The sequence below is a fragment of the Vicia villosa genome, linkage group LG4, assembly GCF_029867415.1.
Source record: "Vicia villosa cultivar HV-30 ecotype Madison, WI linkage group LG4, Vvil1.0, whole genome shotgun sequence".
In the NCBI taxonomy this organism is placed as follows: domain Eukaryota; kingdom Viridiplantae; phylum Streptophyta; class Magnoliopsida; order Fabales; family Fabaceae; genus Vicia; species Vicia villosa.
Genome location: NC_081183.1, coordinates 179,053,230 through 179,125,088, shown reverse-complemented (window position 1 = coordinate 179,125,088; position 71,859 = coordinate 179,053,230). Strand labels below are relative to the sequence as shown.

The 71,859-nt window shown below is 32.7% G+C and overlaps 4 protein-coding genes and 2 long non-coding RNA genes across 8 annotated transcripts; 3 read left to right on the top strand and 3 right to left on the bottom strand.

Moving 5' to 3' along the window:
• Positions 1-601: 601 nt before the first annotated feature.
• On the bottom strand, positions 602-1,086 carry LOC131600427 (uncharacterized). The gene is made up of 3 exons (XR_009283139.1): positions 976-1,086; positions 791-872; positions 602-697 (listed from the first exon to the last, which is right to left on the bottom strand). It is a non-coding gene; the product is annotated as an uncharacterized LOC131600427 (long non-coding RNA).
• A 10,486-nt stretch (positions 1,087-11,572) lies between these two features.
• Positions 11,573-14,145, bottom strand: LOC131598407 (uncharacterized). Its single transcript, XM_058871012.1, has 8 exons — positions 14,055-14,145; positions 13,814-13,977; positions 13,684-13,734; positions 13,057-13,209; positions 12,601-12,675; positions 12,138-12,539; positions 11,991-12,041; positions 11,573-11,905 (listed from the first exon to the last, which is right to left on the bottom strand). The coding sequence occupies exons 1-8, from the start codon at positions 14,143-14,145 to the stop codon at positions 11,573-11,575; spliced, it is 1,320 nt and encodes a 439-aa protein (XP_058726995.1).
• Positions 14,146-18,814: 4,669 nt separating this feature from the next.
• On the bottom strand, positions 18,815-61,479 carry LOC131596181 (BURP domain-containing protein 5-like). Of its 3 annotated transcripts, none has more exons than XM_058868767.1 (3): positions 61,333-61,386; positions 20,506-20,575; positions 18,815-20,371 (listed from the first exon to the last, which is right to left on the bottom strand). In XM_058868767.1, exons 1-3 carry the CDS (start codon positions 61,369-61,371, stop codon positions 18,993-18,995), a joined length of 1,488 nt encoding a protein of 495 aa, XP_058724750.1. In that variant the 5' UTR covers positions 61,372-61,386; the 3' UTR covers positions 18,815-18,992. The 3 variants fall into 3 exon arrangements, with proteins under 3 accessions (XP_058724750.1, XP_058724749.1, XP_058724751.1); XM_058868766.1 differs by lacking the exon at positions 61,333-61,386 and adding an exon at positions 20,702-20,788; XM_058868768.1 differs by lacking the exons at positions 18,815-20,371; positions 20,506-20,575 and adding exons at positions 59,556-61,006; positions 61,144-61,210 and having other exon boundaries at positions 61,333-61,479.
• On the top strand, positions 28,408-29,453 carry LOC131596184 (uncharacterized). Its single transcript, XR_009282176.1, has 2 exons — positions 28,408-28,748; positions 29,233-29,453. It is a non-coding gene; the product is annotated as an uncharacterized LOC131596184 (long non-coding RNA).
• On the top strand, positions 44,301-46,195 carry LOC131596183 (spermidine hydroxycinnamoyl transferase-like). The gene has a single exon (XM_058868770.1). The coding sequence runs from the start codon at positions 44,633-44,635 to the stop codon at positions 46,010-46,012; it is 1,380 nt and encodes a 459-aa protein (XP_058724753.1). The 5' UTR covers positions 44,301-44,632; the 3' UTR covers positions 46,013-46,195.
• LOC131596182 (spermidine hydroxycinnamoyl transferase-like) lies at positions 53,650-55,279 on the top strand. The gene has a single exon (XM_058868769.1). The coding sequence runs from the start codon at positions 53,722-53,724 to the stop codon at positions 55,108-55,110; it is 1,389 nt and encodes a 462-aa protein (XP_058724752.1). The 5' UTR covers positions 53,650-53,721; the 3' UTR covers positions 55,111-55,279.
• Positions 61,480-71,859: the final 10,380 nt, after the last annotated feature.

Below are 71,859 nucleotides of genomic sequence, written 5' to 3'. Positions count from 1 at the left end.
AAATGAAAATGAGGTTAGTGACAAAAAAAAGCAACATACGAAAGCGCTTAGGAAAAAGCGCTCTTAAAGCCCACCCTATAAGAGCGCTTTTACAGAAGCGCTTTCGTATGTTGCGTTTTTTTTTTTAATTCTTTTTTATTAATCTTTGGCAGCGCTTTTACTTAGAAGCGCTTTAGTAGGTTTGTGAGGTTTTTTAATGTGCAGCCTGTAATTTAATCCTCCCAGTCGACCTGTAATATTTTCGACCTGTAATATTTTCGACCTGTAATTTATTTTCGACCTGTAATTTATTTTCGACGATATTATTTCAGCCATCAGTAAGACAATATATATACCAAAATAATATCCAAAATTATATATATACATCATATATTACAACATCAATAATGTTATATAAAATTGTAAGTAAATCGACACAAATCCTACATGAAAAAGTGCTTAATGTAAAAATGACTCAAATCCTCTTTTATTTCTTCCAACTTAAGTTTCGGGTATGAAGCGGCACGGAATTCGTCAAGGTACTACAAAAAAAAAATATGAATGATACATTTAGTTAAATGTAATAAGTTATATGAAATTATCTTAAGTTATAAATTCATACCGTGAGCGGAATCTCTAATTGATTTGCCTGAAGGATTTCTTTTATATACCGCAATACAAAGTATCCGCAATCGTAACTGTTTCGCTGTTGCGGACACTACATAGAAAAACAAATAAGATTCTATAGTTGTGCATTGTTTTATCAAGTAGCATAAATATATTATAAGCAACATTGTGAAAAATAATGTACCTGCACTTGGATCCAAGTAATGTTGCTAGATTTAGTTCGGGATACCTGTGCGTCCCGTTGACTTCGGAACACTTGTATTGATCTAATTAACAAATATATAAAAGCATATGTTTAGATCAATCCCACAAATAAGTAAATATATATATAAATATACACGAATATATATTTAGAACGATCCCACTTACAAATCAACGATGTCCTTCATGGCCTGATAATTGGTCCATTCACCGTTTACCGAATTCAGATAATACACGACTTCCCTTATAGGGTTGATAGCAAGCAGCAACCAGTGTGCTCTATAAATAAAAACAATAGGTTATATGAAAATTTTGCTATACACAAAAGAAACAGAGATTAGATGAACAAAGAATGAGAAACTAACCCTACTGGTCGGGTATTATACGCCCAAAGATGCAGACTTTCTGTGTTGCCGGTGGACATGAATCTATCGACTAAGTGCTGTCTAACTGATTCCGGTTCCGAAGCAATTGCCATTCCGCTGCAGTGGGCGGAAGACACGAAACGGAATCTGTTAGACAACGGAGTCCCGCGCAACACTCTGTCATACAACAACCTTAAATAAAAACATAACAAACATTAGATTATTTTCATTGAAATGTGTAAATAAATTATATTGTGAGACTAATTAAATAATATATCGGATGAGGGAATATTACTGGATGTATGAGTGCATGTTATTGACGCCTAGTTGATCATGTACTTATGCTTCATACATAGCCACGGAGGTAGGTTATAGATCATAAGAATCACAGGCCATGTGCTATGCGAGATACTTTGAATACCATGCGGGTTCATTCCATCAGTAGACAATGACAACCGAAGGTTTCTTGCTTCTTTTCCAAATTCAGGATATTCAGTATCAACTTTCATCCATTGTGGTGAGTCTGCCGGATGTCGCAACTTTCCATCAATAATTCTTTCATCTGCATGCCAAGTCAAGTGTCTTGAATCTGTCTCACTACGATACATGCGTCTAAATCTCGGAATTATAGGAAAATACCATAAGACTTTAGCAGGAGACAACTTTTTCTTATATCGAGGGGCACCACATTTAGGACACTCATTCAACGCTGCATACTCGTTTCGAAACAAAACGCAATCGTTTGGACATGCATGTATCTTATCATAGCTCATGCCAATAGAGGACAACATCTTTTTGGCTTCATACGTTCGATTGGGAAGAACATTATCCTCTGGTAGCATATCTTTCATAAGGGCTAATAACTCTGTGAAACTTTTATCCGACCATCCATTGTCCGCCTTTAAGTTGTACAACTTTAACACCGCAGACAATCTTGTGAATTTTGAACAACCATCATACAACGGTTTCTCTGCATCGCTTACCAACCTCTCAAACATTTTGGGACAATCCGCAAGATCTTCTTCAAGCGCTTCTGCAATCTCTTCGACTCGATCGCAATCGTATGTGTCTGTGCAATCGTCGTTTGAAGCATACTTCCTATTACAACTCGACCCAGCATTCCCGTTACTTTTCTCACCATGCATTGTCCAACATGTATAACTTCTATCAATTCCAAACCGTAGTAAATGGGATCCCAACTTTTTCCCGTCAACCTTTTCCCCATAACAGCAACCCAAGCAAGGACACGGCATTCGAAGCGGGCCTTCGGAGTGCGCAACCGCAAACTCAACGAATTCCCATACCCCTTTCTCGTACTCTTTCGACAATCGGTTTGATCTCATCCATGTCTTATCCATGACTTAATTAAGCTAAACAAATGCTTCTTGGTTTCTCTATCAGGTACTAAGGAATTCTGTCAAGATAATAAATAGCTATCATCATAATAGAATACCTAATCAGAATACCTAATCAGAATACCCGATTTCTTAAAGAAGACATTACCTTATTTCAAGGTAATATAAGTCCACAAACCAAAAAATTGGTTGAGAGACACTAAATTGATATTAAATAGAACCATAAACAATAAACTATAAGCAGAAAATAACAAACTATAAGCAAGAAGAAAGGGATAGTAACCTGAGTTAGACTTGATGTGGGAGATGGGTAGGTTTGAATCGGCGTTGTACAAGTAGAAACCAGAGACTTCAAAGTAACTGTAAAATTAAACACACACGCACGATGCAGTTAAATACAAATATCATAAAAGTGAAGGAACTATATGCAATCTGTAGCACAAACTACTATGATTTTAGAAGTAGAAACCATAGACTTCAAAGTAACTATAAAGTACACTTCAAAGTAACTGTAAAATTAAACACACACGATGCAGTTAATTAAATACACCACCACTAACACAATATATTTTCATACTAACAAACTCTATTTATCAGAACCACTTTTAACTAACTCTAATAGCTCATTTATTTTTACTTATTCACATGACATAAGTGAACTAGCATTTGGGAATGGCATAATGAAATCACATGCATACATTTCCATACATAAAACAAGTTAATAAAATGCAGAATTTGATTCACACCAAACACATGTAACTTTATTCATTTATGATTCACCATTACATGATCACTACTACATATCCATCCATGGCATTAGCATCCACACAATTTGCATAGTTTTATATCACAATTGAAAGCAAGATAAAACAAATTTGAATTGAAAAAACAAATGAATTCATTAACATTCATATTCAATATGTATGTACATGGCCATAAAGAATTACTAAGCATCTCACATGGTGCACACAATTTCCACCCTTGGAATCCCATTAAATCCGCTCAATCCTCACTCACATATGCCACAGACCCTAATATACAAACAAAGCAAAACAGGGCCGGGTTTGAAACCTCACACTCTCATCCTTGTTACCTCACTTTCATCTTCAACCTCACATTTCCAGAATTAGGGTTTCAAGAAACAACAAAATAGTGAAAGATGATAGAAGATTTACCTGCAAACGAATTCAGAGTTGTTGTTGCTGAGAGGAGATGTTGAGAACGAACGGCTGTGAACGAATCAGAAGAACGATGCCGGCTGTGAACGAAGCAGAAGAACGAACGGCGACGGCGGCGGCGGTTGGCAAGAAGAACGATGACGGCTGTGTGGAGGTTGGCGGCGACGGTACTGGGTTTGTGAAGAGAAACAGTGAAGAAACAATGAAGAAACAATGAAGAATGAAATACAGAACGCGCGTTTGTTTTAATTTGTTTTAAAAAATTTAATTTTAAAATGAGCTACTAGAGCGCTTTTCAAAAGCGCTTTCATAGGTATACCTATACCGGCGCTTTTTCTCTAAAAGCGCTTTCGTACCATATACCTAATTTTCCCTATACCAGCGCTTTTGGAAAGCGCTCTCGTATCCATCATTTACCAGCGCTTTTTAGAAAGCGCTCTGGTACCCCCCCCCTTTACCAGCGCTTTCTATAAAGCGCTCTCGTAGCCCCCCCCCCCCTTTACCAGCGCTTTTTAGAAAGCGCTCTCGTACCCCCCCTTGCCAGCGCTTTTTTCCCTTGTTTTTTATTTTTGTTTTTTGCGCAACCTATAGCAGCGCTTTTCCCAAAAGCGCTTTCGTAGATGCGCTGCTAAAGGACAAATTTGTTGTAGTGGATATAAGCTACAGTAGCGTAAAGATTGTGAGAGGGAGGAATTCATCTTTTATGGAACTGTGCAATTGGTGTGAAAGTTAGAAGATGATTAGTATGAGAATTGGGAGATTGTTACTGTACGTGTGTATTGGTTAGAAAATCAGGGTTTTTTTTCTTTCATTGTTTTTTTCTAGTGTATATTTATAATAGAAAAACTAGGGTAAACAAAATAGGAAATTAATTAAGGCAAAAGAAAATCAAATCAAATATTTTAATGTTGATTGACTTGGCCCCAAAGTTAAATGAGAAATTGCCTTTTATATTTTTTTTTTATGATTTTTTTGACTATTTTATGAAGAAAATCATGAATTAAATGAAAAATAATATATTGAAAAATACCTTAAATAAAGAAAACGAAATTTAAGAATAAAAATGTTTTTTTTTGGTTATTTTTGAATTAAAATTGAAAAAGTAAAAATTAATTAAGAAAACTATTTTTTGTGATTTTTTAACATAAATGAAAATGAGGTTAGTGACAAATAAATAAATAAAAAGTGGAAAATGTCAGAAGTGAGGTTCGATCCTGAGACCTCTCGCTCTTGTACCTTTTATCCACAAATCCTTACCAACTGTGCTACGTCATTTATTTGAAATAAAGTGACATTGGTAAATATATAAGGGCAAATTTTGGGGTATGACAATCTCAAATTTCATTTTTAGTCCCTATTAAAAATATGATATATTTTAGTCCCCATAAAATTATTATGCACGTAGTTTTAGTCCATACTGTTAAACCAATGTGTATTTTTGAATGATTATTTTACAGACATGTTACGAACGTTATAAAAAGTTTCTCGAAAAAAAAAGAAACTCAAACTTTGATTTCTAAGTCGAGATTTGCATTACTTTTATCATTATTTTTTGAAATTTAAAAAATTCATATTTAATTCTTCTCATTTTAAAAAATTTTATTATTTGATAAAAAAATATTTTATAATATTCTAAACACGTATGGAAAAAATTATTCTAAAATTTAAAATTGTAAAGATAATTAAATAGTTTTTAAAATTTTAAAAAATAGCAGGGACTAAAATTGCATGCATAAAAATTTTATAGGGACTAAAATATGTCATTTTATTAATAGGGACTAAAAATAAAATTTGAGATATTTATGGGGACCAAAAACATACTTAAACATTCATAAAAATGATCGCATTACGTCTAATCCAAATGCACCAAACTATAGCTAACCAAATAACCGTTACAATAATCCTCTTAGCTTTAATCTTCACCTTCTCAAAAAAAACCAAAAAACCCCTCAAACTCCTCCAAGGATAAGTTGTTTAACGGACTAATCTACTCGAAAACCTTCCTCCAGATACTAGAAATAACACAAAAAGAGATTAACAAAATTGAAATGAATAACTAAATTTGCATTGATTTCCATCTGAGTTTCATTTGAATTACAAAAGTTTGTTACAATCACAATTTTTTTAAGCAAGGAATATATTAATAAAGAGCATTAGGAATACCCAACTCCGATTACAAAAGTCGAAAGAAAATCTAGAAAGAGAAAAGATTACAAACCAAATGAAACTTAGGTTAAATTAAACAAAGGGGCTTTGTAAATTTCATAAAAAATTTATTTGGATCTAGTAATATCTCATATAAAGGGCCACTTCCAAGCTAAGACTTTGATATTCTAAACGACTTCTGAAACAATACATTTATCGTTGTTGAACACCCCCTTTCCTCGAAAGCCAAAGACCCCAACAAACTGCCATCCAAATAATACCTTCATTACATTTTTTAACCTTCCTCTTCTTGAAGAATCGAAACCAACGTAAAAAACTCAAGATCCTAGATTCGTCAAGACGATGTGAAATACTAATCCAATATGAAATATATGTCTCTCCAAACTTGTTTAGAAAAAGCACAAGAACCCAACATATGCTCTATCGATTCTAGACCAGTTTCACAAAATACACAAAATAAACCAGAATTGGAATCCAAACCTCTGCAAAAAAGCTGATCCTTCGTAGCAATTGGATTCTAAAAACAACGTCATCTGAACACTTTAATTCTGAAAGGCTTTACTACTAACCGTCCCTTTCCCATTGCCTGCAACAGAACTGGAAAGGAAAACGTAACCCGACTTTGCAATATAACCAAAAACCAGATCTGGACGCCAAGAAACAGAGTCCACAGACTCCCTCACAATAGAAAAACTCGACAAAACTAACCGCAGATTCTCCTCTTCACTCTGCTCGACACTTCCTCCTCACTAACAACTTTAAGATCAAAACATCCCCATTCCTAGTCGGAAACTGCGCTACTACCCATCTCTGCCACTGAATTCTTCTTAGATGCAAAAGTGATAGAGACTTAATATTATTAGTAGAATTTAATTGGACTTTCTCTATTGCTATTTAGTTGGGCTTTGAATGTTTAGATTTATTTGATTATCCATTTGGGATATTATATAATTTAGTGTCTTTGACACATTTTAGATATCAAGAAATCAAATGAAGTTTATTTTTATTCCTTTTGTTTTATTTACTCATTTTAGTGTTTTTCCTACCAAGATTATAGAGCTAGGGTTTCTAAAATGAAAGAGGAAAAACACTAAAATGAGTAAATAAAACAAAAGGAATAAAAATAAACTTCATTTGATTTCTTGATATCTAAAATGTGTCAAAGACACTACATTATATAATATCCCAAATGGATAATCAAATAAATCTAAACAATCAAAGCCCAACTAAATAGCAATAGAGAAAGCCCAATTAAATTCTACTAATAATATTAAGTCTCTATCATTAAGCCTCAAATAGAGTCGGAAAACGATCTTTTAAAGGACAAATACCTGCCTAATCAGCATACCAGAAAAGAATATTCAAGCCATTCCCTAAATCGAACTTGAAACCTTTAGAGAGAGCGTTCACCTTCTGCCTTTTACTCAAAGAAAAAATATCCTTCCACCAAGAAGAATAAGTCGGAGAACTTCTGATACTACGATCGGATAACACATGGAATTTTAAAGTTCCATATCTAGCCTTCAAAACCTTGATCCACAAAGCATCCTCCCCTCTCAAAATCCTCCATTTCCATTTCGACAATAGTGCGACATTAAAAACATCGATCCACTTTAATCCCAAGCCACCACAATCTAAAAGCTGACAAACAGAATTCCACCCAATCCAGTGAATCCTCATCTCCTCTATTTCACTCCATAAAAACCTGTTTTGAATGCTAATTATTTCATTACAAACAACAATCGGAGCTCGATAAAGCGATAGTTGAAAAATTGACAAACTACATAAAATCGACCTTAGCAATGTAATTCTTCCCCCTAAATTAAGCATTCTACCTGTCTAAGATGAGAGACAAGCTTTTAATTTAGAGATCACTTGGTTCTAGACTGAACGGCGCCTTTGATTCAACCCAATCATAATTCCAAGAAAGGGAAACCGATTCTCTTCAATTTTACAAGACAGGAAATTTGCTGCAGCATTAAGAAAATGGATACTCAAATTAAAGCCTATAAGCTTATTCCTCTGATAATAAACTCCTAAACTCAATACTATTTGGAGCCCTCTAAAAATAAATCTGAGAGACCAGACATACTTCTATGTTCCTTCCCTAACTAGTAGCGTATCGTTGGCAAATTGAAGAATTTCCACCGAACATCTCCCTTTCACGTTAAAACCTGAAAACTCACCAATCTCAACTGCCTTACCAACCATCCCTGTCTAACAGTTTTTCCACCATAACAAAAAGAAATGGTGAAAGCGGGTCGCCTTGCCTCAAACCTCTTTCAATTACAAATTCATTGGTAGGGCTTCCATCTACTAGTACCGATATTTTACTAGTAAAAATAGTAGCCTCCATCCAACTCATCAATACTACTCCAAATCCCATTCTTCTCATTATATATTTCAAGAACTCCCAACTAAACTTATTGTATGCATTTTCCAAATCGACCTTTAACATCAAACATTTCTTTTTGTCCTTCCTAATTATCATAATAAGTTACCTCGTTTTCCACAGTAACTCCATCCAACATTTGTCTCCCTGGGAAAAAAGCACTCTGACAAGGTGAAATTAGAGACCCTAAAACCTTCTTTAACCTAGCTGCCAACAACTTCGCTATCGTCTTATACAAACAACTGACTAAACAGATCGCCCTATAGTCGTCCAGTCCAATATGTATACTTTTCTTCGGAACAAGCGTCAAGAAAGAAGAAGTGATGGCCTTAGATAACAAAGCTTTTCCATGAAAATCGTCGAAAAACCTCTGAAAATCCTCCCACATAACACTCCAACATTTCTTGATTAGAAAGAAATTGAAACCGTCAGGACCCGCGCTTTTAGAGCCCTCGCAACCCCAAACCACTTCTTTAATTTCTAACTCCGAAAATGGTCCTTTAAGCGAAACTCTTTCCTCATCTATCAGCCTATTAAACTGAATTCCTTAAGGTATCGGTCTACCAAGAAGAGGTTCCTTAAATTTCTCAGCAAAATGCCTACGAACTTCCTCTTTAATCTCTCCCGCCGATTCCTTCTTTGCGTTATCTGAATCTATCGAACCAATGAAGTTCTCACGTCTTCTCTCCTTCATGAAGCAATGAAAGACTTGCTGTTAGAATCGTCTTTATTACCCCATTTCAACTTAGACTTTTGCAAAAGCATGTTCTCCTTAATTTTTAACTTCAGCCAAATGTTGCTATTAGCACTGCTCCTTCTGATAACCACTTCTGCCACCTTCTTATCGCTACAGTCACATAAAAACGCGTCCTCACCGTTGATACCAGCAACACAATTGTCTATCTCTAAGTCACAATTGAATCACATAGAGCACACAAACTTTCACTCAAGTCTCCCCACTACTCCACAAAATCAGGATAGAATTTTCACATATTCCCTCCCAGAGGACATAATCTTCACCTATTTAGGGTTTAGGGTTTACGATTTAGAAAGTGAGAAATGTATGAGGTTGATAAGCTTGAAATTTGGAAAAAATTAAAAGGGAAGAATATTTGCATAAAACATGAAAACTCCATAAAACCTAATATTCACCCCCTCTTAAGTAGTAGCTCATAGTTACAAATGACGTAGAAACCGAGTTTACATGAATAGTAGTGAGCAATCAGTACAGAAAATGATGGTTAAGGGCCTGCTTAATTTGAACTAAAATAATGCCTTGTAATCATCCGATGGAATTGGTAAATCATCTGTTGTTGTTGTTGTTGTCGTCGTCATCATCATGCCTTACATTCGTTCGTAACATTTGCAATAGCCGTATCAAATACTACGATGTTCCCAAAACATCTTCCATTTCTTCACCTCAACTAGGATATAGAGATATGAGATTAGTTGCAGTGGAGGCTTTAACAGAAGCATGCAGTGTGGTCAATATGGTAAGCAGGGCTGGCTCTAGGCCGGGGCAAGCAGACCCAAAGCTCAGGGCCTTAAAAAAATAGGGGCCTCAAATGGTGGTGGAATTAGGAAATTATAATACCAAAGTTAGATAATATATATTTGTCAGCGGAACTGTTAAGCAATTTGTTGCTCTTAGCCCAGCGGTTAAGTGATTGATTTTGTAGCTTAGTGTTAGCAGTTCGAGACTCAGTGGCTTCCAAATTTTTATAGGAACACTCCATTCTTTCACACTATGTCACTATCTACAGTTCAGGTTTGCGATGAATTTCTTATATAATTTTTGTGACAATTAGCATTTCTTAAATTTTAGTTATAAAATAATTTATATATAATTAATTAAATTTATAATGAGATTTTAAATCAAAATTTATTTTAGATGGTTATTTATTGTTACTCCTATTATTTTTATTTTTATTTATTTTAGTATAAATTTTAAAGACTATTTATGTTATAATTAAATATTTAAAAGTTTATCATACAATTAACTTATTTATTATCAAATTTTTATAATGAAATCAAATTCATTATTACTTGTCATATAAACTTTTTACCAATCAGGTAAACATGCGTATTAGGGTCAAGACATGATTTATGACTACTCCTATTTTTTTTAGCCATACAATTTGGTTTTTCACAATTAAAGTAAGAGAAAACATCACTTTCATTTCTTTGAGATGGTAGATGTTGCCTATAAATTGGAACAACATTAAGAAAGATTTTCATTTTTAATTCACTTAATTATATTTCAATTTTGAATTCTTTAATAATTTGCAGATGACTACTTATCTGTATTGAAACTTTTTTTATTGTTAGAAACAATCAAGACTTTATATTTTGATATTTTCTCCGAGATTCTTCTTCATTTTGGAGGTGAGTAAAACATCAATTTTTGTTAGGGATCCATTTATTTGTTTTGTCTCGAGCCTCTAAAAAGTCGGGACCAGCGCTAATTGTAAGACACGACACTAGTGCAAAAATGTTAATTTACACCCGTTTTTTATTAAATTTACACCCATTATTTTTAATAAAAATCGGGTGTATATCCACCGGGTGAGAAATGTCTAACGCATTTACACCCGTTTTATACCCGTTTAAAACGGGTGTAAATACGTTCGTAATTACTCCCTATTTTAAAAATATTGGGTGTAAATACGTTCTACGTTACACCCTATTTTAACAAAAATCGGGTGTAATTGGGCGTAATTACGTTTTTAATTACACCCTGTTTTAATAAAAATCGGATGTAATTGGGCGTAATTACGTTTTTAATTACACCCTGTTTTAATAAAAATTGGGTGTAATTGAGCGTAATTACGTTTTAATTACACCCTATTTTAATAAAAATCAGGTGTAATTGAGCATAATTATGTTTTAATTACACCCTGTTTTAATAAAAATCGGGTGTAATTGAGCGTAATTACGTTTTAATTACACCCTATTTTAATAAAAATCGGGTGTAAATACGTTCTTAATTACACTCTATTTTAATAAAAATCGGGTGTAAATACGCCATTTATGAATGAACAATTATATTATATTTAAATCTATTTACACCCTATTTCATATACACCATTTAGTTATATTTCATTTTTAGTCATAATATTGCAAATACTATAAAATCATACACATAAAAATCATATTTTAACTAAGTCAAAATATTTTTAATATTAACCAAAAAGTATACAAAATCATGTGCAGTCATAATATTTCAAGTACTATAAAATCATACACACATAAAAATCATATTTTAACTAAGTCATAACACTTTCTTCATATATAAGTTTTCTTATTCTTTTATTTTTGTTTTGGCAACATTTCTATGTCTTTATCCTCTTCAACCATTTGCATTTGATCTTGAAATCTTAACATCTCCATGTCACCAACATAACAAGCTGAATCAACAGTCGATATGCAACTCATCATCATATGATTATTATTGTTCATCTGATCCGTTGGAACTGTAATCGAAACACTGCATCCACCACCACCGGTAGTACCTTTTCCTCCTCCTTGTTGTTGTATGCAAGGAGCCCATGTTAGCGCTAGTGGCAAATTGTGAGTCTTGCATACAGACGCCAACACCTCTACGATCTCATTCACCGCTGCTTCGTACAACTCCTCAAAAACCTAATTATTCATTATCATATGTAAAACAATTAGGTCAAGAATTGAATCTAGTATTGATTTGATGAATGAGGGAATGCATCCTTACCTTTACTGCTGGTGGAATATTCATGTTGTGGCTACTTCTAAAATCAACAGCCTGCACCAAAGATAGATAGATCCATCAATCACATGTTTTAAATTACGGTAATATTATTAAACTAGTACTAATGCAATTAATTGAGAAACTACAAACCTCAAGAGCATTGGAGAGATGATCGAGTTGTGGACGATAATTGATGAGGTTTTGATTGGCGATAACAAACTCAATGACACCTAGACATGTTCCACTTCCTCTTTCGAACACAGGAAATGCTAAAAGAGAACCATACTGTTGCTGTTGTTGCTGATGTCGCGGATACTCGTTATGAACATTCATGTTTGGATTCACATAAATCGGAACAGATGAACTGGAATCCTGCTGCAGATATTGAATTGCTGATCTCCTCCTTAGAACAGGCACCCATATGTGAATAAGAACGTTGTTGGAAGAGTTCTTTGTGTACTCTTTTAAGTAACCAACATCAACTACTAATCTCTCTTTCACCAAAGTTGATGGACCTTGACTCGCCCTCGGCCCGATCCACCATCTCACTAGCTTCAATCCAGCAACCTTCTCCTAAGAGCTCCTCAATTATATCTCCTTGATCTCCTCCAACCATAGTCCCAAATACACCGCCGTCGCCCACTATCCCACCACCGTATTCCATCCTAGCTAGCTTCTTTCTCAGATCCTGTAATAGTTAGATTTAAAACTTGGAAGACGGTAAGAGAAAACACCTGAGTAAATTGATCCAGATTGAGACAGTAAAGATAACGGGCCACGGCCGAAGCCCAAAAGCCCTTGGGCCGGAACCGAAGCACCAGAGATAGAATTAATGCTTCCAAAAGAGTAGTTACTAATAACATCCTTAGCTAATCTAAGCGAATCTTGAACGAGTGTGGCAGAGAAAGAAGAACCTGCTTAATATATTTGGTTATGCTTACAATATCAGCTTAGTTGTCATCAAGGGCCATATTGGTATAAGATTATAACTAAAAATAATTCTGATAATCGAAAACGTATTAGTTGAATTAAGGGTGAGTCGTTGTTCGGTTATTGAATGACAAATTACCAGTCTCTCTTGCTCAGATGATCGACCAGTGAAGCAACTCTTCTTTATTCTCTTGATAGCAACATCTGTTCCTCTCCATTTTCCATGATAAACAGTCCCAAATGTATCAGAACCCAGTTCCTTTAACTCTTCAAGATCTTCATTCTTAATGACCTACCAATTGCATCAAAACAATAAAATAATTATCAAGGACAGTAGTCTATTGAAGTCATGATCGAAACCAAGAAATAAGCCAAGCTCTTTTTGAATGAGTGAGCTCAAATTATCAAGGACAACTTCAATAACAGCCTCAGCCATATTCTTTCATAAGCCAAAGATCACGACCAGAAATTAGCCACATGCAATCCTTCCATACACCCAACCGACAAGCAGTTGTGTTATGTGGCGGCAAAATTTGTTGATAAGACCATAGTCACAGAATTCGCACTACCCCCTGTGAACCGCGAATTGGTTCGCGTGTACCGGTTTGCAGTACTTTTGCGGAATGGTTCGCACAAATTCAAACAGAAATCGTAAAAAAACGGAGAACCAAAGTACCAAAAATAGAGAACTAAGAGAACCAAAAATGGAAAACCAGAAAACCAAAAATTAGAATTAATAAAATTCTTACTTTTTATGTTGCGGAACTTGAGCATCTGAATCCATTTCAGAGAACCTGGATGCACCAGCAGCATGCTTCTGCAATCAAAACTGCAAATTCTTACTTTTACATCTAAGATAATATATTTAGATTAAAAAAGATTTTCTAATTTAGAACCGTAGAGCTTGTCAAAACAGGAACAAGCTGACTGGATGAAGTGGCAGCGAAGTCAAACGGAACCCTTGGTATTATCTTAATCTTTTTATTCCCTTGAACATATTTCTGAGCAATCTCTAAACTAGCTTTTATCGGAGCGTCATTAGGATTACCCTCATAGGTCACTAGATAAATAAAACAAGTTAGAATACAGAATTTACCCTAACACTAATTAAAAGAATGATTTGTAAAATACTCTTACCATAAAGTTGAATACGGTCATGTTCACTTTTTATAAACCTAAGAAACTCACAGTCATTCTCTTGAGCCAGCGCGATATCTATGACAACCATGTCAACAAGATCCCGTCAATTGTTCAGATAATCTCTAGCTTTTGTAATCCCACCAAGGCTTGGATTAACTGCATACATAAAGCAGAAATAAAATACAGGAATATTGCCTACATAAAAGTTATATGGGCGTATATATGGGCGTTGTATGATTATTATCCTCAGGTTATACCTCCAAAACATTAAAATTGAAAGTTATCCTCATAATTAATCAGATTAACGAGATTAACATAATTTTTGTATAGAAACACAACTAAACAAAAATGGCAAGTTCATCGCATCCATTGCAACGCAACTAAACAAAAATAACATAATTTGCATAGAAACACATTGAATTTTCTAAAAATAGTTTTCTTTCAATTTTGAATCAAATTCTTCATCAGACTCCAATGAGTGACCTAGATCGGTAATAAACTCTGCTAGAACCTTGTCACCGGTTCCGGTGTGAGAATCCAACTCGGTACATACCTTGGAATTTTGGCACCCTTTGTAGAAAGCAACAACTACAGGTCTTTGTTAACTGGTGTAGCTGCCAAGCACCAAGCACCAAGAACCTTGCTCACATAACTATCATCTCTTGTGAACAACTCATAAGTCTTTGCATAAACTTTTCTCTCCACATAAACAAAGGTAGAAGAAGCAGTAATTGAAGGAACCTGCATCTCAAACCACCTCTAGAACCAAAACCAGAACTCAAATTCTTCGAGTAATTCGTCGAAATCGTCGAATCGTAACCATTAGGAACTTTCCATGAATTAAAGAGGCAGTAGAAGTCCCACTCGGAGACAAAACACAATCATAATCTCTCTGAATCAATTCATCAAACAGTGAATGAACATTCTAAAGATCAAAGCTTCAAAGCCCCTGCTCTATATCGAAAACTCTAAGTCAATTCAACAATTAGAAAAATGAATTATCCAAAAAATGAAATAAGTTCAACGATTCACCTAGCAGCAACATGAGTTGTGTCAAATCCAAAGTACATCTCCATCTTACTGGAATATTCCTTCGGAGAAGCTTCAAAGCCCAACCGATCTATCTAGTTTCGGTCAATGAAGACGTCGCAACGGCAGAAGAACCGGGGCCGTAGTTGATGATCTGGTGAATAATCGATAGGGTTTTAGGTGAAGAACCGTATAGAAATGAAGGAATCGTGTTTTGTACGAACGGAAGTTTCTGATGACGGAGTCATTAGGTGAATCGAAAAATCCGAAATACGCAATGGAAATGCGAGGAAGGAGTTTAGAAAATGGTTAGATTTCTCGCTTCTCAGTCTCTCCCAATTCTCCGACGTGTTTGCACTCGATGTGACGGGTTTCGAAGAGAAAGGTTCATACAACTGAAAAATGGGTTTCGAAGACATTGTGTTTTGAATTTCTTGATGTTTTTATTATTGAATGTTATTAAGTTGTAAACTTAATAAAATAGATTACATAAGTCCTTAATAAAATAGATTACATAAGTCCTTAATAAAATAGATTGTGGTTTTTAAATGTGTTTATATTAATGATTATTATTTTAAGTTATAAAATTGATAAATTTTTTTTAGTCTAGTTAAATTTACACCCGTTTTAAATTTAATGGGAGTAATTGAAATTTGATTATAAAAATATTTTTAATTTACACCCGTTTTTAAAAAATAGGGTGTAAACTGACACATATTAATACTTAAAATAATCTATTATTTACAAAATTGCCACCGTATTTTTTAATTACACCCGTTTTTAGTATATCGGGTGTAAATTTTAAAATTATATTGTTCTTTTTGCACTAGTGCGACAATTATTCAATATATGCTTCATTTTAAAGAACAATGATCCCATTATAAACCTGGTTATAAATTGAATGAAATTCTATTATGCTTGTAAAAGGAATTGGTTAAATGAAATTAAAGAATCAAGCTTAGATAAATTTACACATCTATATTGTAAGGCTAAATATGATACTATGGAGTTCGTTGCCGTCGTAATTGATACTATAATAAATTAAAGATAGTTGTGGCCATCTTTGGAGTAAATTTTCTTGACATTTTTCTAAACATCATAACGAGTGGCGAATGCTTGCGAAAGGGCACATGGACATAGAGCTTACGTGTTAAATAAGAAAATTATAATTAATTAGCTAGATTATATATTAATAGTATTTTATTTTAATTGTTATTCATAGCTTTTGGGCCATTTAGGTTATACATTATTATTAGTATTATAGAGCAATTCTTACATGGACACGACCCTAAATCCACATTCTTAGGCACAACCAATAAGAAAAAGTTTTTGTTAAATTTATTTTAATTTTAATTTTGGTTTTAATTGGATTCATGGGGTGGTTGAGATTATGAAGGAGAGAGAAAAATTAGTATTTATTTTTTTAAATAATTAAAATTCAGTGATTGGTTGTGTGTAAAACAATTTCTTAAGTATGTGTCCACCTAAGAATTTTCCTAGTATTATATATGTAGTCTCTTTGAGACTTTGAAAAGATGTTGACTTTCTTAGAAAGTGTACTAATACGTTCGAAGTAATAAAAATATATTTGTCTTCACATGAATTGAAAATTTAAACAAGGTTGTAATCGTGCGATTTAAATAAAATATGAGGAGTTTTTAGAATGGTTTTGCAGAAAATATTTACCCGAATAAAATTTGAAAAAGGTTTAGATGATGTCAAGTCAATTAAATCTTATTTGAATCCCTTAAATTTCAAACAACTAGTCAACACTAGACATGGCAACAAAATCCATATCCGCGGGTACCCACCCCGAAGTTGACGGGAAAAACCCGCTTTGATTGGGTTTGGGTTCGAGTTTTGGTTTTCCCCGATAACAAAATATGGGGACGGGTCGGGTAATGGGGACACTATTACCCACCCCGAACCCGCCCCGTTTATTTTATTATACACATTATTATTTATTTTTGATAAATTACAATATTAAATATATGGCCAATGTTTTAATAATTTGAATTGTATTTATTATTTAAAATATTTGAAATGTATCTATAGAATATTTTGAGATTATTTTATTTTATCATTTATAATGTAATTTGATTTTAGAAAAAATAAATATTTCAATTAAAAAAATTGATTTTACTAAATGGATGGTGGCAGGGTGGGGATACCCGAACCCGTTTGGGACGGGTTTAGATTTTAATTCTTCATCTCCGTTTGAGTTTAGGGCAAGGAACAGGGATCATTTGGGGATTCGGATTTGGGTTTGGGGGAGGTTAAAACCGTCCCCGACCCGCTCTGTTGACATGCCTAGTCAACACACAACTAGAAAGAATAAAAGCAATTGAATAATAATTGTAATTTCAAAAACACACAACTAGAAAGAATAAAAGCAATTGAATAATAATTGTAATTTCAAAACAGTCAAATAACAACAAGCAATCATATGATCCAATAAGGTAAAATCAAGTTCATCTTATAAAATCTAATCAAGAGAAATCTAACTACTCATTGTTAAAAAAATGAAATACCATGAGTTTAAATGAAGAGTACATGAAAATCAAGAAAGAATAATCTCTTCAATGACTCCAAAATGCTCTAAATCCTTGCTTGAGAACTCCATGCACAACTTTCTATTGTCCAAAATGGAACACCTAAAAAAGTAGCATTATTTTCTATTTAAAGCTGGCAAAACACGTCACACTTCTGTACCATCGCGACCACGGTGAGTATCATTGCGACCGCGATACTTTCCCATCCCGCTCACGATGAAGCCATCGTGATTGTGAGAATTCTAGTAGCTTTTCTTCGAAATATTTATAAGTCCCCAATATTTCTTCACTTGGCTATTTTACTCACTTCTTCATCAATTTAGGTCATTTGAAATCAAAACTTCAGTGACTTTATCAAAAATACTGGAAAATATTATAGAATGACAAAGTGTCAAAGACTTAAATAAATCAAATGAAGTTTTTTTATTTGCTAGTTTTTTTATGCTTCCAGGTGTTTGAAATTCTTAGTTTTCATAATTTTGATAGTGTTTAGGTTTTGAATCCTTTCATTAGGTGCACTACAACATGGAAGGGCTTTAAAAGCGCTTTTTATGGGCTTTAAAAGCGCTTAAAAGCGCTGTGAAAGGCAGCGCTGGCGTAGGTAACAAAAGCGCTTCAGAAAGCGCTCTGGTAGCCCCCCCCTATAAGAGCGCTTTTCTGGAAAAAGCGCTCTGGTAGGCCCCCCAATAAGAGCGTTTTCCTGGAAAAAGCGCTCTTGTAGACCCCCCTTTAAGAGCGCTTTTTCCAGCAAAGCGCTCTGATAGCCCCCCCTATGAGAGCGCTTTTTCTGGAAAAAACGCTCTGATAGCCCCCCCTATAAGAGCGCTTTTCCAAAAGCGCTTTCGTATGTTGCGTTTTTTTTTTAATTTTTTATGCTTTTTTATTAATCTTTGACAGCGCTTTTACTAAGAATCGCTTTAGTAGGGGAAAGTGAGATGGAAGTTGGTTGTGTGAGGGGAAAGTGAGATGGAAGTTAGGAAGTTTTTGCTTGTGGGGTACTGCGCGATGGCATATGAATTGCATGTATATCTAATATAATTTCTTTCAAGGTTGCACAACAATCACTATTTCCACTTCCAACAAGAAATTGCATGTCATCGGTAGTTTTTAAGGTTAAAGAAGAGGGGGTTATAGACAGAGACAAAACATTTATTTATGTTGCAGTGAGCCATAGCATTGAGTCATAACATAAAAGCAACTTTATTTAGCACACATGTAGTACATCATAGTAAAGACATCAAAGTAAAACAAAGAGCACACTTGTAATAATACATCATAGCAAACACAACACACCTAAATGCGTAAATGAAAAGAAAATGTGGTTCTACTTTGCAATCCAAGCAACATGATGGTTCTACTTTGCAATCCAAGCAACATGATCCTGAGGTAGTAGGTGGCAAATTGGAGCAGTCCCAACTTTAACTTTGAGTTCTAGAAATGCAAAGTGCTTTGGGTTCCATTGTGATGTATCACCGTGACACACAGCAATAGCTTTAACTCTGCTTCCATCTACACCCTCCAAAGGCACTGAGTAAATTTTAGTTGTATCTGTTGTGTGACAAAAAAACACTGCATAAGGGTAATTCTGTTTGTGGCACACAACAGCTTTGTTATTCTCCCCCAATCTCTTCACTCCTTGTGTTATTACTGTATATTGTTGAAAGTCACTCTCTTTGTACATTTCTGTTGAAACAGCTTCAAGGTTTTTCCCAATTTTAGAAATAGAGAAATCAATCATGGACTCCAATGATGTTACACAAAGCTTTTCTTCTCCTTTGATGCTTTCAACTTCACAGTCAGTGATTGTGTTGTTCACAATACGAGCAGCCTTTGACCCTTTCCTGATGTTCAGTTTGTTAAGTATGTATTCCAACTTTTTGGATGAAAAAGGTATTGAATTAGCAAATTCTCTAGGAAGGAATTTTGCTTCATTATTTGGATTAGTCTTGGCAAATCGAAAGTATGATTTTGTCCCATGGTGCAAGTCCTTTTCAAAGAAGAAGATTGTTGCTTTTGGTTTATCATGCAATTGAGTCTCACTTGCAGTATTATGTAAATCTCTAGAATTTACATTAGGCTTACTTGAAGCATGGTGGTAACGGAACTCATTAGGTAAATCTCTAGAATTTACATTAGGCTTACTTGCAGCATGGTGGTAACGGAACCCATTAGGTAAATCTCCAGAATTTATATCAGGCTTACTTGCAGCATGATGGTAAGGGAACCCATTAGACAAATCTCCAGAATTTACATCAGGCTTACTTGCAGCATGATGGTAAGGGAACCCATTAGACAAATCTCCAGAATTTACATCAGGCTTACTTCCAGCATGATGGTAACGAAACCCATTAGATAAATCTCCAAAATTTACATCAGGCTCACTTGCAGCATGATGGTAACGGAACCCATTAGGTAAATCTCCAGAATTTACATCAGGCTGACTTGCAGCATGATGGTAACGGAACCCATTAAGTAAATCTCCAGAATTTACACCAGACTCACTTGCAGTATGATGGTAACGGAACCCATTAGGTAAATCTCTGGAATTGACATCAGGTTTGCTTGCAGCATGATGGTAACGGAACCCATTAAGTAAATCTCTGGAATTGACATCAAGTTCGCTTGCAGCATGATGATAACGGAACCCATTAGGTAATTTTTTAGAAATTTCATCAGTCTTATCTCGAGCTTCACCTCCATCATAGTAGTCCTTTTTGACTCCACCATCTGAACCTATTTAAGCAAGGTATTAAATTGTAAAAGTAAATAATTATAATCATGTGGAAGTAAATTTCCGTTTATATATTAAAGTGTAGAGAGATTTTAAAGATATTATATAAGCATAAGTTTTATAGTATGACACTGACTAGGGAGTAGCAGATTAGTGATGACTTTTGTCATCGGTAACGTTTCTGCATTAGTTGCCACTAGCAGAAGCTGCATTTGAGAATATATTAACATTAGTAATCATTTGTTTACAAGCAAAAATAGAGACAGAGAATATCACAACAAGTATTTGAAGAAATGAAAGTGGTTTATGCATGGAGTTTGTGAGCAACTGACCATGAGAAAAGTAATAATGTGAAAGAAATGAAACTTCATATTGGATCAATGAAGGTGAAATGAAAACAAAGACGCATGTAGCATTTATATAATGTAGAGAGGGGATGGTCCTATGCAGTTTTGCAAACATGTGACTCTGTTTGGAAACGGTGCAGAATGAATAGCCATTATCTAATATTTTTCAAACAAAGGTGTGTTTGTTTAGAGTGGAAAAAAAATTAAATAACAAGGTTTAAGAAAAAATTACCAAAAATAAATAAATTTTTTAGAAAATTTATCAAAGTGTCTAAGTTTTGCAGGATCCCGTGAAGTATGCGCCAAATAAATTGGCGCATTGGTACAATAATTAGGTGTACGCGGCGCCTATGTGGATATTTATTTTTTATTATATTTTTTTTGTCTATTTAAAAATAATATATGCCTCAAATGAATTGACATGCCTATTCCTACTACACTAATGCGTTAAGTGAATGGGCTAATTCAAGAAAATTTTATATCAATGTGCCAAATGGTTTCACACATACCCTAGGAGGTCCAGCAAAAAAACCCAGACACTTTGATAAATTTTTTGAAAAATTTATTTTTTTTTTGTTTTTTTTTAAACATTGTTATTTAATTTTTTTTCTTTAGAGTGAGTCTGGGATGATGGACTTGCATGTGGCATTAATTTACATTTCCTCATTTTTTTTTAATAGGCAAGGATTCTATTAAAGGAAGCTAAAGGGAGCTCCACCCAACAATACAAACACCGACAGAACTATTTCATCTCAAAACAAAGGAGAGGAAAAGAGTTCCAGGTGTAAAGATTACTACAATTTACATTCTTACAAAAGGAGGAGAGCCAATTCCAAGATCTAAATACTATGGCCGACATACAATCGACGAAACTCGGACTAACATTATTAAAAATAATATCACTCCTCATAAGCCAAATGCTCCAAACAGTGACAAACAAAATAACCGACACCACTCTGCGCTTCCTCTTACTCAAGATTTTCTCACAATTGAAGAGAAAGGACTTGAATTCTTCCAAACTCAATTCCGCAATCGACCCAATCCAAGTGTAGACTGTCCTCCAAATGTTATCTGCAAATGGACACGACGCAAACAGATGCACAGCAGATTCATCAAACGAGCAAAACACGCACCTGAGTTGGGTGATTTTCGTAATGATACCACGTTTGAAAAGTTGATCCTTGGATGGAAGTCTGTCGTGAAGCATTCTCCAGCCAAAATACTGCAACTTTTTGGGAGCTGCAGAATTCCAACAACACGATAACGCACCCAACACAGCAGGAGAAACCGAGTCCAAAGCATTGTCCGCCGTCAGCCAAGAGTAGCAGGAACGAACGGTAAACTGTCCTTCATCATTCTTCAGCCAAACATAAATGTATTCATCTTCTTTGATCAGAATCACATCATTAAGCAAAACAGAATTATCGCCTCCAAAATTCTGGACGACCGGATGATGGGACTCCACAATGCCATCTAAGTTCTAATGCCACTCATCATCCTGCTAGTAGCCAGCATCTTCAACACTACAGCAATTGTTAAGAGCTAAGGCGAAAACCTCCGGAAAAGCATCCTTCAGAGATTGCTGGCACAACCAATTAGAATACCAAAACGATGTTCCTCGCCCATTAGCGACCTTGCTTAAAACAGCACCTGCAAAACAAGAATTAGAGTTAACAGAATCATCCGACAAGATCAAGTCTCGCCACCAAATGGAGTCCTTCTTGCTCAACACACTTTTATCTCCAACGAAAATTTTTCAGCACCAGATTAGCATAACGGTGACTAATAATGTCTCTCCAAACAGCTTCTTTCTCATTAATTATCCTCCATTTCCATTTGTTGAGCAACGCTATATTCATAGTCTTCACATCTTTTATTCCTATGCCTCCCTTCTCCTTGGAAAGACAAACGGTACTCCAACGAATCCAATGAGTTGAATGATTTCCATCCCGACCTTGCCATAGAAAATTACTTTGAATACGACGAATCTCTTGAATCACTTTTGATGGGGCTTTGTAGAAGGATAACGTATAGATGGGGATAGCATTTAAAACGAAATTAATAAGAACCATCCGACCAGCCATGTTGAGATACCTACCTTTCCAAACAGACAATTTGTTCTTCAAATTAGAAATGAGACATTTCCACAATGACATCTTTCTAGGACTTTTCCCAACAGTAACGCCAAGATACTTAAACGGAAGATAATCAATGTCACACGATAAGAAATTTGACGCCGCTTCCATTAACCATTGACTAACATGAACACCGTAAATTTTGCTCTTATTAAAATTAATCCTCAGCCCAGACATGATCTCAAACCCCCTTAAAATGGATTTCATCATCCAAATATTATCGCTAATTCCCTCCGCCACCAAGATAGTATCGTCTGCAAACTGAACAAGATTAACTTCAAACTCTTCATTAACTCTGAATCCTCTGTATTCGCCCCTGACTACTGCATTTTTCATCAGCCCCGTGAGAGCTTCTGCGACCAGCACAAATAAAAAAGGAGATAAAGGGTCTCCTTGGCGAAGACCTCTTTCCGCCTTGAAATCCTTGGTGGTGCTCCTGTTAATAAGAATGGACAAGTGACTATTGAAAACACAGCATTCCATCCACCGAAGCCAACGACTCCTGAAACCAAACAAATGAAGCATCTTCCTTAAAAAGTCCTAACTAACACAAGCGTAGGCCTTTTCGAAATCTACCTTCAACGCCAAATAACTTATTTTCTCCCTACAAGCCAAATCTAGAACTTCATTTAACAGCAAAACCCCATCAGAGATGTTCCAACCTGGAACAAAAGCTGTTTGGCAGCTAGACACTAATTTTCCAATCACATTTTTGTGTAAGGGTTGCACCCCTAGTGCGAGCTTTATTAATCAATTGCCTATTCAAAAAAATCAATTTACTTAGAATCTTGTATAAGCTTCCAACAAGGCAAATAGGTCTATACTCGCTCAGTTGCTGCGGGTTTTTATCTTCGGAATTAAGGTTAGAAAGGATGAAGAACAAGCTTTAGAAAGCTTAGCATTTCTGTAGAAATCCTCCACAAACCTCAACACATCTTTCTTAATGAACCTCCAGCACTTCTTATAAAAATCAAAGGAGTAACCGTCTGGACCAACACTTTTGTTACCGTCGCACGCCCACACCGCATCCTTAACTTCGCTTTCCTCAAACGGTCTCTCTAACCATGTTATATCCTCATCATTTAAAGATTTTAAGTCCAAACCTTCCGGGATAGGTCTGCCCCGCATAGGTTCTTTAAACATAGCTTCGAAATGAGATTTCACCGCGCCTTTGACAGCCTCAACACCCTCCACCCTGCCTCCTTCAGACACAACAGCAGTAATAGCGTTCAATCTCCTCCTTTTTTTCAAAGATTTATGATAAAATTCAGAATTTTTGTCGCCTTCTTTTTAAATTCTTTTTAATGGCGTGCCGTAATGGATATGGGCTCAATATTTTACAATATCTTGTTTTAAAACAAAATCATGATTGGATTATTTGATTTTAAAACAAAGGGGTGTTTGGAGGCGAATGGCTTCAGTAATCTTGTCCGAGTTTGGAGTGAGTGTGGGAAGTTGGACAATAATTTTCAGTTCTTTCTCTTTCCAAACGCGAGTTTGTAATGGAAAACGTAATAAATATATTAATTTTTAATTTTTAATTTTTAATGAAAATAATTTAAAATTTTTAAGTAAGAATTTCTAAATTTAATTTTTAGCATTAACCTATAATAAATTGTAAAATAGATCTAAAATTAATAACATGATAATATTTAAAATTATGAAAGTATTTTAATATATCTATTGGATATTATTAACATAAAACTATTGTCAACACCATTATTTGGCATACCTGGTTGGAGAATAGCTTTTAATATTGTTGCACTGGTGAGTGTCACGCACATCATATAATTTTAGCTTAGGGAGTATTTGGATCATTTTGAGAGTACATCATTAACATTGTAGGTATATTTTTGCCACTAGTGATTGGATTCTGCATGATCCACAAAAATATATCGGTTGATTAGAATTTAGTTTCACATATATTAGGAACTATGATGATTTCAAGACATAGCTATATTTCATCATTTTTAATTTTTTATTTGACTTTGTAGAGTACCCAAAAATGAAGCTTAGATATGCATATCCTTTTTCATGCATAATTTTCATTAATTGAAATGATGGTAGTAAAGTGTTTTAATTTTTTAATTTTAATATAATTTTCTAACTTAGTTATTCTCACCATCACTATATTCGAACATAGCTTTTAAATTTTTTCTTTTCAAAATTTCTGATAGTTATTTATGCTGAAGAGTTTCAAAAAAGAAGTCTACCTCATACACATATTTCAGTATTCTTACACCCAGATGATAAAGTGAAATTGGCATCTGATATTTATGATATTATTTTTACTGAAACTCTGAACAAAGAAACAAATCCTGAATGAATGGTATTGTGTAATTATTAAAGTTGCTTTGTTTCAAGCGGTGGTTCTATGCAAACGTGTAACTTGGTTAGGAAACGGTGCTGATCGGTTGTCGTCTCCATATTTAATTGTCTGCCATGGATAGGATGAATGCCATTATTTAATACTATTATTTAGGTTAAATTCAATACCGCTGCTGTAATATAGTCCAAATTTGCTTTATCTCTAAAAAAATAATTAGATTATCTTTGAAATGTTAAAATCCATATCTTTTATATCTTAAAAGCACAAGTTATCTTTGTAATTTTTTTTTATTTATCCCAGATTTAATTTTTAATTTATACTCTTGAAGAGAAACCAGAAAAAAATATTAAAGGGGGTAATTTCAAAACAGTATTGTAGAAGATAAAGTAAAAATCACAAAGTACTTGAGTTAATGCAACTGTGGGATCCTTGCATGTAGCTTATGTAACTTATATACGATCATTTGATAGCTATCTTGATATTGAGATAACATGAACTCAATGCAGGGAAGAAATTTTGTTTTCTATAGCAACGGACCCAAAAATTTTAGAATGTGAGGGCAAATTTTATATTATAAATTTAACATTACAAATATTATAGTTATAAAAGATAAATATACGTCATATAACAAATATTTTTGAACTTCTAAATATTTGTATGCCAAATTGTTAAAAACTTCAAGTGCAGCTAAATAAAATACATATTTACATAGTCCTCTACTCTATAAACAATGATTATAATAATTTGCATATAATTTAACAAATAAATAATGTGCATTGGGGGCCACAACACCCGCACACTTAGCTTTGGATCCGTCCATGTAAGTAGGTGTGGCAAAACGAGCCGCCAGCTCCGTCCGCCCGGCCTTATGCCCGCCAAAAAACGAGCGGGGCGGGCATGTCCGTCAAGTAAAATGGGCATAAAAGTCATGCCCACCCCGCCAAGATGGCGAGTTGGCGGGCGGCGGGTTGACCCGCCTATTTTTATTTATATTTTTTTAATAGATTAATAGGCTTTTTTTTACCTTTTAATTAAAATTTTCACTTATTTTTTAAAACAATTTTTTATAAAGGTAATTTTTTAACAAATTTACTCAAAAAAAATTACATATATTTATAAATAAATGTATAAAATAAACCATCAAGAATTGCAATTATTAGAATTAACTAAAAAAAGAGTGAGTTTTCGAGGAGGAGCGGGCTTTGGCGAGCGGCGGACTTTGGCGGGGCGGGTATGGCGGACGGCGGATTTTGGCGGGGCGGACTTTGGCGAGCGGCGAGCCTAAAATCCCAATTCAACCTGTCATTATTTGGCGGGTGCGCGGGCGGCCCGACGGGCTCCTGCCCGTTTTGCCACCCCTACATGTAAGCAATGATATATTGAAAAAGAGAATACAATTTTTTTTTTTAGAATTAAAAAATACAATATGTTCCTAATTTTTTTTTATAAAAAAAAATTCAATCGAACTTGTTGGTACAATGCATGTCCTTGTACAACTATGATGTAATGTCACAATACATAAGTAAAAAACAACACTAACCCCTTAAGAGGGATGTGTTGATGTGCCTAAGGTATATCCTTATGCACGGTGCATAAATACTTAAATATTGTTTATATTACTCAAAGTATTATATTTATTATTCAAAATAATATACAGATTACTCAAAATAGTATAAATATTACTCAGAACAATGAATATGTTACTCAAAATAGTTAAAATTCGATATTACTCATAATGGTGTAAATATTACTCAGAATAGTGTACTCATTACTCACAATTAATAATCACTCATAATTAATAGATGTGTACAAATAATGCATATATTATTCATGGATTATGATATTATTACCCGTTTCTAATTAAAATGTTACTCGGAACAATTTAAATATTACTCGTACGAGACTTATGTACCGTGCATAAGGATATACCTTATGCACATCAACCTGACCCCCCTTAAGAGATGTTGAATGAGGAGACGGAGTTGAGAAAAGAAAATGAGGATACAACATGTACATTGTATGTATTGGATGCAATTTTCTAGGATTTAGTAATTAGAATAGTGAAATAATACAATAGACAATAAAACAAAACAAAAAATATTCATCCGCTAATAACCTCTTCATTTTCTAATACATTAATATATTTTTTATAAAAAAACATGTTAAATTATATATGTGATTATATATTAAATAAAATATAAGATATAAAATATGAATAAATGTTCGGGGTATGGGGAATCAGTGGGGCGGAGGATATCTTTCCAATCTCCGGTCCAAAGTATCATTGGAAGAACATTTTCCCTCCATTCTCGTCCCCATGGAAAAAAAAATCTCCAACTTTAAAGTTTTGAATCGATAATTCTCACGAAGATTCCTGTTAAGAGACGCAAATTAACATCTCTAAAAATAAGAAAAATTGTTGTAATAAGCTAAATCCTTGGCATGTTATTAATATATAAGAAAATAATATATTTAATATATCATATTTATTTCTTTTAATATAATTTTAAAATTAAATGTTAAAACAAACAATCGGCTCGGCTTTTATAAGAGTATCTATGTAAATAATATGATGAAAAAGTACCATAACATCCAATTATGTAAAATTGAAAGATTATAAATTATGAGTTTAATTGCTAAATTTGTTCTTTTTGTTACAAAATATTACATTGCTATGATTTCTTTTAATCTATATTTCCATTATCATTATTTGTCAAAACCATTATGGTATATATTTTAAATTTTGTTCTAGATAAAAAAAATAATAATTTAATGACAAATTATAGCCTTTCTTTTTTGCCTCACAACTTAAATATTATATAGTACTGATAAGAAAATGCTATTATGAATGGGGACAAGTACTCACCAGTATGATGAATTTGTCTTTGTCACCACTCACCATAAGCATGGTCGAGAATCCTTTCAATATATGGAAAAGAAATTTATTGGACCTACCTGCGATTAAACTCCATTCTAGATAAGACTTAAGTGTCATATATCTTGAATTTCATTCTAGATATACATAATAATTTTATGAAAATTATAGTCTTTTTGACTCACTAACTCAAAGCTTAAATAATGTTTGTAAGTTATAATTTTTTATTAACTTATGGAATCTGTTCAATGATATATTTTTTAATAGGCAATGGAACTAACAAGAGAGATACAGAAAGTTCCTACTACTTAAAAGAAATGAGTGGTAGAATATTTGAAGTATGAAAATTACAATAATCCGCTAAGTTGTAGAAAGACAAAAGCCAATTCTAAGAAAATAGAACTATCTCTGACATACACTCGGTAAAGCTAAAAATCTCATTTTAGAAGATGATTGCATTACGCTTAAGCCATAAGCATCAAATCGTGGTTAACCAAATCACCTCCACAATAGTCATCTTAGACAAACACTTCACATTTTCGCAAAAATTGAAGAAACCTACAAACTGCTCCAAAGACATCTTCAGAATGGGGCCAATCCACTCAAACATCCTCCTTCTAATCCGCGAAGTTACCTCACAACCCCGAAATAAGTGTGATAAAGATTCATCCTCCGACAAACACGTGACACAAAGTAAGTCACTATTTTTCACCAAAATTGTCCTCTTGAACAATTGCTAATCAATGATATTAAACACAATCATATATTTGGAAGAGTCATTGTAGTAATTATATTTCAAACACACTTTACATATTAATAGAAATGAAGCTGAGATATGCATATCCTTTTTCTTGCATAATTTTCATTAATTGAAATGAAGGTAAAGTAGTGTTTTAATTTTATAGTTTTAATATAATTCTTAACTTAGTTATTCTCAGAATCACTATTCGAACATAACTTTTAACTTTTTTTTCAAAAATTTCTAATAGTTATCTATGCTACAGAGTTTCAAAAAAGAAGTTTACCTCATGACACATATCTCAGTATACTTACACCCAGATGATAAAGTAAATTTGGCATATAATATTTATGATATTATTTTTACTGAAACTCTGAATAAAGAAACAAATCTTGAATGGATGGTATTGTGTAATTATTAAAATTGCTTTGTTTCAAGCGGTGGTTTCATGCAGATTTGCAAACGTGTAACTTGGTTAGGAGACGGTGCTGTTCTCATATTATATTATGCTAGTTGTCGTCTCCATCTCTAATTATCTGCCATGTATAGGATGAATGGCAATATTTAATACAATAATTCATTTGATTTTAAGACAAAGCTGTGTTTGGACTGAGTGTGGAAAGTTATCTAATAATGGATGGGATGAATGGCATTATCTAGTATTTTTTTTCAATAACTCATTCCATTTTAAGACAAAAGCATGTACAATAATTGTCAAGTGGCATGATAAACAATAATTTTCATTTTGTTTTTCCTTTCCTCGCGTTTCACGACCTGCTTTCTTAAATGAAAGATATAATAAATTGTAAAATAGATTTCAAATTAATAACATGATAATATTTAAAAATAGTTGCCTTTTATTTTAAATTCAATTTATTAATTTATGAATGATTATGATAAGTCAAAAGAGAGTTTTGTAAAAAAATGCGATTAAATAGTTACTGCAAAGACACAAAAAGTGTCCCATGTACGTTTAAAAAATATATTTTAAAAATTGTTTCAAAACATTTTTTTTTTTGTAAAATATAAAAACAAAATAATTGATAGTAAAAATCAAATTAAAGATATTTTAATTTATTTTATGGATTGATGGATATCCATAAAAAAGATCTCAAGTGATAAATTAGATGAATTTTAGTTTAAAGAAATTTTAGTTTAGTGTTAATAGATGAATGAATTAGAGTGAAGATTTTGGTCCCTCGTAAATATTACACAAGTCAAAAAATTAAAATTGTTTTTTTATAAAGAATTAAACCAGGATCTTTAAAATACATCTTTGTGTCTTTACCACTCGGTAAATGTACATTCATGACAAGTAATTTCTAGGATTTCTATTAATATTAACAAATTTTATTGTTAGTAAAGTGACTGTTGTGAAAAACGATACCAATAACAAAGTATAATAGGGAATTAGGGAAGAGAATAAGAACACAAGAATTGGTTATAACTGCTATTCTTTCAATTTCTCTTAAAACAAGATTACAAGTTTACAAGAATAACAAATAACCTCTCTCACCCTAAATTAGGATTTGCAGCTTAGCAATGATGAGAGACTAGTATGCTATTTATAATAAAACCTAACATACTAACTAATGGGCTTTTTCAGCAAGGCCCATTACACAAGTCAACTTAATAAACAAGCTAACTTAACAAATTAGGGTTTAAACACTAAAACCTAATTTAACATGCTAACAACCCTAGCATCTTCGACACAAGCATGTGAACAACCTTCGACTTCATGCTTAACCCTGTCGAACCAAGAAGCTACCCTTCGGCCACACTAGAGTTCGATCCAAAATTTCACAAATCTCCACCTTGGATCTAACTCTACAACATCAAGGGAACAAACTAGCTTTCTTCATGCAACTTTATCAACTGCATACAGTGGAAAAACTTGCAACTCGGCAATGTCTTGGTGATCATATCAGCAGCATTGTCTTCAGTCGAAACCTTCAGCACTTGGACTTCTCCACGCTCGATTACTCCTCTGACGAAATGTAGCCTCACATCAATGTGCTTAGTTCGCTCATGATAGGCTGAATTCTTCGACAGGTGTATTGCACTTTGACTATCACATTTAACAGTGATACCTCGACCTTGAAGTTTCAGCTCCTTCGCAAAACCTTCAAGCCACAATGCTTCTTTCACAGCTTCAGTTAATGCAATGTACTCCGCTTCAGTGGTTGATAGAGCAACAACCTTCTGAAGTGTTGCTTTCCAACTAATTGCTGTGCCAAACATAGTGAAAACATATCCAGAAATAGATTTCCTGGAATCCATACAACCTGCATAATCAGAGTCGACATATCCTTCGATTACTGCTTTACCATCTTCACCCAAGGCTCCACCATAAATTAGGACTCTATTCACAGACCCATTTATGTACCTTAAAATCCACTTCAATGCTTGCCAGTGAGCCTTTCCAGGATTCGCCATGTACCTGCTTACAAGACTTACTGCGTATGCTATGTCGGGTCTAGTACAAACCATAGCATACATCAAAGAACCAACTATATTAGCATATGGGATGCTATTCATATAGGCTCTTTCCACATCAGTACTGGGACACTGATCAATACTCAGCTTGAATTGAGGGTTTGTTGGAGTCACAACTGGCTTCGAATTCGACATACCAAACTTTTCAAGAATCTTCCGTAGATATGCCTCTTGAGATAGGCATAACTTCGACTTCTTTCTATCTCTTCGAATGTCAATTCCAAGAATCCTGGAAGCAGCTCCCAGATCCTTCATATCGAACTCCTTATTGAGTTCAGCCTTCACCCTCATCACATCTTCGACACTGTTGCTTGCTATGAGAATATCATCCACATAAAGCAACAAAATAACAAATGAATTACCAGGTCGAAATCTGAAGTAAACACAGTGGTCGAACTGACTTCTAATGAAACTTATGCGTGCCATGAACTTGTCGAATCTCCTATTCCACTGTCGAGGAGATTGTTTCAGCCCATACAAGGATCTCTTTAACTTACACACATAATCATCCTTCCCCTTTTCGACATACCCTTCAGGTTGCCTCATCAGGATCGTTTCATCTAGATCACCATACAAGAACGCAATTTTCACATCCATCTGTTCCAGTTCAAGATCGAACTGTGCCACCATGGCAAGCAGCATTCGAATGGACCTATGTTTCACAACAGGAGAAAACACATCATTGAAGTCGACACCTTCTTTCTGAGTGAAACCCCTTGCGACTAACCTTGCCTTATATCTTTTCGACGTCACTCCTTCAATTCCTTCCTTAACTTTGAAAATCCATTTACAGCTGACTAACCTTGCCCCAGCAGGTTTCTTGATCAGTTCCCAAGTGTGATTATCATGAAGAGATTTCATCTCATCATCCATGGCCTTCAGCCATTCAGTCTTATTTTGACTCCTCATAACTTCCTTATAATCTCTAGGTTCATCATCAAGAACCTCACTGGCAGAGATTAATGCATAAGCTATAAGATCTGCATACCCAAGTCTCTGAGGTGGTTTGATGACTCTTCTCGACCTATCTCTCGACAATAGGTAGTCATCGTCAGTTTCCTCAACTTCCTCAGCATCTTCTGCTTCTTCTTCGACTTCATCAGGGACATGCAATTCAGCATCAACATGCTCCACCTCAACAGGAATCTCTACCTGTTCCAGCTCTTCGTCAGATGTTTCTGTACTTCGACCAACATCATCAGTTTTCTTAAAAGCCATTTCAGCTTCATTGAAAACAACATCTCGACTGGTGATACACCTCCTGTGACCTGGCTCTAGGCGCCATAGCCTATAAGCTTTGACTCCTTCTGGGTATCCCATGAACATGCATTTCAGAGCTCTAGGTTCGACCTTGTCTTGCCTAATGTGAGCATAGGCTATGCAGCCAAATACTCTCAGTTTGTCGAGATCTGGTGGATGTCCCGACCAAACTTCTTCAGGTGTCTTCATATCTAACGCTGTCGAAGGACATCTGTTTATCAGATATGTTGCTGTCGCAACAGCCTCAGCCCAGAACACCTTCTTTAACCCCGCACTAGTCAACATACATCTAACTCTCTCCAAAATAGTTCGATTAAACCTTTCAGCCAAACCATTTTGTTGTGGAGTACCTGCAGTAGTTCTATGCCTTGCAATACCAGAGGTAGCACAAAAACTGTCGAATGCCTCATTGCAAAATTCAAGGCCATTGTCGGTTCTCAACCTCTTGACCTTTCTGCCAGTCTGATTTTCAACCAGAGTCTTCCAACTTTTGAAATTCTCAAACGTTTCATCCTTAGTCTTCTGGATGAATACCCATAATTTTCTGGAATAATCATCTACTATGGATAGGAAATACCTTGCCCCAGAATGTGATGCACACCTTGCAGGCCCCCAAAGATCAGCATGGATGTAATCAAGGGATCCATGTGTTCTTGATTTGCCTTTGTTGAACTTCACTCTGCAAGATTTTCCAAGTACACAGGGTTCACAAAACTTCAGCTTTTCGACTTTGTCTCCACCAAGCAGATTTTGTTTCCCTAATTCGACCAGACCCCTTTCACTGACATGGCCCAATCTCATGTGCCAGATTTCAGTTTTCGACAAAGGTTTCGTGGATGCAACATTTGTCGAACCACTTACAACTTCAGCCTCAAGGGTATACAAGCCATGTTTCTTCACGCCTCTCAAGACTTCCTTCGAACCCTTCATGACTCTTAGGATACTTTTTTCTCCTTGGAAAACATATCCTTTCTTGTCGAATTCACCAAGAGAGAGCAGATTTCTCTTCAAATCAGGAACATACCTGACTTCAGTCAACAACCTTATTGACTCATCATGGAGCTTGAATCTAACAGATCCAATACCTGCAATCTTGCAAGCCTTGTTGTTTCCCAGCAATACTGATCCACCATCTTGATCACATAATTCCTCGAACAAGTCTTTGTTTGGAGTCATGTGCCAAGTGCAACCTGAATCCATAATCCACTCTCTCTTAGAGTCACTGCTTGAAACCACAAGAACATCAGATGATTCGAAATCATCTTGAACAATGGCAGCGTTGCCATTATCCTTACCTCCATGATATTTCAGGCGTTCAGGGCACACCTTTCTTGTGTGACCCTCCTTTTTACAATGGTAGCATCGAATGCCAGATGCTTCGCCACTGTAAGACTTCGACTGGCTTTTGCCTTTCTTCTTGTCGAACTTACCATCCTTTCGTAAGAGTTTTCCTTTAACGGCCAAACCTTCGCCAACAGTCGAAGGTTTATGCTCCTTTCGTTCATTCAAGTCCTTAGAGTACAAGGCTGATTGAACTTCTTCAAACGTCAGGGACTCCCTTCCATACAAGAGAGTTTCTTTGAAGTGAGCATGTGATCTAGGCAAAGAACACAATAGTAACAGCGCTTGATCTTCATCATCGATCTTCACATCAATATTTTCAAGATCAAGAATCAGCTTGTTGAACATATCCAACTGCTCAGCCAATACTTTGTCTTCAATCATCTTGAATGAATACAAAGCTTGTTTCAGGTAGAGTCGATTTACCAGCGATTTGGTCATATACAAACTTTCAAGTTTCACCCATAACCCTGATGCCGTCGTCTCCTTTGATACCTGTCGGAGAACCTTATCACCAAGGCTCAACAAAATTGCGCTGTGTGCTTTCTCGATCATAGTTGTCTTCTCCGCTGCCGTTAATGCAGCATTCATGGCTGCCTCTCCCTTCAACGCTTCCAAACAACCCTGCTGAACCAGTAGGGCTTTCATCTTCAAGCGCCACAGACCGAAATCATTCACTCCGGTGAATTTTTCAATCTCATACTTTGTTGACGGCATCTTCTCCACGCTCACCGCACCAATTTGTTGTGAAAAACGATACCAATCACAAAGTATAATAGGGAATTAGGGAAGAGAATAAGAACACAAGAATTGGTTATAACTGCTATTCTTTCACTTTCTCTTAAAACAAGATTACAAGTTTACAAGAATAACAAATAACCTCTCTCACCCTAAATTAGGATTTGCAGCTTAGCAATGATGAGAGACTAGTATGCTATTTATAATAAAACCTAACATACTAACTAATGGGCTTTTTCAGCAAGGCCCATTACACAAGTCAACTTAATAAACAAGCTAACTTAACAAATTAGGGTTTAAACACTAAAACCTAATTTAACATGCTAACAACCCTAGCATCTTCGACACAAGCATGTGAACAACCTTCGACTTCATGCTTAACCCTGTCGAACCAAGAAGCTACCCTTCGGCCACACTAGAGTTCGATCCAAAATTTCACAGTGACTATCATTTAATCTAGACAAATTAATTTCTATTGTTAATAAAGTGATTATCATTTACAACTAGACAAATCAATTTTTATTGTTAGTAAAGTGACTATCATTTAAAATTAGACAAATCAATTTATATTGTTGAAACAGTAATTATCATTTACAATTAGACAAATTATTTTCTACAATTAGGAAAGTGACTATCAATAACAACTAGACGAATCAATTTCTATTTGTTAGTAAAGTGACTATCATTTACGAATAGACAAATTAATTTCTATTGGTATAAATTTTGTATTTTTTGTTTTAAATTCATAATTATTTAAGATTACTAGAAATCATGGGAACTACTCTTGATGAATGTACATTGGTCTAGTGATAAAGATGTAAGATGTGGTTTAAAGGGCTTGAGTTCAACTCCTTATAAGAAACAATTTTGTCTTTTTTATATTATTAATTCATAATTGTTTAAAAATGAAATTAAAAAATAGTTTATTTTATATAGGATTAAAGCGGGTCTATTTTATTGTAAAAGACTAATTTGAAATGTATAATTTTTGTGAGGGAGGACCAAAATGTATCTCCACTCAATAGATTATTTTGATCATCCATTAACAATACAATCAATATCTATATCTATATGATATATCCATTTTGTCAACTTTAAGGTTAACTCAAAATTTTTTTTCCTTTCAAATAAGAATAGTAAAAATTAAATAATGGAAAATATTAAAATCATAGAAATGTAAATCGGGTGTTTATGGCGATAGTAACAATTGTAAACCGATAAATTATGTTGTATAGGTACGAGTATGTATCTAGAGCAATTCTTGCATGGACACGGCCATAAATCTATATTTTTAGGCACAACCAATAAAAAGAGAGTAATATTTAATTTATTTTTATTTTTATTTTGTTTTTAATTGGATTCGTGGGGTGGTTGAGATTATGAAGGAGAGAGAAAATTCTTAATTTATTTTTTAATTAATTAAAATTATGTGATTGGTTGTGTGTAAACCAATTTCTTAGGTCCGTGTCCACCTAAGAATTTTCCATGTATCTATTACACGGTAGAGGTACAAGTATGTATCTATTATCTGGTACTAATACGCGTACAGAATATGGCATTTAAAAATAATTAAGATATGTATACATTAATATAAATTTTGTTAAAATACAATTATAAAAATAATAAATAAATTATATTGTTAAATGACAATAAAACATTAAAATTAAAAAGCGATTCGCTAAAAAATAATCAATATTTGTCTAATAACTTAAAAAATTATACTTTGTAAGTGTCAATAATTCATGGGTTCATGATTGAATATCAAAATTTCCTTCTCAAGCATCATTAAAAAGAGCAATTTCTAATTCAACTTCTTCAAGAGAAAAAAAATATCTATGTATTATATTGCTATTATTATTTACACTAGCTACTACAAAAAACACATTTAATCTCGGATACGAAATACATTTAACCTCAGCAACAAAAACGAGGTAACGAATGGCGTCATGAAAAGCTATCACTTTATCCTTGATTATTAAAAATCTAAGGGGTAAAATTATGTGCACACGAGTTTGATCCCCCAACATCTACATTTTTATTATTTTTCAATTTAGATAGCGCGCTCAATATTAACTTTCGCTACTGCAAAAGCGCATACGACAACGCTAAATTCACCACAGTTCATCAATACACTGTGGTGACATATCTAACTGAGGCGCTGACAATTTTTTTACTTTTTAATTAAAAAATGTTAACATGAGATAATAGTGGATCATTTAACCGTTGTGATAAAATGAAATTTTCATGAGTTCGCACCTCAACACCCTCAATTATTTTATTCCTTTAACGTTAAGACACGCCTTTGGGACTTTTATTTATTTTTAAATAAATAATAAAAGGGATATCGCTACAGTTGATAGTTTTAACCGTTGTGAAATAGTATACCCATATATAAGCGAATTAACTCTCACTTTTTGACACTAGCATCCTATCCTTCGCAGGTAAACCCAAGCACCCATTTTTTCTCTTCTTCTTCGTCATTAGCCGTGATTCTTGTTCTTCATACATAAGGTATTATTCTTCTTTCATCTTCTTGTTAGATAGTTCCTTATTATTCGTCTTCACGACCTTAACAAGAATAAATTACAAAAAATATGAAGCTTAGTTGAAAACTTCATCCACTTTTTACTTCTTCTTCATAGCTTCACGAAAATATGAACTTCATATTTTGTTAGAGTTCTACGACTTCATGTATATCCATTGATGATGTAAGCTACTAGTGTTTTTATTTTGTTGCATGTATTTGTTGTTGAAAATTAAATTTTCGGTTTCACATCTAATTGATAACATTCAGGGTGTTTGTAGGACACAAAACAAGAAAAATACATTGTTAAGACATAAGAAAGGTAAACGAAAAAATAACAACATCAAACTTCATCTAGTTTGAGAAACTATGAGAAGAAATATAAGAATTATGAAGCTGTTGTGTAAAATTCTTACTCCTTATATTTATTTTTCATATTTTCACAACCTAGATGAACCTCATAATTGATTCCTATTCCACGTATGATTAGTTTCAATAAAAAGTGTATCTTGGGAACATGTTATAATATTTGGTTCTATTGTATGATGTTGTTTTATTGATAACTACTTTTCTATGTTGTTGTTATTGTTGATTAATGTTCTCAGAGCAAGAAGATTAAGTTGAGTTTATTATATTCTATATAGATTGTTGGTTTCAAGCGGTAGTTCTATGCATACGTGTAACTTGGTTAGGAGACGATGCTGATCGGTTGTCGTCTCCATATATAATTTTCTGCCATGGATGGGATGAATCGCATTAACTAATACAATAATTCAGTTCATTTTAAAACAATCTTTTGAGTGTTTGGAGGATGGTTTTAAATTGCTGTTGCGGGTGTGGATGTGGTTGCAGTTTGAATTTATATTTATGAACATAAAATATTATATTTTATCATTTGTGTTAAATTTCACACGTCATCCAATTCCTCTATACATTTTTTTTATATAACTGGTAACCTACAATATAACTGGTTACGACAAGCTACAATGTAACCTATTACGACAAATAGCATAAACGGTTATAGCGCAACATATCTATTTCTATTTTTACGGGCTCGTAATCGATTACGACAAATACCGTAACTGATTACGGCAACTGAAATGCAGGAAAACAACATTTTTCGATTTTTATATTAACTCATAACTCAAAGCTTAAAAAATGTTGATAAGCTATAATTTTTTTATTAAGTTATGGAATCTGATCAATGATATTAAACACCATCACATATTTGGAAGAGTTATTGTAGTTGTTGGTGGTATTCTAGAGGTGGTATGTGATAAATTATAGTGTTGCAGGATTCTGCAGAGAAAAACTAATTTTCGTCACTTTTTGCACTATACTTCTACTGGTGGATGACCATTGGAAAACTCTACTTTTATTGAATTCACCATGCACTTCTTACTATCAACTTAGCATTACAAAACCTTTATATAGGCTTGAAGGAAACTGATAGAGAATACAAATGGGTTGATAATCAAGATGAGGACTCTTTGGTTCTCTCAATCTTAATGATACAACCCTACCATAAATCTAAATAGAGACAATAATTATATTATGATGGATACAATTCTCACATGATGCTTACTAAAGATAGTGGTGGTTACAACACATTAATTTTAACACTCCCCCTTAATGTGTTGCTCTTTAACTTCAATTGCTTCCCTAAGTTATTGAAATCTCCCTCTTGGTAGTGTTTTAGTAAAAATGTCCGCAAGCTGCTCTTGTGAACTACATAACACTAACTGCACATCGCCATCTTCGATCACAATTCGAATGAAGTGGTGCTTTATATTAATATGTCTTGTTCGACTGTGGAAAACTGGATTCTTCTCCATGGCTATTGTTGATTAATTGTCACAATGAAGCAGCATACTTTCTTCTTGCTTTTCTCCTATATCTTCAAGTATTCTTCTCAACCACAATGATTGTTGTGTAGCCAACCCAGCTGCCAAATATTCTGCTTCAGCTGAAGATTGCGCTACAATGTCTTGTTTCTTCGAACACCAAGAAATTACTCCTGAACCCAGGCTGAACACATAACTAGAAGTGCTTTTCATGTCATCAACATTTCTAGCCCAATCACTACCAAAGTAGCCTTTAGCTTCAAGTTTAGAATTATTTTCAAACCTGATTCCATGCTCCATGGTTCCCATGACATACCTTAGAACTCTTTTTGCTGCTCCAAGATGTAAATGACTTGGTTTACTCATGAACCTTGCGAGTAAACTAGCAGCAAACATTAAATCGAGTCGTGTAGCTGTTAGATAAAACAAACTTCCAACCAAACTTCTATACATGCTTGCATTTACTAATCTTCCACCATTTTCCTTCTTTAATTTTTCATTCACCACTAAAGGAATATCAACAGGTTTGCAGCCATTCATGCCAAATTTTTTCAAAATATTTTCAGCATATCTCCTTTGACAAATAAAAACTCCATATTCATCTTGGTAAACCTCAATACCAAGAAAATGATGCAACAAGCCCAGATCACTCATCTCATATTTTTTTCATCATTTCTATTTTAAAATTTTGAACCATTTTCTTGTTGTTACCCGTATACACCAAATCATTTGTTACCCGTATACACCAAATCATCAACATAAAGGGCAACAAGAAGGATATCATCTTTACCTTGATGATTCACATACAAGGTATGATCACTCTGACTTCTTTGAAATCCTTGTTGAATGAAGTAGCTGTCAATTTCACTATACCACGCTCTAGGGTCTTGTTTCAACCCATAGAGAGCTTTCTTCAACTTGTAAACTTTTTCTTATTAGCCTTTAGTCACAAAGCCTTGAGGTTGCTGCACATATACCTCTTCTTTTAATTCTCCATTCAAGAAAGTTGACTTCACATCAAGTTGGTACATATTTCATCCTTTCTGAGCTGCTAATGCAATAACTGTTCGTACAATATCCAATCTTGCAACTAGGGCAAAAATTTCACTAAAGTCAATTCCAGGCTGCTGTGCATAGCCTTTTACTACCAATCTAGCCTTGGCTCTTTGAATTGACCCATTTGGATTATGCTTCAATTTGTACACCCACTTTACTCCAATAACTTCTTTGTCATTTGGCTTTTCAACTAGCTGCCATGTTTTGTTTTTCTCAATGGCATTTATTTCTTCTTGCATCGCATTCCTCCAAACATCTTATTTGATTGCTTCGTCAAAAGTTTATGATTCCTCCAAATCCTTCAATTTTATTGGAATTGAGCTGGGAGATGGTGAACTTGAATTTGGTAAACTTGGAGAGGATGAGGAACTTGGTGTACATGGGGTTGATTGCTCATTCTCAGCTGCTGAATTTTGCTGTTGTAATATGATTCTAGGGACTGTTTTCTACTTCATTTTGTCTTCAAATACAACATCCCGGCTAATGATCACATTGTTTGTCTTCAAGTTGTAAAATCTATAGCGCTTTGACATGGAACTATAGCCAATAAAGACACATCTTTCACTTGTTTCTTCCAGCTTTGTCCGTTTTTGTTTATGAATTTGAGCATAGCAAACACATCCAAAAAAATTAAGATGGTTCACCGACGGTGTTCTTCCACTCCAGGCTTCAAATGGAGTCTTTTTCCACACGACCTTTGTTGGACACCTGTTCATCAAATACACATTAGTGTTAATGGTCTCGGGCCAAAAGGTTTTAGGAAAACCTTTCTCAAGTAGCATAGATTTCGCCATCTCCATCACGGTTTGGTTCTTTCTTTCAGATACACCATTTTGATGAGGTGTATAGCTAACAATGAGCTATCTTTCAACACCTTCATCTTCACAAAATTTGTGAAATTCATTTGAGGTGTACTCCTTCCCTCGATCACTTCTCATCATCTTTATAAATCTACCACTTTGTTTTTCAACTAATGCTTTAAATTTCTTAAAGATTACAAACGCTTCAGATTTTTGTCTCATGAAATATACCAAAGTCATGCGGGTAAAGTCTTCAATAAACAAGATAAAGTACAGGTTTTTGCCATGAGACAAAGTATTCATAGGGCCACACACATCTGTGTGTACAAGTTTAGAGAATAGCCGTGCTCCAGAAGTTGTCTAATGCTAAGCAAATTTTCGTCTAATTCTGGCACATAAAGCGTGTCATGTATGACTTTGCTTCCTTGCTCCGTGGTCACTCCAATGCTTCCTTTCCCTTTCACTTCGACATGTTCTCCATTGCCCAATTTAACTTTTGAGCCGAATGAAGAATCAATATTTATAAATGCTTCCTTCTGTCCGATCATATGGTTGCTACAACCGCTGTCCAAATACCAAATATTTTTACCTTCTTCATGCAATGCTTTTTGACAAGCAAAAAACAAATTTCCTTCATCAGATTCTCCTTCTGCGTACGAAGCATGTTGCTGATTTGCAAGACGACAATCCTTTTGAAGGTGCCCGAATCTCTTGCAATTGGGGCATTGCGGTTTTCCTTTGTTCCAACAGTCCCTCTCGTCATGAGTGCCGCTGTTACAAATTTTGCACCATTTGTTTGATGCTTCATTCCATCTCTCGCCATTTGCGCCTCTTCCAGATCTACTACGTGATCCTGTTGGTTCTGATGATGAGGAGGAATGATTTAGTTGGTTTAGTTCTAAGTATTTTTATTTATGCTTTGTTTTTTCTTTTCAGTTGATACTTTTATTGTTTTGTTTTGTTCTATCCCTTTTAGGATGAGGTATTTTGGATTGAGGTTAGTTTACGCCTTCTGGATATTTTACACCGTTTGGTGTTTGCTTTAGTAATTTATAAGTAATGCATTTTAGTTATAATTTTTAAATTTTTTTGTGTTAAAAAGGTTTGTCCTAGTGATTAACTTGAAGGAACATTGCTTTTGCTTCCTTGTTGAAAAAGAGTAGTCACAAACAAATGGGGAGGTGATGATATAATGTAAAAATTGTACGAGCAAGGTACATTTTTACCGTTTTCCTTAAGATGATTTTTATGCTCTTAATTGTACAAATTAGATGTCAATATTTTGCTTGGGTAAAAATAGTTCAAATTTGAATCACTGTAGTACATAAATTAGTAGTGAGGAGACTTTCCATTTGTATATATATAATTGTGCGGGATACCAACAATGTGCGTCTTAACTCGTTTTTCTTATGTTTAATCTTTTGTTTTTATTGAATTGTGTAAAGCATGAAAGTGATCAAGGCGTTTTGTCTCGCATTATGAGTATAACTTCTCGACCAAAAGTGACCTACTCGGTGAGTGTGTGAGTATTTGCTAACCACTTAGAGCCGTTTTGCCAAGATTCATGTCGGTTAAACATTCTTGTTTGCATTTTGATACCTCATTATCGATTTTTGATTGAATCTTGATGACTTTATTTTAACCTTGAATCCGTAACTATTAAATATAGTTTAGATTGATTCCTTTTCCTTAGTTTAGGGATCAATCTTATTATATGATGTTGGCATTCAAGTTGGGGAAAGTTGAATTAAAAATATTAAGTAGGTTGCTCAAGTTGTTGAAAAGAAAAAGAAGTAAAGCAAAGAGCTTTGCGAATAACAATAACGAGTTTACCTTGAAAATAAAAAGGTTGACTTCTTGAGCAAGAAGAGAATGAAATTGGTTGGTAAGTTTGTGATGAAATAAATTGTGAAATTAAATGCTCTCTTAGGTTTTGACACTTTCGTTTCAATTGTCGAGAGAAATGACACTTCCTTGTTAACCAAGCCAAGCTACAATCATGAAAGTCCTCTGCGATTCATGCCTTTACACTTTTTAATATTTGTTGCTTGGATGAATGCATAATTAATTCTGGAAGTTAGCGTCATTGTTGTGTGAGTGTTAGGATTCTCAATTTTATTCTCTTACAAAAGTGTGAGTTTAACCTATTTATAAGGAGTCTGCATGCACTAAGTGTACCAAACTCAGTGCCAGCTCAACTGATTGATATAACAACCTTACAACTTTTCTAACTACACATAAAGTCTACTACAACTTACTTTCAGAGTTATTTTTTAGGGTGTGCAAGACAGCCTACAACACAAAGCCTCAAACTTTTTAATGATTAAGTTATGGTAAAAAATACATTCATGCACATATTTTAGGTTTAATTTACAATTGAATAGAACCCCTTAAAAAAGGTAAAATACCTTTTTTTCGCCCCTTAGCAACTGTTATTGACATTCACATTATGCTAACACACATGGTGCTAAAATACATACAAATAGCAAAGATAAGACTTCGGAAAATTTAGAAACCAAATGACATTACCTGTGTTTTAAAAATTAAAAAAATTTGATTAAATAATTTAAAATTTTTTTAATTTTAATTTTATTATATTTTATAAAAACAAATGCATGTACGGCATTAATATCCATGCGAACGCACGAATATTTCACGAGTTAAAAATTAAAGTTTACTCGAGATTTAATAATTTATATTGTGACACCTTGGTACCATTCTTCACAAAAAGACAAACAAGCTGCCATATAGGACATACTTGCTAGACGGTGGAGGAAATAGAAATGTAATTTATCTTGTTATTAGGAAAGAAAAATATTATTCCGACACTCAAATCTTACTCCTACATCGTATTTTTTAACAACATTTTATTTTTCATTAACCAACTTTATTTTACTACTAAAAATTAACCAACTTTATTTTACTACTAAATATTATTATTACTATATGTACATTTATTAACCAACTTCATAACTCTATTAACCAATTTTTTACTCTTCATTAACCAACTTTGTTTTTCTACTATATTATTTTTAATATTTAGACGTTCATTAACCAATTTCATCACTTTATTAACAAACTTTTTATATTTTATTAACCAATTTTATTTTACCATTAAAAATTATTATTTATATACTATTCACAAATACTTTTTATCAACACTATTCAGGGTACTGATTACGGTATTGTTCATAAATATATATTTTTATTTTAAAAAATACTATTCACCGTATAAATATTGTGAATAGTGTTTGATGTATAATTTGGAGTAAAAATAACCTATCTCATTAGTAAAATATTACAACTGTTCAAAACTAGGAACGTAGAATATGGTATCACATGTGAAGCATTGGAACGTGGTATATCACATGTGATGCAGTGAAAATATTTTTGTTTAAAACTACGAAGCTGTCCCAAGAGAGTTGTCGACAGTCATAGTATAATTTGTCTTTTATATATATTAGCGGCATTTTTTGTCTATGGTTGTTGTCTTCACCTTCCAATTGAACTCAACTCTCAAATATTTTAAAATTGCTATAGTGGTTAAGCAACTGCAGTTGGGTTAAGCGGGAGATATAACCAGACATAGTTTGACTTCATGTAACACGTGGTATGTTTCTTTATCTTCTATTTTAAATTTTAAAAATTAGAATTTTTATTTTTCTCTATCTTTTCAAAATATGTAGCTCTCCAAACTCATATATAAGATACTTCATCTGAACTTGTAAATTCACAAACCAAAATAACAAACCCCTTGTGATATAAACTTTAAATCCATCATGTCATCCTCATCATCAATAACATTGAAAGGTTGTTCCACTGTGACACCAATGGAACCAACATGGAATGGTTGTTTACCATTAACGGAATTTGATCAACTTGGAATCACAATGTACACTCCCCTTCTTCTCTATTACCGCCCACCACAAAATTGGCTTAACCCCCCTACTAAAATTGCCACCACTTTGAAAGACTCTTTAAGTAGAGTTCTTGTACATTTTTATCCATTTGCTGGTCGTTTAAGGTCGAAAGACAATACTCGTTTTGAACTAGAATGCAACGCAAAGGGTGTTCAGTTCATTGAAGCAGAATCGGCCTCTTCAACATTACCTGATCTTGGTGACTTTTCTTCTTCAGACAATTATTGTAGTTACCTTTTCCCACACATTGACTACACGGTCCCAATTCAAGATCGTCCTTTGTTATTTGTCCAACTCACGAATTTCAAATGCGGTGACATTAGCATTAGTTTGTTATTGTCACATGTGATTGTTGATGGACAAAGTGCGGTACATTTCATTGATGAGTGGGCTCGGGTAGCACGTGAAGAATCTTTAAAAAGGGTTCCATTTCTTGATAGAAACATCTTATATAATAAGGAACCATACAATGGTGTAAAGGAGTGGAAGTTTGCTAAACCTCCGCTTTTGTTGGAAAATTCAGATGGTAAAGAAGAAGAAAGAAAGAATAAAACAACGGTTGCTATAATCCAAGTAAGTAAAGCACAAATTGAAAGGTTGAGAAAAATATCGAATGAGAGTTGGAATAAATCTAGTAATGAACGAAGTTATACAGTCTATGAAACGGTAACTGGTCATGTTTGGAGGAGTGCATGTAAAGCTAGAGGGCTTAAATTTGACCAACCAACCGTATTCGGTGTCGTTGTTGATTTCAGAAGTCGTGTGAAACCTAATTTACCAAAAAAGTATTTCGGAAATGCAATTGTGAATGTGGTGGCTACTAGTCTTGCAGGTGATTTGATGTCCAAGCCATTAGGATATGCTTCGAGTAGGATAAAGGAAGCAATTGAGAAGGTGAATGATGAGTATGTGAGATTGACGTTGAGTGATTATCTTAAGAGAGACTATGATCGGACTATGATGAGTGGGTACACCGTGCCATTTTATCGGAATCCTAATTTAGGAGCAGTTAGTTGGATGATGTTGTCATTTACCAAATTTGATTTTGGATGGGGGAAGGAGGTTTATATGATACCGGGAATACATACTATACTTGAAGGAGAAATATATATTATTCCTAATTCTCAAGTTGATGGATCTTTGGTGCTTTTTATTTGTTTGCAAGAGATCTATATGAATGCCTTCAAAAGACATTTTAATGAAGGTGTTGTTGAGCTGGACTCATTCTCAAAGTTGTAAAACAAATGTGTTTCTTTGCTTTCCCCAGTTATTGTGTGCCCCCTGTTATTGCGTGTGTTTAGAATGCAACTAGTAGTTTTGTAATATTAGAGCCATCATAAATGTTCAATTTTACTTGTATTTCATGACAAATAACTCTTTTAATAAGTTCATTAATGGTATTTTGTAGGTAAACATTTGTTATCTATTGACATTATTTCTAATATTTGACATTGGAAAGGCAACAATATAAATTAAATTAACTAGTACTACATGCATAAAAAACAGTATTGAGAGCGTAGTATATATTTTATCTTTATTTATTTATTTATTTAACTCAATTTACCCACATCAACTTAGTTGATATGTTTATTTAAAAATATATCTAGTTCGTTTTCAAAAGTGTTGCACTTCTAAAAGAATATATAGGAAACTCTCAGTCTTTTCGTTTTACAAAAAATAATAACTTCGGAATTAACCAAACTACATCAAGGACATCTCGTTTGAAATAAATTATTATTATTTTTTAGAAACTCTTAATTCAATCATTAGGCTTCTTATGCACCATGCGTATTGTCATAAATGCTCATATTTTTGTAGATGTATCTACGATTTTTTTTTACAAACGTCATTTATTTCGTAGGTGCATCTACATAATTCTTCTAGTTATGCATCTACACAACAATTTGATGTTAAACTCGCGCCAGACTCTTCTCTTCCCTTGTTCTCACACTTTCATCTAATCTACTCCCTCAATCTCTCTCAACCTCCAAAAATCAAACTTCCACCTAACTTCATTGTTTTCTTTCGAGTTCGACAGTGAACATCAACATCACCAATCAACACATTCCAACTCGTTCAAAACTCAATTTAAACGGTAAGTTTTCTAGTTATTTTTATTTATTTCCCGTATCAGAGTTTGAATACAATTTTAGGTGTAGAAATCATTAGGTAGTTTTAGAAATATAGTTTAAACACAATGTATGTATTTTTTGATGTGTAAAATAGACGATCAAGCCACCAAAAATAGGTTTTTAGAATGCTGGATTTTCTTCCACGCTGTCGTGAAAAACTTGATATGGCGCGGGCAGGCATTGCTAGTGGCTTTTTCCCTGAGAGGTCTGATCACAAGCGTATACTGGATGGTACCATGGGGGTGGCAGATGGGGCAATTTTGTATCGTCGACATCGTCCTAGGACAGGTGGACCACTTGACGGTAGAGGCGGAGTAGCCAGCAGACGACATGGTCGATGCACGGTCAGAGGCATAGGAGTGGAGGAGGATGTCGTCTGGCACAAACAGTAGTGATCGTGCTGACTATTTTGATGACTGTATTTTTATTATATTGATGTACTTTATTTTGATTATGTATATGACACTATTTAGGTGATTTATACGATGTATTCTCTTGTAAATGTTCCGAAATTCAATTCAATGAATTCAAGCAAACATTAGAGTTGTTCTAGAATTGAGAAAAGTTGAATTCAATGAAACATCAGAACTATTCTGGAATTGACAAACTATCATAATTCTTGATCAGAAATTATAAAAGTTATATAATAATTAAAATTAGTCAATAAATAATTGTTCTACAATCGTAGAAAATTAAAACGAAATACCTGTGAAATTATAACATAAAAAGGAAATTAAAAAGCAAGTAAAATTATAACATAAAAACGAAATTAAAAAGCAATACCTGTAAAACTATAACCTGCAAAGATCATGATTCACGTATCTACAAATCAATATAAATAGATTAACCCATAATTCAGAAACCGATGATGGAATAATAAATAATCATAATGAATAAAGAAAATAGAAAAGGTTGGGGTTACAGAAGTGATTGCAAATGAAGGGAAAGAGGAATGGAATGAATACACATCAATTTCGAGCAAACGTTACAGAAGTGATTGGGGGAGGAAAACAAAAGAAGGAAAAGAGGAATGGAATGAAGACAGTGTCATTATTAGGGAGAAGCAACGTGGGTTGTTGTGGGAAAAGTAGAGTCAATTTTTTTTATATTATATTATATATATATATATATATATATATATATATATATATATATATATATATATATATATATATATATATATATAATTATTATTAGTGAGTTAATTTTCTGTTTAATAGCATAGTAGATACACTTAAGAATTTCTAAATTATAAATTTAAAAGTTAGTATAATTTGCTTCTATAAATTTAAAATTAATATAAAAGGGTATAAAATATTCCAAAAAAAAAAGTGAGATTGTTTTTAATTAATAATTTTTTAAATAATCTAATATTGAATAAATATCTTCAAAATAGTCATACTTTAGAGTAAAAGATTTTTCAATAAAATTTCAAAATATACATGATACATATTCAATAACATTAATTTGAAAAGTGAATAAAAATCTTTCAAATAATTTAATATAAGCATGTTCACTACTATTAATTTACTATTGTTGGCGACACTTCGGGGGATCAATGAGGAAGCGTTTTATATTTGGGACACATTTTGTGAGAGACACATCATTTGTCCACCTATAACCTTAAGGTGACAGGTGTGTGGGTTCTCTCACTTATAAAATGTTCATTCTTTCCTTTTCTAACAAATGTGGGACTTCTTCCTCACATTTCATTCTCAACACTCCATCTCAAGTGTGAGTCTACAATGCTCCCCCTCATGTGAAAACTCTTTCACATTCACTTGTATCTGTTGACTTTCTTCAACTACAAGCAAGTCAGTCCCTTTCTCGACTCAAAGGTTCATGACACCACTGTTAGAGGCAACAATCAGGGGGGTTAACAAGGGATCATTTTACATTTGGGACACACTTTATGAAAGACACACCACTTGTCCAACTAAAACCTTAAGGTGATAGGTGTGTGAGCTCTCTCACTTATAATGTGTTCATTCTTTCCTTTTCTAACCAATGTGAAACTTCTTCCTCACACTTGATTCTCAACAACTATAATATAATAGAAATTATTAATTTACATAATATCCTTCTTCTTTTGTCATCAATCCTTTACTTGTCGATGATCTAAATCTCTTATAACATCACTTAGATCTCTAATATTTTATTTGGACAAAGAGTTGCATCCGAATATAAAGTTGGAGAGAAATTTTAAATGTGATTTATTTTAACCATTTTTAACAAATATAAATAAAAAATACAATAAATTCATATTATTTTTTGGTAACAAAGAAAATTTTAATGTTAATTTTATTAAAAATTAATTGTAATTTAATATCACATAATCAAATATTTTTTATTTATAACAAAAAATGTAAAAAAGATTCATTTTTAATAAATAATTATGTATGAAGTCACATGCCAACACTTTCTCATATCCGTCTTCTCCAAAGGAATTTCCATCACTAAGAAAAGGAGCTTGATTTATTCTATTTATTCTAGTATTGCTCCAACTCTTCCTAGAGTTTTGACATGTTTTCCTGGGATCAGTTTGTTCATAGATATTTAACTCATACTTACTCCTCCATTGTCACGTAAAAGATAACATCATTTAGAAAATGGTTATTATTCCTAAAAATGAGGTGGTCCCTAATTTGTTCATAAGTAGGATCTCGAAAACTTGCCGCCTTGAAAAATTAGTAAAGTACAGGGTTCTTCGTTCGTTCTAGGATGCGAGGGCCTCTTCCAGATTATTGTAGGATTGGGGAGTAGAAGCTAGGCAAGCGATTGCTTCCATATAAGCTGGAGTACGAACATCCCTCTCCTTATTTCCCTCAAGGGGATGAGAGGGTCGTCTCCGTTCTCAAAAGAACTTCCTCCAAACTCATAACTATCACTTAAGACAATTATATAAGGAATGTGACCAGGGCCACACCCTGACCCATGTACTTAGGGCCACGCGTAAAATAACTTAAGAAACTCAATGATTAGATACGAATTTAATGAAGCTATCCCTTAATCTACTCCATTCATCTACATGGGATCATGACCAAAGTGTGTCCGATCTAATTTTATGAATGATATAAATGTATAGAAAAATAAGAATTTTTCATCATTGAAGAGAGAGAGAGAGAGAGAGAGAGAGAGAGAGAGAGAGGGGACAATTATTAAATTATTGAAATCTTAACAAAGTTAGTTACACTCGATGAGCTTAACCTATTTATTGGGAGACTACATGCACTAAGTGTATCAAAATCAATGTCAACTCAACAGGTCGATGTAACAACCTTACAACTTTTGTAACGACACCATAAAGCCCACTGCAACTTACTTTCAAAGCTATTTTTAAGGACGTACAAAACGGTCAACAACACAAGACCTCACACTTTTTTATGATTAAGTTATAGTAAAAAAGGAATTCATGGACATATTTTAGGTTTCATTTATAGTTAAATAAAACCTCTTAAAAATTGATAAAATACATTTTTTTCTCTTCTAAACTATTATTAACATTCACATGATGCTAACACATAAGGTGCTAAAATACATACAATTAGCCGAAAAAACGGAAATCAAATGACACAGCTGGTCTTTTAAAAATAATAATTCTTTTTTGGTTGAAACTTTTAAATTTTCTTTTGTTTTATTTTTATTATATTTTTAGAATAAATTCACGTATCCTACTAATCCCCGTGCGAACACACCATTTTTACAAGTTAAAAATTAAAACTCAATAAGATTTTTTAGAAAATAATTTATAGAGAACTGAAATTTTGACACCAAATTCCTACACTACACCGTATGTCACTATTCACCGTGACATACATAAGTTTGACCTTTTCTTTATGTTTTTCTCTCTCCAAAATAATTTTGGTTAATAGGGTGTAAAATCTTGGTTAATATAGTTTGTAGTTTGGTTAATGGATATTTTGTCAATAAAAAGTATTCTTAACTGAAAAATAAAAGTTGGTTAATTGAGTACTATAAGTTGGTTAATATAGTTCATAGTTTGGTTATTAGTGTCTTGACTGGGAAATGCAAGTTTGTTAATTGAGTGTTATAACTTGGTTAATACATTCAGAGTTTGGTTGATATATATTCTCACTTAAAAAGATAATTTTACGTGATAAACTAACTTTGGTTAATACTAAGAATAAAATTAATTAATAATGTTTATAAACTGGTTAATTAATTCTCAAACATAAATATACTCCCTCAGGTCTCATTCATAAAAATAAATTTCTTTTTAGATACATTGAATAAATAATGTATCTGGACTACATATTGTCTAGATAATTTTTAATCAATGTATGTAAAAAGGGAATTTTTTTCTTATAAATGAAACCGGAGATAGTATTAAATAATAAAATAAAGTTGGTTAATGGAATATAAAAGTTGGTTGATATATATAAATTAGTGTCGAATATGGTTAATACCATGTAATTGATTGGTTAATGAAGTAGTGAAATTGATTAATAAATTATAAGTAAAATAGTTGGTTAATAGCGTATATTTTTGTGGTTAAATCTAGGGGTGGCAAAACGGGTCGGGGCCCGCCGGGCCGCCCGCGCACCCGCCAAAATTTGGCGGGTTGGGTTGGGATTTTAGGCTCGCTGCCCGCCAAAGCCCGACGCTCGTCAAAACCCTCTCCTCCTCCAAAACTCACTCTTTTTTTAGTTAATTCTAGTAATTTCAATTATTGATGGTTTATTTTATACATTTATTTATAAATATATGTAATATTTTTTAGAGTAAATTTGTTAAAAAATTACTTTTATAAAAATTTGTTTTAAAAAATAAGTGAAAAGTTTAATTAAAAGGTAAAAAAACCATATTAATCTATTAAAAAAATATAAATAAAAATAGGCGGGTAAGCCCGCCGCCCGCCAACCCGCCATCTTGGTGGGGACATGATTTTGATGTCCATTTTACTTGGCAGGCATGCTCGCCCCGCTCGTTTTTTGGCGGGCATAAGAGGGGGCGGGCGGCAGGCGGGCTGGGCGGGCGGCCCGTTTTGCCACCCCTAGTTAAATCAATAGTAAACTCATAACCATATATTTATGTTATAAAATAAATTTAAAATATTATTTTAAAAAATATATATTTATTTTATAAACATTATTATTTTATTAAATATTACTGTTCACTATATAATACATAATGTGGTTTAACAAATATGTATGTGGTAGGAATTATGTTCACTATATTTGCAAAATGTATATGGTGTAAGAAATATGTGTAAGAAATAGTGTCAACGTAGCATTGCTATAATTTACATTGTGACAGCTTACTAGACAGCTTGGTAGGAGGAATTCTTCACAAAGACAAACACGCTGCCATATAGGACATACTGCGACCGCTTGCTAGACGGTGGAGGAAATAGAAATGTAATTTATCTTGTTATTAGTAAAATATTACTACTATGGTTCAAAACTAGGAACGTGGATATGGTATCACATGTGATGCATTGGAACGTAGTATATCACATATGATGCAGTGAAAATATTTTTGTTTAAAACTACGAAGCTGTCCCAAGCAAGTTGTCGACAGTCATATATAATTTGTCTTTTATATATATTAGCGGCATTTTTTGTCTATGGTAGTTGTCTTCACCTTCCAATTAGGGGTGTAATCGGATCGGTTTGGACCGGTTTTTGGTCCAAAAAAAGTCCGAACCAATAATATCTTCATCGGATTGGTTTGGTTCGGTTTTTAAAATTTTTCAAAAATAGAACCGAACCAAACTAATCGGTTTGGTTCGGTTTGGGTTGGTTCGGTTAATCGGTTTTTAATATTTTTTTCAAACATTATATTCATCAATGTATTTTCCAATATTGTATTTTTCGGTATATTTTATGCTATTATTTTTTAAAATAATACATTTCATGTCATTTATTTCATGCTCTAATTTTTCAAGCAACTTACAAGTTGTGCTTAAATTCATATATGAAACAATGACATACTTTCATTGAATAATGAAATAAATTCACTATAAAAGTTGAATCTTGACATCGGAATGTTGGAAATAGATTTGAAAGTTTAACAAATAGAACACAGAAAAACACTCATTAATTAACATGTTTCCACCTTAAATACACAAAAAAAACTATTGTGTAACAAGACTTGAAGGAGTTTTGTTGAAGAAGAAATCAGAAAGGTAAAAACAAATATGAAAATTAATGAAGAGAATTTGAACTCGAAGAAGGATACCATAACATATCATAGTGGCGATAGTGAGAGCAACATTTGAGATAGACAACTAGAGAAGTAGTTTAGTGAAAGCAAGTTTTTGTGACTTATGATTTTTACTGTATATGTTTTAGAGTTTAGTTCTAAATGCGTGTATTGCTTAAAGGAAGAAAGTAAAAACAAAGATGGAGAATAGTTGGAAAGGTACAAAATTTGAGCTTAATGAAGGGTGGAATAAAGAATTTAGAGCGTAATTATTTCTATTGGTTCGGTTCATCGGTTTGGCGGTTCCTAAAAACTAAAACCGAGAACCGAACCAAACCACATCGGTTTTTATTGGTTCGGTTCGGTTTTAGAACCAAACCATAAACAATCGGTTTTATTTCGGTTTGGTTTGGTTTGGATTGTCGGTTTAATTGGTTTTTTCTAATCCGCTTACACCCCTACTTCCAATTGAACTCAACTCTCAAATATTTTAAAATTACTATAGTGGTTAAGCAACTGCAGTTGGGTTAAGCGGGAGATATAACCAGACATAGTTTGACTTCATATAACACGTATAAAAGATACTTCATCTGAACTTGTAAATTCACACACCAAAATAACAAACCCCTTGATATAAACTTTAAATCCATCATGTCGTCGTCATCATCATCATCAATAACATTGAAAGGTTGTTACACTGTGATACCAATGGAACCAACATGGAATGGTTGTTTACCATTAACTGAATTTGATCAACTTGATATCACATTGTACGTTTCCCTTCTTCTCTATTACCGTCCACCACAAAATTGGCTTAATCCCTCTACTAAAATTGCCACCACTTTGAAAGACTCACTAAGTAGAGTCCTCGTACATTTTTATCCATTGGCTGGTCGTTTACGATCGAAAGGCAATACTCGTTTTGAACTAGAATGCAACGCAAAGGGTGTTCAGTTCATTGAAGCAGAATCGGCCTCTTCAACATTACCTGATCTTGGTGACTTTTCTTCTTCAGACAATTATTGTAGTTACCTTTACCCACACATTGACTACACAGTCCCAATTCAAGATCGTCCTTTGTTATTTGTCCAACTCACGAATTTCGAAAGCGGTGACATTAGCATTAGTTTGTCAATGTCACATGCAATTGCTGATGGACAAAGTGGGATACATTTCATTGATGAGTGGGCTCGGGTAGCACGCGGAGAATCTTTAAAAAGGGTTCCGTTCCTTGATAGAAACATCTTATATAATAAGGAACCATACAATGGTGTAAAGGAGTGGAAGTTTGTTAAACCTCCGCTTTTGTTGGAAAATTCAGATAGTAAAGATGAAGAAAGAAAGAATAAAACAACGGTTGCTATAATCCAAGTAAGTAAAGCACAAATTGAAAGGTTGACAAAAATATCGAATGAGAGTTGGAATAAATCTAGTAATGAACGAAGTTATACAGTTTTTGAAACGATAACTGGCCATGTTTGGAGGAGTGCATGTAAAGCTAGAGGGCTTAAAATTGACCAACCAACCGTATTCGGTTTCGTTGTTGATTTTAGAAGTCGTGTGAAACCTAGTTTACCAAAAAAGTATTTCGGAAATGCGATTGTGAATGTGGTGGCTACTAGTCTTGCAGGTGATTTGATGTCCAAGCCATTAGGATATGCTTCACGTAGGATAAGGGAAGCAATTGAGAAGGTGAATGATAAGTATGTGAGATTGACGTTGAGTGATTATCTTAAGAAAGACTATGATCGGACTATGATGCGTCGGTACACTTTGCCGCCATTTTTTCGGAATCCTAATTTAGGAGCAGTTAGTTGGATGATGTTATCATTTACCAAATTTGATTTTGGATGGGGAAAGGAGGTTTATATGATACCGGGAATTCATACTTTACTTGAAGGAGAAACATTCATTATTCCTAATTCTCAAGTTGATGGATCTTTGGTGCTTTTTACTTGTTTGCAAGAGATCTATATGGATGCCTTCAAAAGACATTTTAGTGAAGGAGTTGTTGAGTTGGACTCTCTCTCAAAGTTGTAAAACAAATGTGTTTCTTTGCTTTCCCTAGTTATTGTGTGCCCCCTGTTATTGCGTGTGTTTAGAATGCAACCAGTAGTTTTGGTAATATGAGAGCCACCGTAAATGTTCCATTTTAGTTGTATTTTATGACAAATAACTCTTTTAATAAGTTGATGAATGGTATTTTGGATCTTTTGGTTTTATTTCAACTAATTCCATATTTTTATTATGGGTCATGCTAACGAGTGCCCCAGGGGCACTCTTTAAGCATTCTAAATAAAGAAAATATTCTTTCAAAAGTTCACCATTTCAATTTTCGATGCATTAATTACGCATATTTCCAAGAAAAACTTACTTTTTAAAGCTATTAAAGAATGCCCTTGGGGCACTTGTTAGCATTTCCCTTTTATTATTAATGGTAGGATACAGTGGATTTTCACTACACACTTTATTTAATAGCTCTTCAATATGCGCTGGTATTTTTCTTCCGGGTTCTAAATTAATTAATGTATAACACATTTTTCTACAAACTAAATCCATAATTTCACCACGTTTTGCCTGGAGAGCTCTGATTGTTTTCTTGAATAAATTATTTGAGATGAATGAATAATAGGAATATCTATTATTTTCTTTAATTGTTTTCCTTTAATATATGGAGCCTTAACTGATATATACTCTAAGTATTGGCAAAAGGGTGCATATAATCTTAAGAAATTATTTCCAATTATCATATTCATATCTAATCCTGTTTCTTGTTGGTATATTGTAGGTACTAAAAATAGTTTACTTTGAATATTTAAAGTAATTCTTGTAGCTACCCAATTTAGTGGATGTATTGAGCCATATGCTATTTGAATCTTTAATGGTTTTCCCAATCTTTTCCATTCACTAAATAATGCTCTGGTTGCTATAGAAATACTTACTCTTGTATCTATATATGCTTCAGTTTCTTTGTTTTCTTTTTCAATTTTAATTTTGATATATGTACTATTCAGATTCTATTTCTTCTAAAGATAATTCATCTTCTATATATTCATATACACTACAATCAGAATCACTTATCTCTTCTTCTAGAGGTTCTAAATTATTTATTTTATATACTTTCTTTATTAGTTTTGATTTTTCCTTAAGGTCTTTTTCCTTTTTTGTCGGACATTCATTGGCACAATGACCTTTTACATTGCATATCCAACATGCACATTTCTTCTTTCCTTTTGGACCATATTTTTTAGGTGTTTGTTTTCTCTTTCTAAAATACTTTTTTCTAGTATTTTTATAGGCCTTTTTTCTTGGATAAGTTTTCTTTTATAACTTTTTCTACTTCGTTGATTACAACCATAATTTCCTGATTGCTCTATCTCCGGTATATCACAATAAAGTGAGGTTCTACCTCTATTTAATTGTTTAGCTCTTGTACTCTTTATGCATTGTCGTCTTAATTCATTATATAGAACTAGTGAGAAACTCGTGCATCCGCACGGGTTCTAATGTGGACTGTGGACCGCGGATATGTCACAGGTTTATCATGAGAATTCAAATAAATTTAAAAATATCAAAATTTTATTGGAAAAAAGAAAAAGAATAGAATGCAAGATAATTGTATAAGTTTTTAAAAACTTCTATGGTTAAGAAAAATTATTAAATACAAACTTTATAAAAAAACAATTGTAAAATATAGGAGAAAGAGTTATTTTTTTTAAGATTGATAGAGTTATAATAATAACAAGATTTATAAAGTTTAATAAATGAGACAAATAAATACTAAAAATTAAAATTAGTTGAAAATAAGTAGAAAAATAACTTTCCATATATCTAACTCGTGCGTTTGTACGAATTTTGGTATGGTTACCCGTGCGTTCGCACGGTACTGGTGTGTTACCCATGCGTACACACAGGTACTGGTGTAGATCGTGGAATTGTCACCAATTTATTATGGAATTTTAAACAAATTAAAAAATATCAAAATATAAATTGATAAAAGAAAAAAATGGGATGGAAGATGAATGTTTATCTTTTTAAAAATAAATATTTTAAAGAAAAATTATTAAACATATATGTTGTAAAAAAGAGATTGATGTAAAAGAATTAAATTTAATGTCGTATTTATTAAATTTTACGTAAAAAGAGAATGATATAAAAGAATTAAATTTTACATAAAAGTATTTTATCGTGTTTGGGTTAATACATTATTTTTAATTGTAAAAAAAAATGTGTGTTTGCATGGATTTTGGTATGGTTATCTTTACGCTTGCACGATACTGATGTGTTACTTATGTATTGGCACAGATACTGGTGTGGTACGCACACTTTTGTTTTTAAAATTTAATAAAAATGTTAATAAGAAAAACAAAATTATTTTATCAAAATAATTAATTATTTATAAAAACAAAACATAAATTTAAAGTAAATACAAACATATTTTATCAATATTGTTTTAAATTGGGTAATTGTCATTAATTTTAATGATTTATGTTTGCTTTTTCACCTCTCCTACTAATTTCTCTTACATTCTTAGCCATTCAATTGAATATATAATAACTTCAAGAAAATGAATATATTAGTTTGTTCTATATATAGTTATTATCATCACAAAATAAAAGAAGTTAAATTTAGATTCAATATGAAACTGAAAAGAAAGATTGAACATACAATTTTAGATTCAATATGAAACTGAAAAGAAAGATTGAACATACAATTTTTTTCAAATTATGAATGAGTATTATAATAATAATAAAAATAAAGGAATATTAAAAATTAAATTAAATTTAAAAACAAAATTATAAATGAGTATTAAAGACAAAATTGAAACAAATGAGTACCAACAAAAAAATTTCCATTCACATTATGAATTTGATAAAAGGGAAAATTCATTTCCATAACATATATATTAATTTCATGATAAATTCACTTTCACGTAATTGCATTAGATAAAACAATGCCCCTATTTCAAGATTTGCATATATATCTATACGAGTCATTTTTGTGATCCAACGACATGTAAAAAGCTTAAATTAGACAAATATCACTGCCAACTAAACAAATATCACTGCCAATTCTTAGCTATTGAAAAAAGCTTAAATTAGACACATCTCAAAAGGTGCAGCCAACTAAACAAATATCACTGCCAATTCTTAGCTATTGAAAAGAGCTTAAATTAGACACATCTCAAAAGGTGCAGCCAACAAAACAAATATCACTGCCAATTCTTAGCTATTGAAAAGAGCTTAAATTAGACACATATGAAATCAGATGATACAACAACACGTAAGAAAAAGAAAACAAATACAAAAAAAATGAATTTAAGGAGATAGGTACGATTTTGTATGAAGGATTTGATTCTTTCCACATACAACTTAAAAAGTTAAGGAACATCACCTTCTTTTTTGTGATCCCTTTGAATCTTCTCCTCTCAACGTACATCCTTTTAGAGATCATGGAAATGATATAACAATTACACAATTACACCTCATAGTGGCGAAGCCAGGAATTTTAGGCAGTCTGGGCAAAAACTTTACATCATTGATTATTCATCTATTTTAATTTTCACACCCTATTTTTACTAAATTTGCCCCTAATTTTGCCCCCAATTTTGTCTAAAAATCGACTATTAAATTGAAAGAGTACAAAGAAAATAGGGGATGAGCCCGGGCGCCTGCCCGGGCTAGCTGGGCCTTGGCTCCGCCCCTTCGTATGAATCATTCTCCCTTCTCGTTGGTAATTGATGGCCAAAACCACTCCAGTTACTCGAGCGGGCTCAAGAGCCTTATCTGAAAAGCAAAGCAAATAAAAAATTATGAAAGTTACTCAAGAATATAGTTTATTATACCATATTGAGGGAAGTACCGATAAAATATGCACATATGCTTGCAGAACTTACTGCCACATTTGCACTCGAACAATTTGACAGGCTGATCATGATCATCAAAGTCAATGCCACAATCATGTAGAAACACCATAAACATGTAGCTTTAGTTAAGTAAAAATTGATTTAAGATTAATGAAATGATTTATAATTACAACAATGAACATGCACTTATCTGTATAAACTTACTAAGTGGTCTGCTACCCAACCAACGTACATATCATTTGTCAATTAAGTAACCATGAAAAAATATGAAATTACTTCAACCATTTGATGAGTGAAACTTAAGTTATCGCGTGAATGCATGATCCCGTGAGGGTGCATTGGATGAAAGGTGAAATACTTCTCCCCTGTCCATTAATGTTACCGACATGTACGACACATTAGTTTTTTATAACACCAACGTCACATGTTGTTTATCTTCTTAAAAAAATAAGACATTGCGCTCCCAGGACATATCCTATCGGTTTTTAACATGTTGGAGATAAAAGCTTTGTCATAAAAAGTGTTATTTATTGTAGTGTGTTCATTAATTTTTAATGTTGAATAAGAGGTGTGACAGATAGAGACATAACATTTATTTATGTTGCAGTGAGCCATAACATTGAGCCATAACAGGAAAGCAACTTTATTTAGCACACATATAATACATCATAGAAAATACATCAAAGTAAAACAAATATCACACTAGTAAAAATACATCATAGCAAACCATTCACACCTAACTGTGTAAATGAAGAAAATGGTTCTACTTAGCAACCCTTGCAGCATGGCGGTATTTGAAAACACATTAGATAATTCTTTGAAATTCATATCAGGCTGAAGCATGAGTGTATTATTTGAACACATTTGGTAATTCTCCGGAATGCACATCAGGCTCACTTGCAGCGCTAGTGTATTTGAACACATTAGGTAATTCTCTAGAATTCACTTCTGACTCACTTGCAGCATGAGTGTATTGGAACCCATTAGGGAATTCTCTGGGATTTACATTAGGCTTACTTGCAGCTTGAGTATATTTGAACACATTAGGCAATTCTCCGGAATTCACATCGGGCTCACTTGCAGCATGATGGTATTGGAACACATTAGGTAATTCTCCAAAATTTACAATAGGGTTACTCGCAGCTTGAGTGTATTTGAACACATTAGGCAATTCTCTGGGATTCACATCAGGCTCACTTGCAGGATGAGTGTATTGGAACGCATTAGGGAATTCTTTAGAATTCACATCAGGCTTACTTGCAGTTTGAGTGTATTTGAACACATTAGGCAATTCTTCAGAATTCACACCAGACTCACTTGTAGCATGAGTGTATTTGAACACATTAGGTAATTCTCCTGAATTTATATTAGGCTTATTTGCAGCTTGAGTGTACTTGAACACATTAGGAAATTCTCTGGAATTCACATCAGGCTCACTTGCAGGATGAGTGTATTTGAACACATTAGGGAATTCTTTGGAATTCACATCAGGCTTACTTGCAGCATGAGTGTATTTGAACACATTAGGCAATTCTCCTGAATTCACACCAGACTTAACATGATGGTATTGGAACACATTAGGTAATTCTCCAGAATTTGCATTAGGCTTAGTTGCGGTTTTAGTGTATTTGAACACATTAGGCAATTCTCTGGAATTCACATCATGTTCACTTGCAGCATGAGTGTAGCGGAACGCATTAGGGAATTCTCCTGAATTCAAACCAGGCTCACTTGTAGCATGAGTGTAAGTGAACACATTAGGCAATTCTCTGGAATTCACATCAAACTCACTTGCAGCTTTAGGGTATGTGAACACATTAGATAATTCTCCAGAATTCACATCAGGCTCACTTGCATCATAAGTGTATTTGAACACATTAGGAAATTCTTTGGAATTCACATTTGGCTTACTTGCATCGTGATGGTATTGGAAAACATTAGGTAATTCTCCGGAAATTTTATTAGCTTCACTCGCAGCATTATGATAAGTAAATACATTAGGGACTTCTCCGAAATTTATATCAGCTTCACTTCCATCAGAGTAGCTCTTTTTGACTCCAATATCTATGCCTATTTAAGCGTTGAATTAAATTCTAAAAGTAAATAATTTTAAATATATGAAAAAAAAATTACATCTATACATTAAAGTAAAGAGAGGTTAAAGATATTATATATGCATAATTTTAATTTTAGAGTATGGCACTGACCAGGGAGGACGGACTTCGAGTAAAGTTGAGGTGGTAATCTTGCAGCATTAGTTGCCACTATCACAAGCTGCATTTGAGAATATATTAACATTAGTAATCATTTGTTAACAAGCAAAAATAGAGACATAGAATATCACAACAAGTATTTGAAAAAATGAAAGTGGTTGATGTTATGAAGTTGTAACTGACCATGAGAAAAGTAATAATGTGAAAGAAACGAAACGTCATATTGTATCAATGAAAGCAAGGATGAAGAGAAGAAGTTAGCATGGAATGAAAAACAAAGGTGTGCGTGCAGCCTTTATATAATACACCGAATGAATGAATACCATTATCTAAGAATGGCGAAATGAATAAGCCTGAATGACATTATCTAATACAATAATGTGTTTAGAGTGAGTGTTGGTAAGATACAACTATAATTTTCATTTTCTTTCTCTTTCCTCGCGTTTCACGATACTCTTTTTCAATTATTATTCATAAGTACTACTATATGGAATATAATACAGTAGCATGCAACATTTTTTACAATAATTCATTTCATTCTAAAGAGGAGTGCTATGCATACACCAATATTCTTACACCCATCATACACCAAGTAAAATATACCAATGACATGTACATATTTATATTAGAAAAAGTAAAAAAATAATTATTAAATAAAATTAAAAAACCAAACCGTATGAAAATACGGTGTAAGGTGTAAATGTGAGTGTAATAATATCATTCCTCCAATCTAAAACATAGTAAGTGTGTTTGAAGTGAGTCTGGGAAGTTGGACTTGCACTAGAATGAAGACAAAAAATGATATTGAAATAATTGTTTGCAGATGTTTATGCCAGTTTTCTTTTAACATTTTTATGTAGAAATCTCAACTTTAAAACATTTTATACTAACATCGTGCCTTTTCACAGTTTGTAATAAATAGTTACTACAAAGACACAAAAATTGTCTCCTATACGTTTTAAAAAAATTATTTTAGAAACTCTTTCAAAATCTCTTACTTTTTTTTTGTGTAAAATATTAAAATAAAATAATTGATTGTAAAAAAAAACTAAAGTTATTTTATTTTATTTTATAGATGGATGGTTGTCCATTCATTACAATTATCTTAATGTATGAATTAGATGGATTTTATTTTTAACATATAGATTAGATTGAATTTATTTAAAGAAATTTTAGATGACTGTTTTTATCTATTCATTCAGAATACAATCTATATGGTCAATTGGTAGCAGGAATTGCTATGAATGCGTACTTAACCCCTAGGTACGTGGTTCGATTCCTGTGGGAGGCAAAAACAATATTTCCTGGGCAGCCGGCAAGCGGACCTAGGGGGATTATTGATTAAGCTGGTGACATGCTTGGTAGGCCGGAAGCCCTGCGGGGTAAGCGAAAATCCAGGGTGTTACACTACTCATCGCCGAGGATTAGCCCTTAGAGAGCACTTTCGTTGTAGAGATGTTATGAATGATGTCAAAACTAGGACAGTTAGTATTTTTGTATATTGGACTTTATTCTATGTGTTTAAATGTGAATTTTAACCATAGGACACTTAAAATTAGTCTAGAAATGTTTTTATAAGTTAAAATTAAGTTTTTATGTCAACACATGCATATACAGGGTGACACATGATGTGAATTTTTCATAACCAGAGTTACTAGTCAATATAGGTCGACGCATCTAGCTTATAGGTTGACCTATACTAAGTATTTTTGGTCGACACATAGACATCAAAAGTCAACACATACAAATTTTAGGTTGACACATAGGCAACACAGGTCAACACATACGAATTTCAGGTTGACACATAGACATCACATATCAACACAAAGGATCTAGAATTTAATAGATCTTGTTCAAATTTCTAACAACTTGTGAAATTTTCTAAGTACGGTTTTTCAATTATTTTCTCACTTACACACACTCAAATATATAGACATTCATGCATCTTTTACAAATATGAAACAAAGAATAAAGAAAGAGATTTTCATCATCTTCAACCTCTTTCAATGCATACACACAACAATTACACATAATCATTTTTGTTAGGTGCCATCTAGAGTTAGAGTGATAAGGTCCAAATAAGGATTTGTAAATCAAATTGGGTTGAGAATTCTTTGGAGGTTTCATTGAAAAACTAGAAGGGGGTTTCTCTCCAAGACCAAGGTTGAGTTAGGGGGTTTTGGCACAAGAACTTTCTATTTGGATTCATTCGAGTGAAAGCTTTGAAGAAGGGTGTTTCTGTCAAAGAAGTAACAGTAACCAGAGGATCAAATTGGTTTTTGAGATAAGATCTTGCAATTGGGATTCAGTCGAGTGAAAGCTTTGAAGAAAGGGTTTTTTTGTCAAAGATGTAGCAGTAATCGGAGGATTAAATTGAAGACCTTGGGACACTTGAACCAACTTAAGATCAAGGGAAGAGAAAAAGATATAATCAACATCAAATTTTGGATTTGGGGGGTTTGAATTTCTATTTCTCTCTTGTAATCTACTTTTTGCAAAGGTTATTGAATATCTCAATTCTTTTGGAATTGGAGCCATACGTACCCATAGCGAGGTTGATTGGGGAACTGCCTAAATAAATTATTGTGTGTGTCTCTCTCTCTCTCTCTCTCTCTTTACAATTTGTGAATTCATTTAGAGTGCAATTTCCATATGTAGATAATTTCTTTGGTGTTGAAATATTTGAAACTATTTGTGCTAAGATAATTGCAATCTATAAACTTGCAATTGGATTTGTACATCAACAACACTAAGGAAAAATCAGCTTGGTGTTTATTGTACACAAAGTGTTTGATAAATTGTCTTAGTCAATTTTGGTTTCTTAATTTAATTGGAAATTGATTATCAAAGTGTAAAACCATTCAAACGCATTTTAGAAAAACTAATTGATTCATTTTCTCATCATTGTGATACTTTAATATCATCAACATCAAGTTATAGTTTCCATCTTATTCATCACTAGACTCAACTACCATGTTCATATATTCCAATGAAATTCATCACCTTATTAATTGTTTCTTCTTCGCTCTCATCATCAGAATGATACCAAGTGATTCACATTCTCTATTTCCGTTTCTTTAAAAATGTAGTACATTCAGCTTCAATGCGACCAAACCTTTCACATTCATGACATTGTATTCTTTTACCTTTGTTTGGTTTGTCTTCGTCTTTGCTCTTGCATTGAGGACCAGTGTTCTTGAATTTGTCTAACACTTTGTCTTCGACATTTTCCCCCATATTTTGTCCAATCTCTTTAAAGCTTTGTTAAAATTTCTACCAATAAGAGCTATAACAGCAGACAAACTTTCTTCAGAATCCTTCTCGCATTGATCTTCATTTTCTTTAGTGTTGGATACATAGGCTATACCTTTTTCTTCTTTTTTAGACATGTCATTTATAGCCAACTCAAATATTTTTAGATATCCAATGAGTTCATCAACTTTGATGTTGCTTAAGTCTTGAGCTTCTTCAATAGTTATAACCTTCATATCAAACTTTTTAGGTAGATATCTAAGGATTGTCTGACCAGTTTTTCTTCAGACATATTCTCTCCTAAGACAAAAGAAGTGTTAACTATGTCACAAAGGCAAATGTTGAAGTCAGAGATGAATTCATCTTCTTCCATCCTATGAATCTTAAATTTGGTAGTGCTAATATGCAATCTTAATATACGAACTATGGATGTGTCTTCTTGAGGATCTCCCAAGCTTTTTTGGCTTTAGTACATATATGCTTATCAATCTATACATGTTCATCCTTAGTATTTTCCATTTGAACAAAATATAATTTCCCTAGAGATCACCCAAATAGAACATGGTGTCTGCTCTGATGCGAATTGAAATTGTGTTCTTTGTAGGACAGATGATGGACACGGTGTCTAGGACAATATATGTAGTAGTTTAAAATAGATTGATAGACACTAAGAATTAAATCTTAAACAATAAAGTACATAAAGGAATAGATAACCTAGTTTGGTGTAACGTCACCTACGGCTTCTAATCCTAGAAAGGAAATCCACTCTCAATAGTATTAGTAAAAAGTGTCTTAAATGAACAACCTTTGATCAATGCCCCTCTTCCTAATATTAATTACCATTGTCTTTCTATTTAGGACTATCCATAAATATGAGAACCCCTATAACTTTCTCTAAACCGCTAACCCTATTGATCAATTCAAAACTTATAAAAATCTATTTTGAATTACAACTCTAATGAAACAAACAACCTCTATACATTTGATACGAAACATAAGCACAATACAGGTGCATAAATAAAACAATTACAAAGACTCAAGGAACAAATATAACACTCAAGATATTTAACTCTAGCTCGTGTCTTAAAAGGTTGGAATGAGTCTCCTTAAATAACAAACCATGTTCTGGGCTTTTCTCCAATGGACATTAGATTTGAGAACAACCAGATTTGATTTAGATGCAAAATTGATTTGCTTTTCAAAAAATCCACCAAAAGATTTGATTTGATATTTATTTAATTATTTTTAGAAAATATTACTAAATAACATATTGCTAAAAGATACATCAATAAATCTTCTTAGAATCAACAAGATTCTCGCTCAGAATAACTCACAAATCTTGGCCTGAAGCCAAATGCTACACACATTTGGGAACATCTAGTCCCCCATATTTAGGAGTGTGCATGGTTGGTTATTTTCAAAAACCAAACCATAGCCATTTTAAAACCATTTAAATGGTTTGGATTTATAATCATAACCACATTTTAATCAAAACTGGTTATAAAACCGGTTATAAATTTGGTTATGATTATATAACCGGTTTTTAAAAAAAATCCAGTTTTGAAAATTATTTTTTCCGAAAATATTTTTTTTAAAAAAAAATTTTATATTTTGAGTATTAAAATATTTGGATTTGGATAATAACTGGATTATAACCGAATCCAAAATAATTTAACCGGTTAATAACCATTTAATTATATCTAGATTATATAAATGGATAACCAAACCATTAATAACTAAACCAGTTAATAACCATTCAATTATATCCCGATATTTAAAAGTGGTTTATGTTTGGTTATAGATTTGGACATCAAAACCGGATATTTTGCACACCCCTACCCATATTGCATCTGTACCAAAATATATTGTGTATTATCCATGTTGTATTACATAATGCATCTAATAGAAAAACAATAATTTAACAAAAAATATATATTTGTTCAACAAATTATGAATAGGGGTATGTCCTAATTTGGCACCAAGAAAATCAATATACAAAACTTATTTAGCTTTGAATCGATTAGTGATTAATATCTTTAGATAGACTAAAAATCGTCACCTCTGATTATCAAACATAGCAAGGTTGAAATCTCCATTGCTATTTACCCACCAAATATTTTAAACATTCATAATTTATTTCAAAAGAGGCGATGAATATCCATGAATTATTAGCTGAATTATTTTCCTTATGCACCATCGAAAATAATTTATCATTTTTCAATCTCATCACTAAGTGTATGTGTTTGACTTTTGGAGGAGGTAAAAGCAAGAGATGTATAGTTAGTCTGAGAATTATTTTGAGATGTTTGGTTCTTCTAAATTAGAATTGATTCTACTTAAAGGTACGTTTTGTAGCTTTTGAGTTTAAATATGATTTTTTGATTGAAATTTGTAGTTCAACTCTTTTTACATAAATATATCCAAACATAAATTACTTTTAACCAAAATTAACTCTAAAAAATCAATGAGTGACTCACAGTAGCGGAGTCAGAAAAATTATAAAGTCTGAGCAAAAATTTAAAGACCGCAAATGTCACTTAAATATCTCCCACTCAGTGTAACATACCATCAAGTCGTTGAACCACACATTGTTAATCTTATTGCGCAATTTAAACTTGATAATTACACATAAAACAATTATAGTAAATAATGTGTGCCTAAAATATATTTATGGTGCCTAAAATATATAACTAATCTTATTGCCTAAAATAATGTGTGCCGACAGAAAAATAATTACACATAAAACAATTATAGTAAATTAAAATATTTGATCGGATCAGAAGAAAAGAATCGTAATCTCTTAAAATTATAAAAATATAGCATGAATTACATTATCTAATAATTTTGGACTTGCATGTGCATTAGTTGTTGGAATGAAGACAAAAGATGATATTGAAATAATTGTTTGCAGATGTTTATTCACGTTTTGTTTTAGCATTTTTTATGTAGGAATCTCAACTGGAAAACATTATATAACTAACATGGTGCCTTTTCAAGCTTGTAATAATTAAGTACATACTATTTATTGTTTTGGCCATATTATCTTACTGGTTATGGAATGAAAAACAAAGAGGCACGTAGCCTTTATCTAATGTACAGAATGGATAAATTTTTTTTTGTTATTATATATATATATATATATATATATATATATATATATATATATATATATATATATATATATATTAAGAAAAATATAATTTTATATTTAATAGTTCATATATTACCATAAAAAGTTTATAATTTTTACAATAAATTTATAATTTGATACATAAAGCATAATAAAGCATAAATATAATTTAATTTAACGTTTATTTCAATAAAATTTTGACCTTAAATATTAATTATCCATTATTTTATTGCTGTAAGTTTAAATTTGTTTGGACAAATTTCTTTACTATACTTATGTCAGATTTTAAGGCTAATAACAATTTTGACTTTTTGCTCTTCTTTTTATCCCCCAACCATCTATTTTTTCAGAAAAATAATTATAATAAATATTACGAGAAAAATACAGTCTATTTTTTTCCATGATTTATTGTCAATCTGTATTGCAGGTTGAATATTTTTAAAGAGATACCAATTTTGTGAATATTTATACTATTATTTTTTTTACTATAATTAAACATCTTCTTTTTTATTAGATTTATTTAAAATTAGATTTATTTAAAATGAAGTGTTAATCAGTGTTTCAATATTTACGGAAATATGCAAAGCTTATTTTTCTGAGAAAGCATACAAATTTAATGAAAAACAAAATTGGATACCCAATAACCAAACTTATGGGTACCGTTTACCAACATTACTACAAATGGGCAACCAAATCCAAATTTTAGTATTTGAGTTGAGTTTTACAAAATGGAACAATTTAGTTATCAATTTGGTTATGGATAACCGATTTTTTTGCACACCCCTACTTCACGACCTTCTATAAATAAATTTTTATTGTTTTAAGAGATCAACATATTTCTAAACTCTCTTTTTAAACTTGTAAATAAAACAAATGATGTTATAAATAAAATCTTACATTATAGGCTAACTCGCTTTATTTTAAATTCGTATTAGAATCCTATCATGTGACTTAATCAATAACGAATCAAGAGGTGTGACCTTTTTTTTTTTTAAAGGAGCTCAGTAATTTATGTTGTTGCACCGGTTTTCTGGTATAATTGATTTTCTGTTAGGTGAAGCTTTATAGTGTGGCTGCAACTCTTGGTTTTTGTTTCTGTTAGTTGGGTGTTTCGCTTTTGTTTTTGGATGTTTGTTTTCTTTCGCTTTTGTTTGGTTTTTAAATTCTCTCGACACTTTCTTATGCTAATTCGATTTGATTTTGAATTAGTAGTTGGATTTTTCCATCCTTTTATTTTTGTTATATATTATATTTTGTCATTAAATATTATTCATAAGCAGCTATCTCTATAAACATTTTTAGTAAATTTTGCTTTTGATCACATATAGCCTAGATCATATCTTGAGTTTTAAAATATGTTATCTTATCTGCTTGTCTGAAATAATGTGTGCCGACACCATAAATTATGAATCATGGAACTTTTATCGTGACAGAAAAATAATTACACATAGAACAATTAAAGTAATTTAAAATATTTGATGGGATCAGAAGAAAAGAATCGTAATCTCTTAAAATTATAAATTTATAAAACAGTAGCATGAATGGCATTATCTAATATTTTTGGACTTGCATGATCATTAGTTGTTGGAATGTTCCTTTTCAAGCTTGTAATTAATAAGTAGATACTATTTATTGTTTTGGCATATTTTACTAGTTATGGAATGAAAAACAAAGAGGTATATTATTTTGCAAACATGTGACTTGGTTTGGAAATGGTGCATTAGTTGTTGGAATGAAGACGAATGATGATATTGAAATAGTACTCCTCCGTTTTTTATTATAAGTTGTTTTGAAAAAAAAAATTGTATTTAAATATATGTCGCTTTACAATTTCAATGATTAATTAATGCTATTTTTCCTATTATATCCTTAAATATTTATTATTCTCTCTCCTTTCAATTATATAAATTTATCTTCCACATGTCATTAATGAAGGATAATTTTGTAAAAACCTTCATAATTTCTCATTTTTATACAACAATTATTATTTTTCTTAATCTGTGTGAAAAATCTAAAACGACTTATAATAAAAAACGGAGGGAGTAATTGTCTATTGCTATTATGATAACACGATAATTTTCATTTGTTTTTCTTTCTCTTTCCTCATGCTTCACGATCCTCTTTCTCAATTATTTTACTAGTTATGGAATGAAAAACAAAGAGATATGTAGCGTTTATCTAATGTACAGAATAGATTGTATTATCCAATGCAGTTTTATAAACACGTGACCTGGTTTGGAAATGGTGCTGAATGTGCATTAACAAGTGAGTTACGATAAAACAATGATTTTCATTTTGTTTTTTCTTTCCTCGCGTTTCACGATCCGCTTTCTTAAATTGTAAAATAAATTTAAAATCAATAACATGATAATATTTAAAAATAATAAATGATTATGATAACTCAAAAGAGAGTTTTGTAAAAAAATATTTTAGAAACTCTTACCTTTTTTGTAAAATATATATCTATTCGATCTATCCCATTTTGTCACTCTTAAGATGAACTCACTTTTTTTCTATTTTTTTTTTTTTGCAAATTATAATAATAAAAAATTAAACAACTGAAAATATTAAGAACATAAAAATATAAATCTGATGGTTTTGACAGTAGTCGCAGCTGTAAACCGATAAATTGTGATGTATAGATATGAGTTTTTTTTTTTTGTGTAAGCAAGGTATATTAATAGAGAGAACTAAGGGTTCTCCAACCCGAATACATATGTATTAGTTATCTAATAGAGGTATAAGTATGCATCTGTTACGTGGTACACATACGAGAATGAAATACGACATTTTAAAAAAAATTAAGATATTAGTATAATTTTTAAAAAAATACAATATGAAAATAACAAAGAAATTACATTGTTCAAATGACAACAAAACATCGAAATCAAAAAGCAATTTGCAAAAAAATAATCAATGTGTGTCCAATAATTTTAAAAATTACACTTTAAAAGTGTCAATAATTTATGGATTCATGAGTGAATATTAATATTTTTCTCTCCAACATTATTAAAAATATTAATTTCCCATTTAGATTTTTCGAGAGAAAGAGTATCAATATATTCTATTGTTATTATTTCTTTATCTAGCACCAAAAAGAGAAGAGAGAAAAGAAAGATGCAAAACTAAGGAATAGGATTACTTATTTATAGTGTTTCTTCTAATAGTTAGGACATATAAAAACACTACAAAATTCTTGAAGATTTGAGCCACAAAATATCTAAACCAAAGTTTTCCAAAACATTCCTTCTAATCGATTATTTTTAAGGCCTAATTGATTATTTGATGACCATTTTGAAGATTTTGTGTGCTTTCTATCAATGCTATGATTTGATTTGCTTGTAGGCAAAAATACAATTCAATTATAATTAAAATTTAAATTGCAAGGGACATCTAATTGATTAGGCTAATCAATTATTTGTCTTGATTTCAACCTCCTTTGTCTTTTTATTCCTTAAGTTGATATTTGGAATTGATATACTCCTTGTGTTTAGTCTGTCCATACAAAACTCTGTTCTGACTTTAAACGGACCCCGTTAATGGATGGTGGGATTGATCCTCTTAGATTAATTGGTCACTAAAAAAAATCTAGTTTGACCATCAATTCTTAGACAGCATGTTGCTAGAACCAATTTTAAATTGATTTAAATAATTATATCTTTATTTTAAATTAATTAATGTGGTTGACAAATTTACTTAAATTTAAATTATTGTATAAATAAAAAAAGAATAATATTTTATTAATATATTTTTATTATTATTATGTATTTATCATAAATATAATATTAAAAATATTAAATTAAAAATTTAATTCAGAAGAGAATATGTAGTTTTTGCTTTTATTTGTCTAACTAATAAAGATATGTATATTTAAATTTGTCATAATGTAAATTAAACTAAGTGAATTTTTTAAAGATTTTTTTCAGCTTAAAATTTTAAAATGAAAAATCATATTTTGGGTTCCATTGACCAACTTGATAAATTATATTTATTAGACGATATAATTAAAAAATAAATTTTTATACTAAAAAATAAAATAGCTCAACTATACATCTAAAATACTAGTAAAATAAGATAAAAGGAGTAAAATATTAGTTCCCTTAAACAGATTGTTCATACATATAAAAAATATAAAAAATAACTTAGTGTAAAAAAATTAATTTCATGTGTCTCACATATGTCCTTGCAAAAGCATGCAACTATAATATGTGCTTATGCTTTATTATTGAAGTGTTACGTGAGAGACACATGTTGCTGTTCCACGTGATTATAAAAAATGAAAGCTAATGAGATACATATCCTAACATACGGGTGTTTGCAGTGTAGTT

Coding starts and splice junctions, on each gene's coding strand:
- LOC131598407 (XM_058871012.1), bottom strand. CDS start 14,145: ATGGTTGTCATAGATATCGCGCTGGCTCAAGAGAATGACTGTGAGTTT. Junction 13,978..14,054: donor TGACCGTATTCAACTTTATG/GTAAGAGTATTT, acceptor TTATTTATCTAG/TGACCTATGAGGGTAATCCT. Junction 13,210..13,683: donor AAATGGATTCAGATGCTCAA/GTTCCGCAACAT, acceptor TGCAATTGGTAG/GTCATTAAGAATGAAGATCT.
- LOC131596183 (XM_058868770.1), top strand. CDS start 44,633: ATGTCATCCTCATCATCAATAACATTGAAAGGTTGTTCCACTGTGACA.
- LOC131596182 (XM_058868769.1), top strand. CDS start 53,722: ATGTCGTCGTCATCATCATCATCAATAACATTGAAAGGTTGTTACACT.
- LOC131596181 (XM_058868767.1), bottom strand. CDS start 61,371: ATGACGTTTCGTTTCTTTCACATTATTACTTTTCTCATG. Junction 20,576..61,332: donor ACATTATTACTTTTCTCATG/GTCAGTTACAAC, acceptor TCTCAAATGCAG/CTTCTGCTAGTGGCAACTAA. Junction 20,372..20,505: donor CACTAATCTGCTACTCCCTA/GTCAGTGTCATA, acceptor TTGCTTAAATAG/GTTCAGATGGTGGAGTCAAA.